This window comes from Corythoichthys intestinalis, chromosome 15 (assembly GCF_030265065.1).
Source record: "Corythoichthys intestinalis isolate RoL2023-P3 chromosome 15, ASM3026506v1, whole genome shotgun sequence".
In the NCBI taxonomy this organism is placed as follows: domain Eukaryota; kingdom Metazoa; phylum Chordata; class Actinopteri; order Syngnathiformes; family Syngnathidae; genus Corythoichthys; species Corythoichthys intestinalis.
In genome coordinates this window covers 40,434,118-40,500,655 of record NC_080409.1, presented here as the reverse complement: position 1 = coordinate 40,500,655, position 66,538 = coordinate 40,434,118, and the positions used below count along the sequence as shown (strand labels likewise).

The window sequence follows — 66,538 nt, the reverse complement described above, 5'->3', positions numbered from 1 at the left end:
CCCCTGGCTGGATGGACGTCCTCGTTGCTACCCCCGTCTCTTCTGGCTAGATGGACCTCTTCTTGTTCCTTTACTCCACTGCATCTTTACGGACTGTAACTTCGCCTGCTAATTCCCATTAGCAGTCCTGGGGCTTCCTGTCTATCCGTCCTGGGAGTGGATCTCTCCTGACTGTGGTACTACCCAAGGTTTCTCATTTTCTCCCAAAGACTCTGGAGTTTTTGGAGTTTTTCCTTGCCGACATGGAGCGTCTAAGGATGGGGGATACCCAGGACTTGAACTTTATTTATTCATCTTTGTTGCTTCATTTGCTATTTCTGATTGTGTATCATATTGCCTCTGCAAAGCCCTTAGAGACAACCTTGTTGTGATCCACGGCTATACAAATAAATAAGGCATTTGATAAGGCATTTTGCAGGCGGCGCTCATATATTAAAATCTGTCATAGAACCAACAAGTATTTGTAATTTTCTTTGTAAATCTAACCATTAAAACTTATGACCTTCAACATAAAGTGTATTTCGTTTCATTAAGATCCATCAAGTAGTTTCCGAGATATGGGTATTTAGAATGGGGTCAACCATTTTGGAGCACCCTGTATATTGGAAAACACACAGGCTTCCATTGGGTGTCCTAATTTTTTCACATGACTGTATGTGGACATAACGTTTTGGATCATATAGGCCACCCACACATGCACACAAGATGATAATTTAGTGTGTGTGTGCCCGCGTGTGTATTAAGGTTTTTTTTTTTTTTTTTTTATTAGGGAAAAAAAAAATGACCATTTGCCATAAGCGGATTTTAAGGGGGGGCCAGCCCCCCCCGGTGGCCAAAAAGTGTCATTGCATGTAATTGACTTTCCTATATATGCATTATACACATATACATATATATATATATACATATATATATATACACACTCACCAGCCACTTTATTAGGTACACAATGCTAGTAACGGGTTGAACCCCCTTTTGCCTTCAGAACTGCCTCAATTCTTTGTGGCATAGGTTCAACAAGGTGCTGGAAGCATTCCTCAGAAAGTTTGGTCCATATTGACATGATGGCATCACACGGTTCAGATTTGTCGGCTGCACATCCATGATGCGAATCTCCCGTTCCACCACATCCCAAAGATGCTCTATTGGATTGAGATCTGGTGACTGTGGAGGCCATTTGAGTACAGTGAACTCATTGTCATGTTCAAGAAACCAGTCTGAGATGATTCCAGCTTTATGACATTGCGCATTATCCTGCTGAAAGTAGCCATCAGAAGTTGGGTACATTGTGGTCATAAAGGGATGGACATGGTCAGCAACAATACTCAGGTAGGCTGTGGCGTTCCAACGATGCTCAATTGGTACCAAGGGGCCCAAAGAGTGCCAAGAAAATATTCCCCACACCATTACACCACCACCAGCCTGAACCGTTGATACAAGGCAGGATGGATCCATGCTTTCATGTTGTTCATGCCAAATTCTGACCCTACCATCCGAATGTCGCAGCAGAAATCGAGATTCATCAGACCAAGCAAAGTTTTTCCAATCTTCTATTATCCAATTTCGATGAGCTTGTGCAAATAGTAGCCTCAGTTTCCTGTTCTTAGCTGAAAGGAGTGGCACCCGGCGTGGTCTTCTGCTGCTGTAGCCCATCTGCCTCAACGTTCGACGTACTGTGCGTTCAGAGATGCTCTTCTGCCTACCTTGGTTGTAACGGGTGGTTATTTGAGTCACTGTTGCCTTTCTATCAGCTCGAACCAGTCTGGCCATTCTCCTCTGACCTCTGGCATCAACAAGAGCCCACAGAACTGCCGCTCACTAGATATTTTGTCTTTTTCGGACCATTCTCTGTAAACCCTAGAGATGGTTGTGTGTGAAAATCCCAGTAGATCAGCAGTTTCTGAAATAGTCAGACCAGCCCTTCTGGCACCAACGACCATGCCACGTTCAAAGTCACTCAAATCACCCTTCTTCCCCATACTCATGCTCGGTTTGAACTGCAGGAGATTGTCTTAAACCATGTCTACATGCTTAAATGCACTGAGTTGCCGCTATGTGATTGGCTGATTAGAAATTAGGTGTTAACGAGCAGTTGGACAGGTGTACCTAATAAAGTGGCCGGTGAGTGTATATATATATATATATATATATATATATATATATATATTAAGCCTGAACGATATATCGTTTAGACATCGCCATCGCGATGTGCGAGATAGTCCCATCGCAAGCACGTGCGATAGTTTTTCTTTTTTTTTGATCCACATACGCCTCACTTTCTGGTCTGCGCACAGCCTCCTACCCTCCTTCTCCCAGCCTTTTGATCCCCTCAGTCACTGCGCACAACGATGGCTTTGATCTGGCCAAAGAAGCAGACTTCACACAGGGCATCTGTCAATCATCGTTTAACTTCTTAAACAGTTGCAAGGAAGGCGCGCTGGAATGAATGTGTGTACTGTGGGGACGTTGGAGACATTTAAATGCCAGAAGTGATCATGAGGAGTTTGAAATTTCTACATGTCACTTCAACGGTCACAGCTAAAGTAGATAAACAGAAGCATTTAATAAAGCCAAGCATTTATCTGCTACAGTACTTTATTCTTGTTCAAAAATGATTTGGTTGGACAGTTATGTTTAAAACTTATCATAATTATGATATTTGAAGTGCTTAAAAACCATTTATATATATACATTAAATCACTTTGGGGGGGGGGAGTGAGAAAAAAACATGTCTTTTATGTATCTCTTTCCAATGCTAAATCTGAATAAATACATTGGGCACAAAAAACACACACAAAAAAAAAAAAAAAAATGGGGGGGTGCGCTACTTCGCAGTTTTTCACTTATCGCGGCAGGTTCTGGTCCCCATTAACCGCGAAAAACAAGGGATGACTGTACACTGTGGTGATGGTGAGTCATCTAAAGTCTTTCCAAACAGCTATTTAAGCCATCTTCTGAAAATTTAAGGGTTAGGGTTATTATTTTAATATCGCAATATAATATCGCAATATATCGCAAATCCAAAAAAAATCGCAGCAATAGTTTTTTCCAATATCGTTCAGGCCTAATTATATATATATATATATATATATATATATATATATATATATATATATATTATATATATATATATATATATATATACAGTATATAAGTTGTAAAGCAATAAAACTGCAACAAAAATGAATGAAATGAACAAAAGAAAAAAATTTATTTTTATAATTGGTCAAAAATCTTTTTCGAACGGATCATGTGACTAGCCACTTAGACGGTCATTTGCTTTGCATGTAATTTTAAAAAATAATAAATCAAAATTAGAGCAGGGCAATTTTATTTTTCAAATGATTTTTTTTTTCTTTGATTGAAAATGTTATTGGGGATTAAATGATTTAGACACAAATGTCCTAGCCATAATATGGCCCAAACACAAAAAGGATGGCTTCAATCAAAGAAAACTTTTTTGATGAAAAATTAAGTGTTCGAATGCAAATATTTCAATCTCATATATTTTTTCGCATTCAAAAACTTTTTCCATGATTGAAAATTTTCTTTTTTTGATCGATTTTTCTTTTTGAAAATATATACAATATAAAAATACAGTGGGTCAAATAAGTATTTAGTCAACCACCAATTGTGCAAGTTCTCCTACTTGAAAAGATTGGAGAGGGCTGTAATTTTCAACATGGGTGAACCTCAACCATGACAGACAGAATGTGGGGGGAAAAAAACCCAGAAAATCACATTGTCTGATTTTTAAAGAATTTATTTCCAAATGAGAGTGGAAAATAAGTATTTGGTCACTTACAAACAAGTGAGATTTCTGGCTGTCAAAGAGGTCTAACTTCTTCTAACGAGGTCTAACGAGGCTCCACTCGTTACCTGTATTTATGGCACCTGTTTTTACTCATTATCGGTATAAAAGACACCTGTACACAATCTCAGTCAGTCACACTCCAAACTCCACTATGGCTAAGACCAAAGAGCTGTTGAAGGACACCAGAGAGAAAATTGTAGACCTGCACCAGACTGAATCTGCACAAGGTAAAACACTTGGTGTAAAGAAATCAACTGTGGGAGCAATTATTAGAAAATGGAAGACATACAAGACCACTGATAATCTCCCTCGATCTCGGGCTTAATGCAAGATATCACCCCGTGGCGTCAAAATGATAACAAGAACTGTGAGCAAAAATCCCAGAACCACACTGGGAGACCTAGTGAATGACCTACAGAGAACCAAAGTAACAAAGGCTAGTATCAGTAACACAATGCGCCGCCAGGACTCAAATCCTGCACTGCCAGACGTGTCCCCCTGCTGAAGAAAGTACACGTCCAGGCCCATCTGCGGTTCGCTAGAGATCATCTGGATGATCCAGAAGAGGACTGGGAGAATGTGTTATGGTCAGATGAAACCAAAATCGAACTTTTTGGTAGAAACACAGGTTCTCGTGTTTGGAGTAGAAAGAATACTGAATCGCATTGGAAGAACACCATACCCACTGTGAAGCATGGGGGTGGAAACATCATGCTTTGGGGCTGTTTTTCTGCAAAGGGACCAGGACGACTGATCTGTGTAAAGGAATGAATGAATGGGACCACGTATCCAGAGATTTTGAGTGAAAATCTCCTTCCATCACCAAAGGCATTGAAGATGAGACATGGCTGGGTCTTTCAGCATGACAATGATCCCAAACACACAGGCAGGACACCAAAGGAGTGGCTTCGTAAGAAGCATTTCAAGGTCCTGGAGTGGCCTAGCCAGTCTCCAGATCTCAACCCCATAGAAAATCTGTGGAGGCAGTTGTAAGTCCGTGTTGCCCAACGACAGCCCCAAAACATCACTGCTCTAGAGGAGATCTGCATGGAGGAATGGGCCAAAATACCAGCAACAGTCTGTGAAAAGCTTGTGAAGAGTTACAGATAATGTTTGGCCTCCGTTATTGCCAACAAAGGGTACATAACAAAGTATTGAGATGAACTTTTGGTATTGACCAAATACTTATGTTCCACCATGATTTGCAAATAAATTATATATAATATATGTATTATATATAATATATGTATTATATATAATATATTTATATATAATATATTTTTTTGCCGATTCCGATACTTTGAAAATGACATGATCGGACCCGATCGGCCGATCGATCGGGACATCTCTAGTAAACACTGCTGCTTTTGTGCACAAACACAACCAAACTCAACAAAAAATTAAAGCTCGTTTGGGCTGCTTTAAGACCACATAAAAAAAAAATAAAAAATAAAAAATTGGGGAGAAGGGGGTAAACCTCGGTTCACTACATTAGACACAGTAGAAACATACTGAAGGACACTTCTCTCTAAGCAGCTTCCTACTTGAGTTTTGCAGGTTAGGAAATTCATACAGTTTAATGGTATGCTAACTCTGATGACGGTCGGACTTTAAGTAGCTAAATTAGTGGTGTGTTCCCCACATACACAACGTTGATGTCTTTTTACATTACTTACAGTGGTTGCTGCTGCTGCTGCTGCTGGCCAGAAAAAAATTCTAATATCCCTCGTCTTCGAAGGGGGCAGCGGTGGCGGCATGTTGCCGACATGTTGTATTTCTGTCTGGGCTGTGAGTGCATGTGTGTGTGTGTGTGGGAGGGGGGTCCTGTCATCAGCCAATAAAACGTGTGTTTGAAGAGAAAATGGACTGGCACATTCAGCAAGTGAAAAGGGGTAATATCAGCCTGAACATAACGGAAATGATTCACTTAATAATGGTAGAGTCAATTCTATCCGTACAACATACGGAAAGACATCTGAATTACCGATATAACTGAAGTCATTATATAATACAAATAAGGTTTGCTTAAAAGTTGGTGGGGACAATTTGAGCATCCTGAAAAGTTGCTAGTGTCATGTCCCTACCGTCCCTATGCAAATCTACGCCCTTGTGTTATACATTTATTTCCTGTCCTCAAAATGAATGCAAACATACACACAGTCGAGCCACGCAGTGATGATAAACAGAAAAAGATTGCGAGCCTTTGCACAGTAGAGCCCCGCAGTGGTGATAAATGGAACAACTTAGCGAGCCTGCACATCCCAGCTCAGCAGCAAACAATCGGTGTACTCGCATCCAGAGAATTTAATCATTTACAACAAATTTGTGAGGAAAACATGTAAATTCTCATCTTCTGCTGCAGTATCAAGGTGCATCGCGCACACACACGCGCGCGCGCGTTCACACTGAAGAAGAAGGATGGATGCGGGATGGTCCGGTTCGTGTGACGCTCACACGACGGTGGCTGATTCCACACACGTCGTCGCCATGCGCATGGAATGACTGCAAGGTCTCGAGATGGTGAGTCCGATTTCTGTTTTTTGCCCTCCTCCCTTCCAATCTGCTTAAAACACGCCTGTTTTGCGGTCCTAAAAGACCGTGTTGTTGCGACCGTTTTGTGGCTCTCGCGCACGTCCAGCGGTTGGCCGAGACGGCCGAATCCCGCCGCTGGTGTTAAGGCGGCATCGCGTCGTCCGCGAATGACCTTCACCTCCTTGCATGAGGTGCGAGCCGGTGTGATCGTGACGGGTTTCGTGTAATTTTGCTGCGGTGCAGCTCGCCTCTCGACGCGACTGCGCTTGGCCCAAATAACATCCAAGGGAATGACGACTGGCGCAACATCACTCCACATTGCGAGACAAAATGACTGCATGAGTCACACCGGCCTCATATTAATTACTAGGACTTGAGCATGGTCACCAAGGCGACGATTCAACTTGATGAATTGCCTCTTTTTGTGTGTGCATGTTTTGGGTACCATTGGTTGCCATTGACGGTGACAGACGTCCAATCTATTTTGAGCTGGCATAGGCGGAGTTTGACTTTTGTAGCAAGGGGGGTAAAAATGTTGATGACCCCGAAAAGCAGTGTCAGTAATAAAATTAACTTAGAAGATATATGCTCAGCTAGTAGCTTAGCCCATGCTTGTACATACAGGCATCCCAGCTGTGTGGGTGTGCGTGCATGTGTGAGCGCGCTTATTTTTCTGTCTTACCTAGTGGAAAAGTAGACGTCACATCCTTTTTGACTGAATATTCCAGCCAGAACATTTATAATAAATCAGTGAAAAGGAGCGTTTCTTTTTCTTTTTTTAAAATTTCCCATCATTTATTAGTGTTAAAGCAAGGGCGTAGGTTTGGTGGTCTCAACATTGGTAGGGACGATATAACAGCATAATCTGCATGTATACTTTTTGCTGGGGACAGGACGATAATAAGACCAAAATGATTGGGTGAATGGGGGTCAGGGCTAAATTTCTCACGAAAATCAACTTAATTACCGTATTGGCCCGAATATAAAACGACCCTGATTATAAAACGACCCCCTCTTTTTCAAGACTCAAGTTTGAAAAAAGACTTTTTGAACACCAAATTAATTTTTATACCGAAAATAATTACATCTGAAACAAATGATTATAACAATATATTTGAGAAAAAAAGCATGTTATTTTGCCTTATTCAAATCTTAATATCTGAACATTTAAATATGTAAACTAAAGTGCAATCACATTCGTAAATGAATGGCTTCTGGTTTTTGAAATATCAATAAACCTAAATCTATTGTGATAAAACAACAAAATTGCAATAACTGCATTAACCTTCAAAGTAAAGTCTAACTCTAACTGTAATCTTGAAACAAATCTGAATAAGGAAAAACATAGCAATAGAATAATGCAAACTGGTTAAACTTGAGAGTAGCTGAGATCTGTCATGACAGAACATCGCCTCAATGATATCTGGCACCATCTAGCGTCGTGAATGGGTATAATGTCGAGATCGCGAATATAAGACGACCCCCTCTTTTTCAGTCTTATTTCAATGCAAAAAACACCGTCTTATATTCGGGCCAATACGGTAATTGATAGGCTAAATGATCAATGCAAAATAAGTCTGTATTGACTTACGCTTTCAAATTTATTGGTTCAGGTGATAAACCGTTCAATTGGAACCTTTGTTTTCAAAAATTAATAAAGAAACATTTTGAAAACATAAATGTCTGGATTTTATTAGTAAATTTAAATTGCGATATTTGAACATAACTTAAATTACATTAACATACACAATAAATTAAGGGTGTAACGGTGCATGTATTCGTATTGAAGCATTTCGGTACTTGGTGCTCGGTTCGGAACGGAGTCATACCGAACGAGTTTCTGACGTAATGTAACCCTTATTTTTCGAGGCTGTGAGTCGATCGGGTTACAGTTTCTTTGTGTTGATTATATCTGCTCCGTCTTCTCTTCTACGATGAGGACCAACACGGTAGGACAGTAAGAAACGTCAACGGCGCGACAACGTGGCCGCGAGAATGCGGTGAAAAGCGGCCGTTAAAGTCAATCAGCCAATGCATACCAGTTGCAGTGCGGCCGCGTGTTAGACGCGTCCCAGAAGCGGCTCAGCGCGATGCACACGAAAAGAACGGCAGAGTTTATTATTTGACGCGAGACGCGGCCTTCCTGCGTCAATACTACTAGCTAGCAGACCGGAAGTCACTCGTGTAAAAATACGGTGGAGCCGGTCGATTTTCAAACTAATATGCAAACATAACCCACTTTTTGAGTCCATCAGATCTCTTGAGTGGTCGATCGTGGCACAGTTGACTTGTCTTTGTTGATTTACAGTTGTCTTCTCTGCTATAATAATAACCAACACGGCCCCGTGTTCAATACAAAACCCTCCGACCACAACAAAACAAGTAGGAACTAATATTCACATAGGAACTAAAGTTATACAACATAAAATATACAATATAAATGAATACTACATCACATTTGTAAAATACAAACACATAATAAAACAAATAATAGGCCATTTAAATAAAACAAATTGAAATGAGCTAAAACACCTGTAATTAGATAATAAGAATAATACACAGATCCTGCTTACACAATTAAATTTATTAATTTCTGTGTGGCGCTTTAACTTGAGAAAATCCACCAATAAAGCTTTTGAAAACCGTTCATAAGAAAAAAAAAAAAAAGAGGCATTTCATTTGTAAAATACATGTTAAAAACTTTGCCATTGGGATTGCTTTTCTCTTTAGCACAGGACCTCTTTTTTCTTCTTTCTTTCAGAAAGAAAGCTGACCAATACGCGGGGTCTGAAAGGCAAATTGTTGTTGCATTATTATCTTTAAATAGCCGCTACTTTTTGAGCAGAATTCTAGCTTTGTATAGGCTAGTGTTCCTATTGTTGAAAGCACAAAAGTGTGTAATAAACAACTAGCACATTTATATTTTGCATTTTGCTTTCTTACTGTACCGAAAATGAACCGAACCGTGACCTCAAAACCGAGGTACGTACCGAACTGAGATTTTTGTGTACCGTTACACCCCTACAATAAATGCAAACTTGTTAAGAATCTTTTAACTATCCAGGAATGCAAAAAAAAAAAAAAAAAAACATTTGTCTTAAGGCCACTCAACATTGTCTGCCTAAATAAATTAATTAAATATAACTGAAAAAACTTCTTCGTCAGGGAATAACGAAAATAAATAAAAATGGAGCCTTCCTTCAGATAAAGCACTACTGCTGTTGTCCCCAAGCACAGCCAAACTCAACAGAAAATGAAAGCTCCTTTGGGCTGCTTTAAGGCCACATACCGTATTTTTCGGACTACAAGTCGCACCTGAGTATAATTCGCACCAGCCATAAAATGCCCAACGAAGAGAAAAAAAACATATAAGTCGCACCGGAGTATAAGTCGCATTTTTGGGGGAAATTTACTTGATAAAATCCAACACATAGAACATATATGTCATATTGAAAGGCAATTTAATATAAAAATACAATAGAAAACAACATGGTGAATAAGTGTACAGTATACAGTGCATGAACAACGAAATGCGAATATACTGTCCTCACCAGGACGCTACGGCTCGGTCCTGGCTATACAGCGAGCTAAACTCCCAAATGACGATGCTGGACGTCCGTATAATTTGCTGAATCAATTTCGTCCTCGATACCAAGCAGGTTCGCATCAACGTAAATGAATGATAATTAAGTGCTACTACAGCAATGACACTAACGGTTAGCATGTGTTCGCTAGCATTAGCACATCATTTAAACAACCACACAACTGGCTCTAAGTGTCCGATCGCGGGTGGAAAACGCACAACGACAACAGAAAAGATGATACACACAGGCGTTGCCTCTGATGAGATATTTTACAAGCATAAACAATGAACATAGGTTCGCAGCCGTGTTACTCTCTCGCTAACTCGCCCGCTCACTCAAAGCTGCGTAGCTGTCCGTCCTCTTCTGGCGTGTGAGCGCTCTTCTTCACGTAAACAAGTGCGAGTGCACCCCCACGTGGGCGTGAAAGCGCCACAAACTAAAAGCATTTATTTCAATATAAAAAAGTCAATAATACAATTGAATAAACATTGCCAAGGGCAGAACGCGAACGTGGTCATAGCTATTAAGTTATTCAGATAACTATAGCATAAAGAACATGCTAACAAGTTTACCAAACCATCAGTGTCACTCCAAAACACCAAAATAACATGTGAAATGATATCATAATGTGTTAAGAATTTCACACATAAGTCGCTCTTGAGTATAAGTCGGACCCCCAGCCAAACTATGAAAAAAAACTGCGACTTATAGTCCGAAAAATACGGTAAATATAACAAAAATGAACAATTGGGGAGAAGTAAGTAAACCTCGGTTCATTTCTCACAGTTTAAGGAGAAAACGCATACAGGAAGACACTTCTTTTTAAGCAGCTTCCTACTCGAGTTTTTCAGGTTAGCAAATTCATACAGATTAATGTTAAGCTAACTCTGACGCAGGTCAGATTTTCTGTAGCAAAATTTCTGTTGTGTTCCCCACCTCCACAACATTGATGTCTTTGTACTTTACTTACAGTGACTGCTGGTGTTGCAGGCTGAAAAAAACAACAGCCTTCTAATATCCCTCCTCTTTGAAAGGGGTGGAGGAGGCAGAATGTTGTCAACATGTTGTATAAGTAATCAACCAATCAAACATGCGTTTGAGGGGAAAAAAATAGACTGGCACATTCAGCAAGTGAAAAGGGGTAATTGTAAGTCTGAACATAATGAAAATTCACTTAATAATGGTAGGGTCAATTCTATCCTTAAGGCATATGGGTAGACAATCTCAATGACCTATATAACTGAAGTCAATATATAATGCAAATAAGGTTGCTTAAAAGTTGGTGGGGACAATCTGATCATCCTAAAAAGTTGGTAGTGTTATGTCCCTACCGTCCCTATGCAAACCTACGGCCTTGGGTTAAAGTCTTTGGTGGAGCAAACTGGAACTCTGCTCAGCATTTTGGCAGTGCTCTCCAGCATTTCATGGTCAGCATCTTCAATCCTGGGTTCTCGCTCACTAGTTGTTGCTGCTTTTGAAAGCTTAAGTTTGAACAAATTCCGGATATCCATCTTGCCTCTTCTGTTCTCAGGTTTTTTTTTTTTGGTGGGCTAAGCAAAGCAAATGACCGTCTCTAAGGTGCTAGTCACATGACCTGTTTGAAAAACTTGTAAGCTTTTAAAGACAACATTTTACCGGCAAAATCTTAATTTTAAATCCATATATTGGATAGTCAATTATATGCAATTACATTTTATGCCACTGGGGGGGCTTAATCTCCGCGTATGCTGTTAGGGTTTAGCAACAAAACACTTGCTGCTAGCCTCTCTTAGCTGAAAATGGGCTGAATGCCTATCACCGTCAGTGGCAGCCAATGAGTGAAAATATGAACATGATATAATACTGTTATAAAAAAAAAAAAACTGGAGATAAGACCGAAAATTTGGTGGCTGAAAATAGCTACATTTTTATTTTCATTTTCGGTTAAAGGGCCGAAGGTTTACAACCATATAATGTGAGGAACCGTGGTCCTCTTGTGAAGACTTGACATGTGCCGATTACCAGTTTCAAGGTATACCGTGGTATGAAAACCGTAAAATTGTCCGTCATACCAACAGTGTCTGCTTTAACTAAAACCACCCAAACATTGAGAGGTTTACATTAGGGCTGTCAAAACTATTGCGTTAACGGGCGGTAATTAATTTTTTAAATTAATCACGTTAAAATATTTGACGCAATTAACGCACATGCCCCGCTCAAACAGATTAAAATGACAGTACAGTGCAATGTCCACTTACTTGTGTTTTTTTGGAGTTTTTGTCGCCCTCTGCTGGCGCTTGGGTGCGACTGATTTTATGGGCTTCAGCACCCATGAGCACTGTGTAATTATTGACATCAACAATAGCAGGCTACTAGTTTATTTTTTGACTGAAAATTTTACAAATTCCATTAAAACGAAAACATTAAGAGGGGTTGTAATATAAAATTTCTATAACTTGTACTCACATTTATCTTTTAAGAACTACAAGTCTTTCTATCCATGGATCGCTTTAACAGAATGTTAATAATGTTAATGCCATCTTGTTGATTTATTGTTATAATAAATAAATACAGTACTTATGTACCGTATGTTGAATGTATATATCCATCTTGTGTCTTACCTTTCCATTCCAACATAATTTACAGAAAAATATAGCATATTTTATAGATAGTTTAAATTGCGATTAATTACGATTAAATCATTTTTAAGGTGTAATTAACTCGATTACAAATTTTAATCGTTTGATAGCCCTAGTTTTCATATTTTGATGAGGATAGCATGCAAACAATTACATAAGGGGGGAAAATAATTAAGTGAACCCTCTGCCTAAGGAGAATCAAAGAGCAATTGAAACCAATTTTTACCAAACATTTTAAGTCAGGTGTGTGCCCAATCACTGATGAGTGGTTTAAAGCTGCCCTGCTCACTATCGAACACACACCTGGTAAGAATTGTCTTGATGAAAAGCATTGTCTGATGTGCATTGTGGCTCCGTCAAAAGAGCTGTCTGAAGACCTATGATCAAGGATTGTTGATTTGTATAAAGCTGTTAAAGGATAGAAAACCATCTCTAAAAGTCTGGATGTTCATCAATTTACAGTCAGAGTAGTTGTCTAAACATGAAGAGTGTTTGGCACTGTTGCTTCTCCCCCAAGGAGTGGCCGTCCACCAACGATGACGTTGAGAGCGAGTTCAGCGCAGAATACTCAAAGAGGTAAAAAAGAACCCTAGCGTGTCTGCTAAAAAATCACTGGCACAGTCCAACATCTCTGTGCACACAGCAACTATATGTAAAACTAGGGCCAAGAATGGTGTTTATGGGAGGACTCCACGGAGGGAGCCACTGCTGTCTAAAAATAAAAAAAACATTGTTGCTCGTTTAATGTTCGCAAAAAGGCACTTGGACATTCCACAGAAGTTTTGGCAAAATATTTTGATGAAAACTGATGAAACCAAAGTCGAATTGTAGTAACACACATCGTCATGTGTGGAAGAAAAATGGAACAGCTCACTAACATCAACCCCTCATCCCCACCGTCAAACATGGTGGAGGGAGCATCATGATTTGGGGCTGTTTTGCTACCTCAGGGCCTGGACAACTTGCAATCATTAACTCATTCACTCCCAGCCATTTTTACCGGTGCAACCCCCTTCGCTCCCGGCCGTTTTACTGGATGTTGACTGATTTTGCAAGGCTCACAGAAAATTCTGTTCTATTGCTTTGTAAACATGGAACCCACCAAAAGAAAAATTAGACTCTCTTCTTTCAGCAGGAAAAAAAAGTTCGTACATATTTTTTTCCATTCTTTAGAAATCAGCATTAGAAAATAGCTTAGTTTGAGCAATTTTCCAATTTCTGATGACAAAACAGAGAAATTGAGCTTTTTGAAAAGCATACATTTCAAACATAACTTTAACTTTAACACGGCTATTTTTTGCTTTAGTTGCATCCCAAACATCGGAATAATGTTTTCCTTTCAAAGAAATAACATAAACAACAAGACAAATAGAGCTTTTGATAGCAAAGTAACAATTTATTTACACATAACTAAGTGAGAGATGACGCTGTTGTGGCCGCGACAGCCAGGTAAACTTGTGCCTCATCACCGCCTGTCTCATAAAGATGGATTTTTTGAGTCTCTGCGGGCTCTGATCGGTGAGCAGCATGGACTCAACGGCATCATCCGCTGCACTGGTGGTCCCGGTCGTTCTGCTCGGTCGTCCAGCGCCTGGCATCCCGGGTGTCCTCTCGGTTTTTCTGCTTGGTTGTCCGGCACCTGGCATCCTGGATGCCCATTCGGTCGTCTTCCGATGTCGCCCCAGCCGTGTGGCCCGGCCGTTCGTTGCCGTTGAATTGGGTTGCGGGTCTAACCAAATGCCAGTTTTATTGCTTTAAAATGGATTTTCAGCTTTGTGCTTTGGAGCTCAGTTGAATCATAACCCAGATATGTCTCTTGTGAAAAAAAAAGACGTATAAATGCGTCTTTGGGACACTGAAACAATTAAAAATAGAACGTATTTATACATTTTTGGGAGCAAATGAGTTAATGGAAGAATGAATCCAAAAAGTTTTTTACGATGTTTTGCAGGAAAACCTGAGGCCATTTGTCAGACAGTTGAAGCTAAAAAGAGGATGAATGCTGCAACAGGACAATGATCCAAAACACAGAAGTAAATCAACTTCAGAATGGTTTCAGAAGAACAAAATACACGTTCTGGATTGGCCCAGTCAAAGTCCAGACTTGAACCCTATTGAGATGAGGTTGCATGACGTAAAGACAGCGATTCATGCCAGGCATCCCAGGAATCTGACTGAACTACAGCAGTTTTGTTGGGAAGAATGGGCCAAGATTAGTCCTGATCGATGTGCCAGACTGATCTGCAGCTACAGGAAGTGTCTGGTTGAAGTTATAGCTGCCAAAGGGGGGGGGGGGGGGGGGGGGTGTTTCAAAATATTAAACGTGATGGTTCACTTATTTTTCCCCCTTCTGTCATTGTTTGCATACTATTCTAATTAAAATATGAAAACCTATAAATGTTTGGGTGGCTTTAGTGAAAGCAGACACTGTTTTTTCATCTGTGTGATTTTGACAAAGCTCAGATCACATTTGCTGGTGATTCATGCAGAAATGTGAGAAATTCCAAAAGGTACAGATACTTTTTCATACCACTGTGGATTAGGAAAACATGACTCCCTGAGCGTTTAAAAGAGTGTACTGGCAGCTGAAGTTTTACACTGTGCTATTGGGTATGCATAGTCGAACGCACCTGACTGTCACAATGATAGCGTGGGTTCTAACTCCTGTTGGAGAATTGAATCTTGGAAGACTGTGATACTAGCATATGGCGGAAAACACTCAGCTGACTTGAAGTTCCGCTCTGAGACCCCCAATTTGGCCAAATTTCAAAATTGTTCGATATGCAGGTGTGATACATCATTGGAAAGCTTAAAATCTCAATTTTCTGGGAGATGAAACATTTTGAACAGGAGGGCATTTTTTAAATTAAAAAAAAAAAAAAATTCAAACAGCAAAACCCTAATTGGAGGTGAGAGCAGATTTAAAGACGCCACAATTTTAACGAGATATTATTGCGTACTTCTTCTTTTCGATCAAAAAACTCCATGTAACATGTATCACTGAGTGTGAAGACACAGCTGTGAATGGCCACAGCCGGATTTTTGGGAGATTTTACGGATGAAACATGGTCATATAACAGGGGTCGCGATGCAGAAATCGCAGACATCAAGGAGTGGTCGAGATGTTCTTTTTCATATATATACCCTTTTAAACTTTTTTTCCCCCAATTTTTCTTCGTTTGAATCGATTATTTATCATCTAAAATATTGGGGGAAATGTGATGGTAACAAAAAAATACAATTAAGCGCTAGTTATGAGGTACAGTGCCTTGCAAAAGTATTCGGCCCCTTGAATCTTGCAACCTTTCGCCACATTTCAGGCTTCAAAAATAAAGATATGAAATTTAATTTTTTTGTCAAGAATCAACAACAAGTGGGACACAATCGTGAAGTGGAACAACATTTATTGGATAATTGAAACTTTTTTAACAAATAAAAAACTGAAAAGTGGAGCGTGCAATATTATTCGGCCCTTTACATTCAGTGCAGCAAACTCACTCCAGAAGTTCAGTGAGGATCTCTGAATGATCCAATGTTGTCATAAATGACCGATGATGATAAATAGAATCCAACTGTGTGTAATCAAGTCTCCGTATAAATGCACCTGCTCTGTGATAGTCTCAGGGTTCTGTTTAAAGTGCAGAGAGCATTATGAAAACCAAGGAACACACCAGGCAGGTCCGAGATACTGTTGTGGAGAAGTTTAAAGCCGGATTTGGATACAAAAAGATTTCCCAAGCTTTAAACATCTCAAGGAGCACTGTGCAAGCCATCATATTGAAATGGAAGGAGCATCAGACCACTGCAAATCTACCAAGACCCGGCCGTCCTTCCAAACTTTCTTCTCAAACAAGGAGAAAACTGATCAGAGATGCAGCCAAGAGGCCCATGATCACTCTGGATGAACTACAGAGATCTACAGCTGAGGTGGGAGAGTCTGTCCATAGGACAACAATCAGTCGTACAGTGCACAAATCTGGCCTTTATGGAAGAGTGGCAAGAAGAAAGCCATTTCTCAAAGATATCCATAAAAAGTCTCGTTTAAAGTTTGCCACAAGCCACCTGGGAGACACACCAAACATGTGGAAGAAGGTGCTCTGGTCAGATGAAACCAAAATGGAACTTTTTGGCCACAATGCAAAACGATATGTATGGCGTAAAAGCAACACAGCTCATCACCCTGAACACACCATCCCCACTGTCAAACATGGTGGTGGCAGCATCATGGTTTGGGCCTGCTTTTCTTCAGCAGAGACAGGGAAGATGGTTAAAATTGACGGGAAGATGGATGCAGCCAAATACAGGAACATTCTGGAAGAAAACCCGTTGGTATCTGCACAAGACCTGAGACTGGGACGGAGATTTATCTTCCAACAGGACAATGATCCAAAACATAAACCCAAATCTACAATGGAATGGTTCAAAAATAAATGTATCCAGGTGTTAGAATGGTCAAGTCAAAGTCCAGACCTGAATCCAATCGAGAATCTGTGGAAAGAGCTGAAGACTGCTGTTCACAAACACTCTCCATCCAACCTCACTGAGCTCGAGCTGTTTTGCAAGGAAGAATGGGCAAGAATGTCAGTCTCTCGATGTGCAAAACTGATAGAAACATACCCCAAGAGACTTGCAGCTGTAACTGGAGCAAAAGGTGGCGCTACAAAGTATTAACGCAAGGGGGCCGAATAATATTGCACGCCCCACTTTTCAGTTTTTTATTTGTTAAAAAAGTTTAAATTATCCAATAAATTTTGTTCCACTTCACGATTGTGTCCCACTTGTTGTTGATTCTTGACAAAAAATTAAATTTTTATATCTTTATGTTTGAAGCCTGAAATGTGGTGAAAGGTTGCAAGGTTCAAGGGGGCCGAATACTTTTGCAAGGCACTGTAAATATCCGTGACTTTTTTACAGACACCATTTTTTTTTCATTGGGACGTAATTTGTTTAAAAGTTTAAAATATGCGCTTGAATAATTTTTTAAAGTCGTTTTTTTCTGTCTAAACAAAATATTAGACATCAGTTAATGATGTTAAGCTAAAAATGACAGACATTCGAATACTAAATATATTTACTTACCTTCTTTTTATGGCTGGGTTGAAACAGAAGCGGTTGCGCGATGTCTGTAGACGGGTGTTTCCAGGGTAAAACAGACAAATTACAAATAGTTCGGGGGCTTAATGTGCCATGAATCTGCTATGGCAACATATAGACATATTTTTATATCAAACACAACAGTTATTTTGGCTGAAAATATAGCAGTTCATTTTAAAGAGGGGTGCAAGAGCAGAAACTGCTATTTCAGTCTTGTCCATTCATTCATCTTTCGTTCAGCTTATCCTCACAAAGGTCACGGGGGCGCCGACTAGCTGACTGTTACGGAGGCGCCGATGCCTACGGACAATTTAGAGTGTTTAATCAGCCTACAGAGCTGTAGTTATTTCCCAAAAACATCCAAATTGTGCCATTGTGAAATCAGTTATTTACACCCTTAATTTTAATGATGCATGCACCACGTGATCGTGGCTGCCGGATACTGCTGTTTATCCACCACAAAAATATTGTAATGCCAAGTGTCTTGGAACATTTTTATCTGAAAACAAACTTTTTCCTCAATGTTCCCCTGTTGATTCAAACTGAAAATATTCTTACTATTAGGAAGTTGTTTACTCGATTTACAAATGCATGAGCTAAACAGAGTCTGGCATCAAAACCTGATGAACAGGTATTTTTGTGATGTTTGAAGTAGGGGTGGGACTCCTTTAAAACAAGTAATTCAACTAACGGCTTTGTAATGAAGTAATCATTTGAATTGTATTTTAGCCAGGCTTGTCCCCCCAAAAATAAAAGCTTCACTTTTTTACTGAAGAGGATTTTGGGTTTTGGATTATGCCACTTCTCCCAGTCAAAATGGATTGGACATCTATCGCTGTCAATGGCAGTAAACGAGTTACTCAAATCATAGATGCAGCCAATGTCTAATGTTTCCAACACGCCCCCTCCAGCCTTAAGATGGCAGCATGCTCCCACAATCTCTTCTAAGATTTAAGTCCCTATAGGTATATATTTAGACTTGTGACGTTTTATTTCTTCACCTGATTTCTGAAACATATTTGAATTACTTCCATGTGATTCATTTCGAATGATTTGATTGTTTTTAATTTTTTCAAATTCAAAAATGCTTTATTTCCTTATATTCTTATGCATTTATTTTATTTTTTTGTTTAAGCAACTTAAAGGAACAATTGAATTGGTTGAACATTGGCATTTAAATCTGCCTATTTCCACCTCAAAAACATAGCCAGAATCAAGGGGCTTCTGTCTAAACAAGCCATGGAAAAACGTATGCATACATTCATTTTCAGTAGATTGGACTATTGCAATGGTATATTTACATGTCTTAATAAATAATCAGTCAGGAAGCTGCAGCTAGTATAGAATGCTGCTGCCAGAGTCAATACAAATACAGATAAACAGGACCATATTACACCGGTGATGGAATCGTTACACTGACTTCCAGTGAATCAAAGGATTGACTATAAAATACTACTGCTTGTCTACAAAAAACTTAATGGCCTCGGACCAAAATAAATGCTTGATTTGTTTGATTCCTATGAAGCATCTACAGTGGTATGAAAAAGTATCTGAACCTTTTGGAATTTCTCACATTTCTGCATAAAACCACCATCAAATGTGATCTGATCTTTGTCAAACTTTAACTAAAACCATCCAAACATTTATAGGTTTTCATATTTGAATGAGGATAGTATGCAAACAATGACAGAAGGGGGAAAATAAGTAAGTGAACCATCACATTTAATATTTTGTCTTCCCCCAGCAAATGTGATCTGAGCTTTGTCAAAACCACACAGATGAAAAAACAGTGTCTGCTTTCACTAAAACCACCCGAACATTTATAGGTTTTCATATTTTAATTAGAATAGTATGCAAACAATGACAGAAGAGGGGAAAAAATAACTGAACCATCACATTTAATATTTTGCCCCCCCACCCCCCTTTGGCAGCAATAATTTCAACCAGACACTTCCTGTAGCTGCAGATCAGTCTGGCACATCGATCAAGACTAATTTTGGCCCATTGTTCTCTACAAACTGCTGTAGTTCAGTCAGATTCCTGGGATTTCTGGCATGAATCGCTGTCTTTAGGTCATGCCACAGCATGTCAATGGCGTTCAAGTCTGGACTTTGACTTGGCCACTCCAGAACGTGTATTTTGTTCTTCTGAAACCATTCTGAAGTTGATTTACTTCTGTGTTTTGGATCATTGTCTTGTTGTTGCATCCATCCTCTTTTTAGCTTCAACTGTCTGACAGATGGCCTCAGGTTTCCCTGCAAAACATCCTGATAAACTTTTGAATTCATTCTTCCATTAATGATTACAAGTTGTCCAGGCCTTGAGGCAACAAAACAGCCCCAAATCATGATGCTCCCTCCAACATGCTTCACGGTGGGGATGAGGTGTTGATGTTGGTTCCATTTTACATTTTTCCTCCCCACCTGATGTTGTATGTTACTCCCAAACAAATCAACTTTGGTTTCATCAGTCCACAAAATATTTTGCCAAAACCTCTGTGGAGTGTCCAAGTGCCTTTTTGCGAACATTAAACAAGCAACAATGTTTTTTTAGACAGCAGTGGCTTCCTCTGTGGAGTCCTCCCATGAACACCATTCTTGGCCATAGTTTTACATATAGTTTATGTGTGCACTTAGACATTGGACTGTGCCAGTGAGTTCTGTAAGTCTTTAGCAGACACTCTAGGGTTGTTCTTTTTTACCTTTCTGAGTATTCTGCGCGGAACTCTTGGCTCCATCTTTGGTGAACGGCCACTCCTTGGGAGAGAAGCAACAGTGCCAAACTCTCTCCATTTGTAGATAACTTCTCTGACTGTAATAAGTGGGGGCTGCGCCCCACTATTTGAGAAGTACTGCCATAATCTTTCTGTCAAGAAAGCAGTGAATCATATGATGTGCTAATTTGATATAATAAGTTTTCTAAAAGAATGGTTAGACTAACTTCGTCCTTTCTTCTATGTTTCCTTCTTCTTAACTATATACTAGTATATACACTCTCCGGCCACTTTATTAGGTACACCTGTCCAACTGCTTGTTAACACTTAATTTCTAATCAGCCAATCACATGGCGGCAACTCATCCATTTAGGCATGTAGACATGGTTTAAGACAATCTCTTGCAGTTCAAACCGAGCATCAGTATGGGGAAGAAAGGTGATTTGAGTGACTTTGAACGTGGCATGGTTGTTGGTGCCAGAAGGGCTGGTCTGAGTATTTCAGAAACTGCTGATCTACTGGGATTTTCACGCATAACCATCTCTAGGGTTTACAGAAAATGGTCCGAAGAAGAAAAAATATCCAGTGCAATGCCTTGTTGATGCCAGAGGTCAGAGGAGAATGGCCAGACTGGTTCGAGCTGATAGAAAGGCAACAGTGACTCAAATAACCACCCGTTACAACCAAGGTAGGCATAAGAGAATCTCTGAACGCACAGTACGTCGAACTTTGAGGCAGATGGGCTACAGCAGCAGAAGACCACGCCGGGTGCCACTCCTTTCAGCTAAGAACAGGAAACTGAGACTACAATTTGCACAAGCTTATCGAAATTGGACGATAGAAGATTGGAAAAACGTTGCCTGGTCTGATGAGTCTTGATTTCTGCTGCGACATTCGAATGGTAGGGTCAGAATTTGACGTCAACAACATAAAAGCATGGATCCATCCTGCTTTGTATCAACGGTTCAGGCTGGTGGTGATGGTGGTGTAATGGTGTGGGGAATATTTTCTTGGCATTCTTTGGGCCCCTTGGTACCAATTGAGCATCGTTGGAACGCCACAGCCTAGCTGAGTATTGTTGCTGACCATGTCCATCCCTTTATGACCACAATGTACCCAACTTCTGATGGCTACTTTCAGCAGGATAATGCGCCATGTCATAAAGCTGGAATCATCTCAGACTGGTTTCTTGACATTGACAATGAGTTCACTGTACTCAAATGGCCTCCACAGTCAATATGGACCAAACTCTCTGAGGAATGCTTCCAGTACCTTGTTGAATCTATGCCACGAAGAATTGAGGCAGTTCTGAAGGCAAAAGGGGGTCCAACCCGTCACTAGCATGGTGTACCTGATAAAGTGTCCGGTGAGTGTATAATATAAATGAAACGTTGGCCTTGATTGAATCCTCACTCTACCTCACGCAACGCTGGCTAATAAACAGAATTAAACAGTTTTTATTAGTAGTATTTAGGGCTGTTAAACGATTAAAATTTTTAATCGAGTTAATTACAGCTTAAAAATTAATTAATCGTAATTAATCGCAATTAAACGCAATTCAAACCATCTATATAATATGCCATATTTTTCTGTAAATTATTGTTGGAATGGAAAGATAAGATGCAACATGCGGTACATAAGGACTGTATTTCTTTATTATATAAATAAATCAACAAGATGGCATTAACATTATTAACATTCTGTTAAAGTGATCCATGGATAGAAAGACTTGTAGTTCTTTATGAAAAATGTTAGTACAAGTTATAAAAATTTTGTATTAAAACCCCTCTTAATGTTTTCGTTTTAATAAAATTTGTAACATTTTCAATCAAAAAATAAACTTGTAACCCGCCATTGTTGATGACAATAATTACTTACACTATAAAATCAGTCGCACCCAAGCGCCAGCAGAGGGCAGCAAAACTCCGCAAAACACAATTAGCAAGTGGGCCTTTCACTCCTCTGTCATTTAAATCTGTCTGAGCTGGGCCAAGTGCGTTAATTGCGTCAATTTTTTTAACGGGATTAATTTAAAAAATTAATTACCGCTCGTTAACGCGATAATTTTGACAGCCCTAGTAGTATTATCATTATTATTATTAGGTTTGGTCTGCTAAACAGCTAGCTAAACAGCAAGAAAAAGCTGTCGGCTGAAAACACAAACAAGACTGAAAAAGCAGTTTCTGCTCTTGCACTCCTCTATAAAATAAACTGCTGTATTTTAAGTCAAAAGAACTGCTGTGCTTGATAGAACAATATGTCTATATGCTGCCATAGCAGATTCATGGCGCATTAAGCCCCCGAACTATTTTTAATTTGTCCGTTTTACCCTGGAGATCCTCGTTTACAGACGTCGCGCAACCGCTTTTGTTTTAACCCAGCCATAACATGAAAGTAATTAATTATATTTATTATTCAAAATGTCTGTCATTTTTAGCTTAAAATAATAAATTGATGTCTAATATTTCGTTAAAAAAAAAAACGACATTAAAAAGTATTCACTTGCATATTTTAAAACTTTTAAACAAATTACGTCATAATGAAAAAAATGGTGTCTATAAAAAAGTTACGGATATCTACTGCATAACTATCGCTAAATTTTTTTTTATTTTTTTTTTCTCCGATATGTTAGATGATAAATAACCAACCCAAACAAAGAAAAATTGAAAAAAATAAAATAAAATCTTGACCACTCCTTGATGTCTGCGATTTCTGCATCACGACCCTTGTTTTATTACCATGTTTCACCCATAAAATCCCCCCAAAAATTCAGCTGTGACCATTCACAGCTGTGTCTTGACACTAGGTGATACATGCTCCATGGAGTTTTTGATCGAAACAAGATAAGTACGCGACAATACCTTGTTAAAATCATGGCGTCTTTATTTGTGCTCTTTCGTGCTCTCACCTCAGGGTTTTGCTGTTAATTACCTGGGTCTTTCCTTTGGAAAGGCCAGGTATATGCTGTTCTGCAACTTTAGCCTATTTATTCTTCCTTATTTTTATTTTTCATCTTATTCTCCGCGTTTTTTCGTCCCGCCGCACAGCCCGAGCTGTTGCTCCGATCGGCACCGTTCAAGTATCAACACGTCCGGAATTTTCGTGTGACTGTGGCTTTTTGTCAAACGGCCCCGAAAAATTTTCCGTTCGCCCGTAAACGGCAAATTTCCGAAAAAAAAAAAGTTTCAAAATGTATCTAGTCCTACAATTTTTGACCAAATCACATAATTTGGGCATAAAAAAAAATTCCGGGACGGTGAGGGGCATAAAAGTTGTATACAGAATTTGGAAAAAATTTACGGTTCCCCAGAAATTTGCCAAAAACTAACCCATTTATTTCTAATGGGAGAATTTCCTATTCACTTCCAATGGGATTTCCAATGGAATTTACATTGCATTGATGCCATTGACGGCCATGCATGTCAAATCTGTTGATGCCAATGTACTTGGATTCAATTGACCGTACGGATGTCGATGCCATTGACGGCCATGGACGTCCAAAATGTTTCCCATTCATTTTCAATGGGGAAAAAACTAAATTTCCCCAAATCAATAGAAAATGACCAGATATCAATAGAACGTGTCCCCCAAACGTCCCCGACTCCATTGACGCTTATAGGGGGTGCTGCCATTGACGTCCATGGACGTCCAAATTTTTTCCCATTCATTTTCAATGGCAAAAAAAACAATATTCCCAAATCAACAGGAAATGACTAGATATCAATAGGACGTGTACCCCAAATGTCCCCGATTGCACTAACACTTATGGAGGTTGCTGCCATTGACGGACATGGACGTCCAATTCTCCCAATCATTTCTAAAGGCGTTTACTTTGTTTTGTGCCATTGGCTGGCATTATTGTCCATTCTATTGATAGACCTGAGTGGGGCTAAGATCTGTATCTCCACAGAGGAAAGACCCAGGTGAAATTTCTCCCGAAATTGCAGTTTCTAGTTATTATTTTTTTAATGCCCTTCTGTTCAAAATCTTCCTCCCCCAAGAAAATTGAGATTTTAAGCTTTCCAATGATGTATCAAACATGCATATAGGACAATTTTGAAATTTGGCCAAATTGGGGGTCTCAGAGCGGAACTTCAAGTCACCTGAGTGTTTTCCGCCATATATATATGTTACACCTTTTCAAATGTAAAGGTTGCCTCGAGTGGCCCTGCTGACATCAAACCACAACAGCTGTGGCAGCATGTCCATTTTGCCATTGAGAAGTGGGTGTTTTGGGAGCAAATCCTTATGTATGCATTTCTCCAAAATTGATTGATCATCAGCCTTCATTTCAACATGCATCCGAATTTGTGAAGAATCCAAATTGTTGATAAGTTTTGTGTTCCCTAATATTATTGAACCTAACTGTATTTACAGTACCCCTCCAATTTTGTCACACAAATCTGCAATTCCCTCCTAACATCCGAGAATAAGACTCTTCTCTGTTTGTGCTCGATTCGGTGGGAAAACAGGCGTTAAAAGGACCTGTTCAAGACAAGACCCAACCCGTTGCATCGTTGCTTTTGTTCAGCGCGACGGCCGAGACGCAGTCGCGAGGAGCTGAGGACTCAATGTAGGAACGTGTGCTTCGCTTGGATTTCGGCTGCAAGTTAAATCCATCAGGTTGGTATCAGGGGCATGCTGGAAAAGAAACCCAAAATATTTTCTGGCTGAGCGACTCCTTGGTAGTTTCTTTGCTTTCCCACAGGATTTTGTGTAAGACATTTTCAAATCAAATTATCATGCACTTCTATGCCTGCTCATTCAATGTTTAAATTTGTTTATCCGCTAAAATGCTATGAATGCTGCAGCAGAGTGCTGTTGTGGCCTTGCAAAGTGCGTACACTGCCAAAACACACCTCCTTAAAATGAGTTGAATTCCCTTGTTTTCCCTTGTAAATCTACTAGAAATAAGTGAAATTATCTGCCAGAACTTCAGATAAATTTTGCTCACTTTGATTTCTTGAAATAAGAAAAACACCTAGCTAAAAGATAAAAAGATCTATTTTAAACCATAAATTCGTATATTTAATCTTCGAAATAGCTTTTTTTTGGGGGGTCAGAAATTTTCTTAATTCAAGAACAGATATTGTTCAAAACAGTTCTTGAAAGCAATTTTTTCTTGATTCAGGTGAAAAATGATCAACTTTTAGATATGTGGGCTTAATAAGAACAAATAGTAATATTTCCTTAAAGTAAATGGAATAATCTGACGCATTAATCTATTAACTAGTCTTTAATACTCAAAACAAGATGGAGGAAATTATTTGACTAGATGTAAAAAAAAATAAAAAATAAATAAAAAAATAACAACATGATTAAGACGTTTAAAATTTCCTTTGTACCTAATTATATGGGGCTTTGCATTGCAATGGCCCAGATAGTAAAATTCTATATATATTTTTTGAATAGCATTTCTTCGGCGCGCCGCATAGCCCTAACCATTTGACCGATCGGTGCCATTCAAATATTGAAACTACCGAAATTTTTGCACGACGCAGGGACTTTTTTGAACGACCCAAAAATTTTTCTGTTCGCACGTAAACGCTGATTTTTCAAAAACAAAACAAACAAACAAAAAAACCCACACATTTTCAAAATGTATCTAGTCCTACAATTTTTGACCAAATCTCATAATTTGGACATAAACATTTTCAGGACGGTGAGGGGCATAAAAGTTGTATACAGATTTTGGAAAAAAATGTACAGTTGCCCAGAAATTTGTCCAAAACTTTCTCATTTTTATTTTTAATGGGATGCCAATGACAGCCATGTAAGTCCAAATTTCCCATTCATTTTTTTCTAATGACACTTTCTTCAGTTCATGCCATTGACGCTTATGTATGTCGATGCTATTGATGCCAATGTACTTGGACTCCATTGATGCATATGTAAGTCAATGCCATTGACGGCCATGGACGTCCAAATTTCCCATTCATTTTTAATGGCCTTTACATTGCATTGATTCACATGTACACAGATGTCAGTGAGGGCTATGCACGTTATTACCATTGACAGCCATGTATGTTGATTCTATTGATGCCAATGTACTCGGATTCCATTGACGCATATGGAAGTCGATGCCATTGATGGCCATGGACGTCCAAGTTTCCCATTCATTTAGTTATATTTGTTTTACCATGATAACTACATGTAATGCTTAACACTAAAAGTCCCAGAGAAATCTGGTACTCCTACTAGTCCCAAGCAATGGCTGATATGGCCTCTCCCCCGGAAAACCCAGAGGTGGCCAAAATGACCCAAGTGCTTTAGAATTGGCAAGTCGTTGTCCGACAGACAACAGCCGTTCATATGGAAATGCATACATTAACTTCAGACACAATGACCACAATTAATGCTCCATGCCCCTGATTCAGTCCTTCTAAACTATAGACACAATTCCTGCTTTATGTTCAAATTACAGTTCTAAGACACTTTTTTCCCCTTCAGAACAATGTACCCATTTGGGCCATTTTTATCTGTCGTTGTGTGTGGAGTATAGGAGAAGTGAGTTAAAAAATATGTAAAAAGTGCCAAACGTCATAAATAAATGTAATTAAATAAATAAAGGCCGAGTCTGCCTCTGCTGGGTTTTCTAGTGTTAATGTATCATCTATGATACAAATGAGAGAAAATATACATAGTAACCTATTTACAAATGAATTTAAAAAATGATGTTCAATTTTTGTATTACTCTTGGGGACCCCATAAAGCTTTCAAATTGAATAAAATCTGAATTTTCTGTTCATTATTTCCAGGGTCAGGCATAATACAGGGTGTTCCAAAATGTTTAACCCCATTTCGTAGGCCAATAATTATGACAGTTTTCGTTGAAATGACCTCAAATTTTCACAGCTTGTGTAGAGACGTTTCGAGTTTTTGCATGTAACGTTTGGCATTTCTATCTTTTCAGGTCAAGAAATGCCGTTCACTTCAAAATAAAAGGCATTTTGATAAGGCATTTTGCAGGCGGCGCTCATATTGAACATTTATGAAAATCTGTCATAGAACCAACAAATATTTGTACTTTTCTTTGTAAATTAAACCAAAAAAAACTTTTGACCTTCAACATAAAGTGTATTTAATTTCATTAAGATCCATCAAGTAGTTTTCAAGATACGGGCATTTAGAATGGGGTCAACCATTTTGGAACACCGTGAAGAGTTGTTAACACTTGTTTTTAACACTTGTGTATGTAAATCTGACATTAGTAGATTGTTTTCCTCTTGGAGATGCCTGTGTGGCAGCCAGACAGGTTGTTTTTAGCATTGGTTTTCGATAATTGTCGTCATATTTTCGGGATCAAAGCACCGTTCCAGTCCACTTTCACCCCTGCTCGTAGGCTGGATCTCTATTGCCAAACAATTTTTGGATTTTGCAAGGAAGCAAATTGAGTTTTGCCTTAAACAGAATCTGCAGTACTTAAAATATGATCCAATCTTCTCATTTCTTTAGAAACAATGGGGTCTTGTGTTCCCTGGAACTCGTGTTGTCTGTAATGCGTAGAACTCTTTTCTCCAGATTAAAAAGGAACTGTAAATTGGTTTCATAAGAACTTCGACAAATTTTGACTATACTATGCTACTACCGAGGGCGTAGGTTCGGTCTCAACATTGGTAGGGACGATATGGCATAAGCTGCATTTACACTTTTTGCTGGGGACAGGACATTCATAATGATCAATGCAAAATAAATCTGTATTGACTCATATTAACTGTAATGTGTATTGGTTCAGCCTACACCGTCCAATTCAAACCTTTGTTTTCAATCATTCCATTTTGAAAACTTCCCGAAAAAATGTCCGGATTTTATGGGCAAATTTAATTTGCATGATTTGAACATAACTTAATTAAATTATAATAACATACACAATAAATAAAAGCTTGTTAATCATCTCTTAACTATCCAGGAATGCAAAAAAAAAAACATTTTTGTTAAGACCACTCAACATTGTCCAAATTAAAACATTAAATATAACTGAAAAAACTTTTTTGTTAGAGAATCACAAAAATAAATAAAAATGGAGCAGTCCTTCAGGTAAAACACTACTGCTTTTGTCCACAAGCACAGCCAAACTCAACAACAACAACACAAAAAAAAAAACAAAAATGAAAGCTTCTTTGGGCTGCTTTAAGACCACATGAATAAAATAGAAATTAAAATTAAGGAGAAGGAGGTAAACCACAATTCACTAATACGCTGCCTTTTAGCTCTATTTATTGGTAAAACGGCGCCATTATAGATTAAATGCGACAATGCATGAGTAGGTCGTGCAGCGCATGTGTTAATTGCGTTCAATATTTTAACGTGATTAATTTTTTAAAAATTATTTACCGCCGTTAACGCGATAAATTTGATTGACTTTAAGCCAAAACTAAAGACTCTGGATGAGTGTAAGACATTTTGTCTGTAACGTTAAATACAGTTATAAAACGATTTAATTTAAAAAATATATATATTTAAAAAAGGCATGTCCGATATTGTTTTGCCGATTCCGATACTTTGAAAATGACGTGATCGGACCTGATCGATCTTTAGTTTCAAACGTTATCTAATGTGTTGTGTGCTCTCCTTTCAGGACAGAGTAATGTCATCGGCACCTGTACACAGGATCCTGCGACCACTTTTCCTGGGCACCTTCATCTTAGGGTGCTTCGTGACTCTCTTTTTGATGTATTTTAAGCCGTCCACCGGCTGGCTGTCGGGTCCCGTGGAGTCCAACACATCCAGCGAGCGCCTCAAGGGCGTCTTTTACGCCAAGAGCGACCGGAACGTGACCACGGTGCTCATTTGGCTTTGGCCTTTTGGACAGACGTACGACTTAAACGTGTGCGCCTCTCTGTTCAACATCGACTGCTTCGTCACGGCCGACCGAAACCTCTATAACAAGTCGGATGGCGTCCTCATCCACCACCGTGACATCTTCTCCGACTTGTCCAACCTGCCGCCGCTTCAGCGTCCGTCCTTTCAGAAGTGGATCTGGATGAACTTGGAGTCACCGTCACACTCGTCCCAGCTGGCCGGCATCGAGAACCTCTTCAACCTGACGCTCAACTACCGCCGCGACGCCGACATCGAAGTGCCTTACGGCTCTGTGGTGGCCGCAGAGAGCGAGGATGACTTCGTCCCGCCCAGCAAGAACAAGCTGATCTGCTGGATCGTAAGCAACTGGAACCAGGAGCACGTGCGCGTCAAATACTACAATGAGCTCTATAAGCACATTGAGGTGCACGCGTACGGTCAGGCCTTCGGCGAGTACATCGCAGATCAGGACTACTTCCCCACCATCGCCAGCTGCAAGTTCTACCTGGCGTTCGAGAACTCCATTCACAAAGACTACATCACTGAGAAATTCTATAACCCGTTGGGTGTTGGCACCGTACCCGTGGTGCTAGGCCCTTCACGGCAGAACTACGAGAACTTTGTCCAGGGGGACGCATTCATACACGTGGATGACTTTGCGTCGCCCAAGGAGCTTGCCGACTACTTGCTGCTCCTGGACAAGAACGAAGAGATGTACCTCAGATACTTTGAGTGGAGGCGGCACTTTAAGGTGAAAAAGGCACAGTTCTGGGCTGAGCACACTTGCCTGGCCTGTGACTACATACACAGGCACAGGGAATACAAAACGGTCAAGAACTTGGACAAGTGGTTTTGGGGCTGAGTTGTGTCACCGATCAAGGTTTTGTGACATTTAATCATTGGCCTGCACATTTTGTTTTTGTATTGATTCAGTGACCTATTTTATTTAATGTGAACCAATTTTTGATAAGACTATTTGCGTTTCCCTTGTCCCCGCAAAGTGACGCTTACGACTGCATTTGGAAATGGTTCTTGTGTGCAAGCCTCACAATTTTTGGACCCGATGCAACTCTCCTTCCTGTGAAATGATACCTATTAACGTATTGGCAGCCATTGACACCAAAAGACCTTCAATCCATTTCAGCCAGGGGAGAGCTGGTAGTAAACGCACACTGCCAACCTTCCGAGCCAATGGCAGTAAATTAGTTAATACGTTCACAGGTGTTTCTTATCAATCTTCGCACCCTATGAACCTGATCTTGAATGAGACTTTTCAGGCTGTACTAGAGTGAGTTGTGGGTGGACATCTCAAACAGGTATACAGTGGTCCCTCGCCATAAAACTGTCCACTTTTCGCGGTCTCACTGTACAGTGTATCACAAAAGTGAGTACACCCTCCGCATATCTGCAGATTTAAGTATATCTTTTCATGGGGCAACACTGACAAAATGACACTTTGACACAATGAAAAGTAGAGGCGTGAGAAATTTCCGATTCTGAGATTATTCGAGATTCGGCCGTGGAAGATTCGAGAACAATTCACAAAAACCCAAATTCCAGGTAAACCAGACCTAAAACACAGCGCAGTCTTTGCAGACCAGGCTGCAGAAAGAAATTACAGGGGGGCATTACATTTTTTTGGGGGGGGGGGGCAAACTTCTTCAACATAAATTTAGCCTGAACAGTGGTGTTTTTACCTGTTACATTTTCTGATGATGGTGTCAGTCAGTGAAACTGCAGGAGTTGGCAGCGCTATCCCTTCATGTTGGCTTTCGGCCGCGTCTTTGTCATGGCTTGAGTTCGTCTTTAGTTGCTTGAAAAAAACTCGGATGTCCATTCCAATTTGAATTAGCAACGGAGGAGCCGCTCAATCGCTATTTCTGTAACCGCAGCAATCCCTATCCAATCGCAGTACCCAACCGCTGGCTGCTCCCCCCCCCTTATCTGTGATTGGCTAGAAATTGCCTTCATTCGCTGCTCAGATTGGTTGAATTGAAGACAGCTCAAGATAGGATTAATAGAGCCTTGTTTTTCAACCTTTTCTGAGTCACGGGACGTTTTGACATTGGAAAAAATCTCACGGCACACCACACCAACAGGTTCCAAAATTACTTTCTGTACAGTATATTTAATTATAAAAATAATTTCTCAGTATTTATACTTACTCAGTGTGAAACATGAGCCTGTTAAGATGAACACAAAGCCAACAAACTGGTGGAATCTTCAACAGTTCTCGGTCCCTCTCTGTTTTTATTTTTAATTTTTTTTAGCAGTTAGGCTTGAAAAACTCAGAATTATCAGACGGGGACTTGAGCAATGTCTTTAAGCACATCAGGGCTGGTCATCTCGCTGACAATGGCTTTGCAGGCAGGTAGTATTAACGTCTCTGCCACAGTTTGGGACTTTTTGGATTTAGCAACAAAGTAACTGGCTTTCAGGGCTTTCTTATTTACCTTTATAGTTTTTCTCAAAAAAGTTGCCCATTTCTCTGTTTTCACGAAGGTGAACAAAATAGTCTATCCACTTGTTCTGAAGCGACGGGCGTTCATTCGGATGAGTCGTTGATGGCTTTCTCCACTTTATTGTGGCAACAATAAGAAAACCAAATAATAGCGGACTGTCGCCACATTCGACCGCAAAGTTTTGCTTCTCGCTGATCTCCTCCTCGCCTCCTACTACAGCGTCTCTTAAACGGATCGTGCATAGTGTCTTGTTATGAGCTTTTTGTTTACAAATGTATCGAACACACGACGTGCTGACAACTTTGTTTCTTTATCAACACATGGAGCTAACAGTACGAACACAGCTTGGGGCTCTCGGCAGGAAGTGGCGTCTAATGGCGTGAGGAAATGTTTTTTTTTTCACACAAGCAAACAGATTACAAAGCACCACTTCAATGTTGTCCCGAGACTACATTTCCCATGATTCACTGCGTGACCTGCGTGCTCGCTGATTCGCTGCCAGACATCAAAACCAACACGCTTGTTGTTACCTGTCAGCGGCTCTCGTACGTAAAACACAAACTAGAAGGCTATCAAGCGATCACTGTGAAAGAAACGCCGAACCGTACAAATGCAATGCAATGCTCGAAGCATGAAGGTGGAAATACATAATACAAATACAAATAAATGTGCACAAACTCACCGGCGGTGTGTGTCTCTTACGGCAAAGTGACTGTGAATTACCGTGACGCCGACCCGCTTATATGCACATCCACACCCCTTTCCCGATTGACAGTGGATTAACCCTTTCGGACAAGATCGTAGATGACGCACAATTTAAACACGCTTAACCTAGCGAACGCAACAACAACGATGATCGGGGATTGCCTTGAGTTAACTTTCGGCTAACGTCGCTAGCTTATACTGTTCATTCCACAACAGTCGGCAGCTCTGCTTTGACAAAGTCATCAGTCATCTATCCAAAAATCACACTTACTTTTTGGCAAATCCTTGATCATAAGCAGACCTGTTAAGGAAGCAGGCATCTTCGAAGTGTTTGCAGCAGAGAACACTACTCGATGATGGCGTGAAATTCATTCGCTTCGTGCGAACAAAAGATGTCCATTTACGTGCCCTGCTATCCTTTGGCCACTCATACAACTTTTCGTTTGAGTGACAACAAAACATCGCCACACACCGCCGTGGCATCTTACCGAGAAGCAATGCAACAAACAATACTGTTCTATGGCGGACTTCCCTCGCACTTCCCGGTGTGACGTAATTTCCGATGATATCCGAAGATTGCCGAAGAAAAGCATTTTCGTTGTCAAGGGCGTTGCTATGGGTTAAACAAAGAATCTGGAAGAGATGCGTTAAAAAAAATAATGAAAATATGCTTATACTTGTTTAGCCATTGATATTATTCAAAAACATGGTTGGCCAACCTTAGTTCATATTTCCGCTTTCAAGCTACCACAAGAAAACACAATGCTTAAAAGTATGAGAGGGAAACACATGCAAAAAGTATTTTGAGGAAATGAAAAAGTAATAAAAGACAATAAAAACACAAATAGTAAGTACTCGTGCGCATGTGTTGGCCGTCTCGCCATGTAGAAGGAATTGCAGAACACCGGTAGTGTTCGTCTAGTGACAGTGACAAACTATGTCATCACCCCGAGCGTCCATTGCGCGCATAAAACATGGCGCCTTCCGAAGGTCAAACCGTGTACTAAATATTATAGATTTTTGAATCAATGGCAATATTTTATGTGTTTCTAATAACATATTTTATTAAAAGAGAACAAATGGGGCTTGTTAGAGCCTACAAATCTTTAAGTCCGAGGTTCCCTTTAATAAATAATAACAAGAAAAACATATTGGGATATGTTGAACTACTACATTCCTAAATGTCCTTCATTCCTTTTTATTCTTGTTTCATGTGTTGTGCAAATGAAATCTCGCGGGTTATTCTTGCAACGTTATCCTCGCAATACATGAGGGATCACTGTATTTTGAACAGTATTAATAAGCTTACCAAAAATGATGAGTTTTTGGCTGTGTCAAGGTCCCCCAAAATGCCATTTGCTTGCTACGTGGAAAAAGAACGATATCTGTAAGTTTGAAAAAAATGCTGTTTTTTTAGCTAATTCTTTGTGGAGCCCCTTTCGTTGAGGCCCCTTGGAGTGTGTCGCCCACAGGAAAAGCCAAAGAAAACTGCCCACTCTTCTCGTTCGCCTTTCCCAGGTCACATTGTCGGATTGCGTTTTTGATGCGACTAGGGGATCCCTTGGCGGGGACTTGGTCTGTGAGAGTTTTGAATTCCAGTAATCTCCTTCCATCGCGGGGTTTATGTTTTAGATGTTTCTTATTCCTATCCTCCTTTTGTTATTCTTTCGTTTTCCGTGTCGCTTATCCTCACAAGGGTTGCGTCCATAAGCGGATTTTAAGGGGGCCCCCTGGTGGCCGAAAAGTGTCATTGCATGTAATTGACTTTCCGATATACTAGTATATATAAAAGTTGTAAAGCAATAAAACTGCAACGAAAATTAATGAAATGAACAACAACAACAAAAAAATTATAATTGGTCTAAATTATTTTTCGAACAGATCATGTGACTAGCAACTTAGACGGTCATTTGCTTTGCATGTAATTTTCAATAATAAAAAATTAGGGGAGGGCAATTTTATTTTTCGGATGATTTTTTTCTTTCATTGAAAAAAAAAAATATATATATATATATATATATTTGATTGAAGCAACTATTTTTGGGATTAAATGATTTAGACCTAAATGTCCTACCCATAATATGGCCCAAACACAAAAAGGATGGCTTCAATCAAAGAAAACTTTTTCGATGAAAAATGAAGTGCTCGAATGCAAATTTTTCAATCGCAAATATTTTTCCTCATTCAGAAACTTTTTCCATGATTGAAATTTTTCTTTTTTTTTTTTTGATTGAAGTGAATTTTCTTTTGGAAAATTTATAAAATATAAAAATATATATTTTTGAAGCAACTTATTTAAGACAAAAATGTCCTAGCCAAAATGTGGCCCGAACACAAATCAGCATTACTTCAATCAAAAAAGTTGCTTTTGACTTCAATCAAAAAAAAAAAAAAAAAAAATCAAAAGAAAAATAGCTTTCACATGTATTTTTTTGAGTTTCAAATTTATTTTTGCATTCAAACACTTTTTTTTTTTTTTTTGATTGAAGCAGCCTTTTTTTGGTTGAAAATATATATTTTGATTGAAGCAACTTTTTTTGATTGAAAAATAGACACAAATCTACCTCCATATGTTTCCGCCCAGAGGATACAATTTTTGACTGGGGTAACTACATTGGCACGACACCGGCGGGCGTACCATATTCAATGGATGATGATATTGGCGAAAAGTATTGCCCAAGCAGCCTGATTTAGAATTCCCCTCTAGATTGAAGGGAACCAAAAAAACGCTAATTGTCAACTTATTATTATAAATATTCTTGTAAGTTAATTTTATTGCTGACACTGCGTTTTGGGGTCATCAACATGTTGTGCCCCCCCGCCCCAAAAGTCAAACTCCGCCTATGGTTGCGTCACGTTTTTTTTTTTTTTTTTTTTAGTTCAATTTAAACAATATCAAAGTAGTCCCACTGTTGCCTTCTAGCGCTCAACAGTGGAATTACATCCAACATAAATGGGGGAAAAAAAATAGTAAACAAAAAAATAATAATAAATAAATAATAATAAAAAAGAAGAAGTAAAACATAGTGAGACCGCGAACCTGTGATGGATGGGGAATTACTGTATATAAATATGTATATTCCTTCCCCAAATTACTAATGCACGTTTATTTGTGTATATTTATGTGATTTTGTTAATTTGAACGTTTTGCTGCTGTGTGCTTTATAGTACGACCGTACGACAGGTTTTATTGTCACTTTAAAGTCCGCATTGCCCTGTATTTTAGCGCAGAGCCTGTTCAGACGTACGTGGTGGAAGTTTGTTATGCGAATCATTTTTCCCAGACATGCTCAATGTTATACTGCATATTCTGACACACTTGCCACACCATCAAATCAAATTTGGAATATTTTTTGTTTGTTTGCAAGGGCAGACGTTCCTAAATTTCATGCGCTTAACTCTTTCAGTGCCATTGATGATGATCGACGTCCAATCATGTGGCTCTGTTCATCATTCTGCTGTATATTTAAATGAGTTTGTCACTAGAAGACGTCCAAACCATTTAAACAGCAGAGTTGGCATCGAATGGACAAAAGTTCATTGACTGCCATCCCTCCCGTTTCAAATGGATTGGACGTCAATGGCAGCCATTGAGTTCATGTTGTTACTGCTGAGAATGTGCTGTACTTTCACCAAAACAAGAAATGTGAATAACTTTCCGCACATTTTTCATTTTGTTTGACCTCAATGATTGAATTAGGCCCAAATGTCAGTATGTCTTCTCTGCCAGCACTCCCAGTACAAACGGATTGGGTAGTAACGCGTTACATGAACTCCGTTACATTTACATGAGTAACTTTTTGACAGAAATGTACTTCTAAGAGTAGTTTACGAAGCCATACTTTTTACTTTTACTTGAGTAGATTTGTGAAATAAAAACGCTTCTCTTATTCCGCTACTTTGGGCTACACAACAGTCGTTACTAGGGTTGTTCCGATCATGTTTTTTTGCCCCCGATCCGATCCCGATCGTTATAGTTTGAGTATCTGCCGATCCCGATATTTCCCAATCCGATTGCTTTTTTTTTTTGCTCCCGATTCAATTCCAATCATTCCCGATAATTTTTCCTGATCATATACATTTTGGCAATGCATTAAGAAAGAAATGAATAAAACTCGGACGAATATATACATTCAACATACAGTACGTAAGTACTGTATTTGTTTATTATGACAATAAATCCTCAAGATGGCAATTACATTATTAACATTCTTTCTGTGAGAGGGATCCACGGATAGAAAGACTTGTAATTCTTAAAGGATAAATGTGACTTTGTGTATTGTGACTAAATATTGCCATCTAGTGTATTTGTTTCAGTAAATGATACTGTAGCCATTTAACTGTTCTGCCCAAATGCATAATGGGAAGTGCAACCATGACTGTGCGTAGTGGCACCAATTGATATATCTTCTCTGCGTTAGGAACAACATAGGATGTTAAGAGAAAGATCAACTACTACCATCCCTCCTTGCATTGCTTCCCACGATATTTCTAATTGTTGAGAGAGGGATTGTAAGGCTTTAGCCAATTACAAAAGGCTCCAAAGGCTGCCAAAATTAAAAAATCTACTTATGTTATGCTGCCTTTTAGCTCCACATATAGGTAAAACGGCGCCATTATAGATTGAACGCGACAATGCGTGAGTGGGTCGTGCAGCGCATGCGTTAATTGCGTTAAATATTTTAACGTGATTAATTAAAAAAAAATTAATTACCGCCGTTAACGCGATAAATTTGATAGCCCTACTTTAAGATAAAACTAAAGACTCTGGATGAGTGTAAGATATTTTGTCAGTAACGTTAAATACAATTAAAAAACGATTTAATTAAAAGGTATATGTATATATATATATACACACACATATATATATTAAAAAAAAAGGCATGTCCGATATTTTTTTGCTGATTCCGATACTTTGAAAATGACGTGATCGGACCCGATCAATCAGCATCCCGATCGATCGGGACATCTTTAGTCGTTACATTTTTCCTTTTTATTATTCATATTCGATTTATATATTTATTTTACCAGCGATGCCAAGAATAGCTCAACCAATTTCACCAATGAGACGTCGCAACAATAATCACATGACTCCATTATACCAATCAGATGCAAGCTTGCTATTCTACGATCACGCCAGCCTGTTTAATCACGTGGCGTCTTAAAGCACCGTAAAAATGTAGTATTTGACAAAGAGCGCTGGCCTCATCATGACTCGAAAGCGCCGATTTTAATCTCCCTCCCAGTTTTTATTTGGCACTGATTGACGACAGAAAACCAGAGATATGATCCTTTTGATTTCATAATAGTAACTATAAAGGAACTATTCACTATTCAAACTAGGAACTATTTTCTCCATTAGAGGGCACTCATGGTCTTCGGTCTTTTTGTTTTTTTTCTCGCTGGAATTCAAGAACTTTTTTTTTTGTATTTCTTTGGCTTAATTTGGTTATGCTATTGGTTATTGTACAGTATCATTACAACAACAATTCATATACAGTGGGGCAAATAAGTATTTAGTCAACCACTAATTGTGCAAGTTCTCCCACTTGAAAATATTAGAGAGGCCTGTAATTGTCAACATGGGTAAACCTCAACCATGAGGGACAGAATGTGGAAAAAAAAAAAAACAGAAAATCACATTGTTTGATTTTTAAAGAATTTATTTGCAAATCATGGTGGAAAATAAGTATTTGGTCATTACCAAAAGTTCATCTCAATACTTTGTTATGTACCCTTTGTTGGCAATAACGGAGCCCAAACATTTTCTGTAACTCTTCACAAGCTTTTCACACACTGTTGCTGGTATTTTGACCCATTCCTCCATGCAGATCTCCTCTAGAGCAGTGATGTTTTGGGGCTGTCGTTGGGCAACACAGACTTTCAACTTCCTCCACAGATTTTCTATGGGGTTGAGATCTGGAGACTGGCTAGGCTACTCCAGGACCTTGAAATGCTTCTTACGAAGCCACTCCTTTGTTGCCCTGGCAGTGTGTTTGGGATCATTGTCATGCTGAAAGACCCAGCCACGTCTAATCTTCAACGCTGATGGAAGGAGATTTTCACTCAAAAGCTCTCGATACATGGCCCCATTCATTCTTTCCTTTACACAGATCAGTCGTCCTTGTCCCTATGCAGAAAAACAGCCCCAAAGTATGATGTTTCCACCCCCATGCTTCACAGTGGGTATGGTGCAATTCAGTATTCTTTTTCCTCCAAACACAAGAACCTGTGTTTCTACCAAAAAGTTCTATTTTGGTTTCATCTGACCATAACGCACTCTCCCAGTCCTCTTCTGGATCATCCTAATGCTCTCTAGCGAACTGCAGACGGGCCTGGACGTGTACTTTCTTCAGCAGGGGGACACGTCTGGCAATGCAGGATTTGATTCCTTGTCAGCGCATTGTGTTACTGACATTAGTCTTTGTTATTGTGGTCCCAGCTCTCTGTAGGTCATTCACTAGGTCCCCCCGTGTGGTTCTGGGATTTTTGCTCACCGTTCTTGTTATCATTTTGACGCCACGGGGTGAGGAGGGAGTTGAAAGTCCGTGTTGCCCAACGACAGCCCCAAAACATCACTGCTCTAGAGGAGATCTGCATGGAGGAATGGGCCAAAATACCAGCAACAGTGTGTGAAAAGCTTGTGAAGAGTTACAGAAAATGTTTGGGCTCTGTTATTGCCAACAAAGGGTACACAACAAAGTATTGAGATTAACTTTTGGTATTGACCAAATACTTATTTTCCACCATGATTTGCAAATAAATTCTTTAAAAATCAAACAATGTGATTTTCTGTTTTTTTTTTCCACGGTCTGTCTCTCATGGTTGAGGTTTAACCATGTTGACAATTACAGGCCTCTGTAATATTTTAAAGTGGGAGAACTTGAACAATTAGTGGTTGACTAAATACTTATTTACCCCACTGTATATAACTATGTGCTGAGAAAAAAAATTGTCAGCAGTTACTTACAATGTTACTCATTACTTGAGTATTCTTTTTACCAAATACATTTTTACTTGTACTTGAGTAGATTTTTCGGATGACTACTTTTACTTTTACTTGAGTAATATTATTTTGAAGTAACACTACTCTTACATGAGTACAAATTTTGGTTACTCTACCCACCTGTGGTTCAGGGTGGGGCAGAGCAACTTGCTTATTTAAATTTGGCATCCTGTAGCGATGGTTGCTCTGAGGATGGTAGGGATGGACTTATTTGAGAGGGTGGGGCTTAAAGTTTGGTTCTTACACACAAAATCAATAACGCACTTATTTTTCAGGAACCTCAGTGAGCATCATTGAGTGGATGAAGTTAGAACACGTTTTCGCTGTTGAGGCATTTTTTTCAAGCGGTCGCTCAATCGTCGCAAGGCAACGTGCATTTCTGGCCGGCAGTCGATTGTTTCATGGGTAAACATCTTCAGAGAAACGGGTGATATAAAGAAAAAGAAACCTGGTCTCCCACAAACAGGAAGGACACGCCAAAACATTGACGCGGTGAGACAATCTGTTTTGAGATCTCCCCGACGGTCTGCCCACGAACACGCATCTGCTCTAGGGTTGTCTGCTCGTTCTGTGAGACGAATCCTCCGTGAAGAATTGAAATTTCATCCCTACAAATTATTTATGGTTCAGGAACTTAATCCATGCGATTTTATTGCTCGTGAAAATGCATGTGAGGCGCTTTTGGGCTTGCCTGACGGCACACTTATTTTCTTCAGTGATGAGGCTCACTTCCATCTTTGGGGATCTGTAAATAAGCAAAGCATGCGCTATTGGAGAACTTCATCAACGTCCTGTAGACGTACTACATGTAACTGTTTGGTGTGTACTATCACGAGTTGGCATAAATGGCCCTGGGTTTTTGGAAGAAAACGAACAGGCAGCATCAGTGACATCTGACCGTTATGTCAACATCATCAATTGGTGTTTCCTGCCAACACTGAACCAGATCAACTGCCGGCCAGGAACACGACCACGGGGGTCAGTGTTGAAATGTCTACGGAATGCACGTTGCATTGCGACGATTGAGCGACCGCTTGAAAAAAAAAAACGCTTCAACAGCGAAAGCGCGTTCCAACTTCGTCCACTCCATGATGCTCACTGGGGTTCCTGAAAAATAAACACAAAATAAATATGCACGTTAAGAACCAAACTTTAAGCCCCACCCTCTCAAATAAGTCCATCCCTACCTTCCTCAGAGCAACCATCGCTGCAGGTCGCCAAATTTAAATAAGCAAGTTGCTCTGCCCCACCCTGTATTACTTGACTTCTCCAGTACATTATTTTTGTTTTTATGTGATTTTCTGGTTATAGCTTACAAAGTGTTTTCTTTTAAAAGGAATGTTGACCAATTCTGACTTGACTATCGAGTGATAAACTTTGGCGTGATCTGGACTTTGTTGTAAACTGAGCGCCGCCATATGTACTGTGTAAAGTCAGCCTTTTCATGCAAGAGGATGTGCACTGGAACGGGTTGATGCGCTACTACGAAGTTTGGTATCAAGCCGATACCAAAGAAATGCAGGGCCAGTATCACCAGTACTGATACAAATGATACCTTTACCAATTCGGATATTTTCCGATAATCAAGGTGGATAGGCCACCAGATAGCTGAATTACTATGTTTTTATTATCATATCTATAGGTTTCCCCTTTGGATTACTTTTTAGTTAAGAGACCAGATTCTGTCCTAATTTATCGCTGAATGAAAAAGCTTCTCATTACAGACTTAGGTTTTGGTTAGAAAATAATTCCTTTAATTGTCATGTGTGGTTTGTTATATCATATTAGATCAATAATTTAAAAGAAAAATATTTCATATTTAAATTAGGCCTGTCAAAATTATCGCGTTAAAGGGCGGTAATTAATTTTTTAAATTAATCACGTTAAAATATTTGACGCAATTAACGCACATGGCCCGCTCAGACACATTTAAATGACAGTAAAGTGAAATGCCCACATGTTAATTGTGTTTTATGGAGTTTTGCCGCCCTCTGCTGGCGCTTGGGTGCGACTGATTTTATAGGTTTCAGCACCCATGAGCATTGTGTAAGTAATTATTGATATCAACAATGGCGGGCTACTAGTTTATTTTTTGATTGAAATTTTTACAAATTTTATTAAAACGAAAACATTAAGAGGGGTTTTAATATAAAATTCTATAACTTGTACTAACATTTTTCTTTAAAGAACTACAAGTCTTTCTATCCATGGATCGCTTTAACAGAATGTTGATAATGTTAATGCCATCTTGTTGATTTATTGTTATGATAAACAAATACAGTCCCTATGTACCGTATGTTGAATGTATATATCCATCTTGTGTCTTATCTTTCCATTCCAACAATAATTTACAGAAAAATATGGCATATTTTATAGATGGTTTGAATTGCGATTAATTGCGATTTATTACGATTAATTACTTTTTAAGCTGTAATTAACTCGATTAAAAATTTTATTCGTTTGACAGCCCTAATTTAAATACAATCTTCCTACAGTGCAGAAAAATGAATATATTTAGGGAACGCCCCAAAAATTAATTTAGTACACTTTTTTTTTTTTGATTGAAAAAAATACAATGCAAAATGAACAATTTGTAGCAAAAACGACAAAAAAAGACAAATTACTGTTGTTTATTTTTTTAATAGAAATTTGAAATAAAATATATACGTTGGCAAATGAAATACAAAATTTCAAAATAAAATAACTTCATTGCAGTTCATTTTCAGCAATCAAACAATTACAAACAACAACAAAAATACATTGTAAATTCAAGTGTAAATGACCAAAATACAAAAAACAAAACACAATAAAAAAATCATTCTTTAATTGGCCTTGGAGAAAAACTACATTCTTGGACAAAGGTTTTGAGATGCGTTTTCATTCAAGGAATGTTGAAATGTCTAAAAACTAGGGCTGTCAAACGATTAAAATTTTTTAATCGAGTTAATCACAGCTTAAAAATTAATTAATCGCAATTAATCGCAATTCAAACCATCTATAAAATATACCATATTTTTCTGTAAATTATTGTTGGAACGGAAAGATAAGGCACAAGATGGATATATACATTCAACATACGGTACATAAGGACTGTATTTGTTTATTATAACAATAAATCAACAAGATGGCATTAACATTATTAACATTCTCTTAAAGCGATCCATGGATAGAAAGACTTGTAGTTCTTAAAAGAAAAATGTTAGTACAAGTTATAGAAATTTTATATTAAAACCCCTCTTAATGTTTTTGTTTTAATAAAATTTGTAAAATTTTCAATCAAAAAATAAACTAGTAGCCCGCCATTGTTGATGTCAATAATTACTTACACAATGCTCATGGGTGCTGAAGCCTATAAAATCAGTCTCACCCAAGCGCCAGCAGAGGGCAGCAAAACTCCATAAAACACAATTAACAAGTGAGCGTTTCACTGTACCGTCATTTAAATGTGTCTGAGCGGGGCATCTGCGTTAATTGCGTCAAATATTTTAACGTGATTAAATTAAAAAATTAATTAACGCCCGTTAACGCGATAATTTTGACAGCCCTACTAAAAACATATGACCGCTGGTGTAGCATCCTTCTTAATGCACCATTATCAATCAATATCAATACTAACATCAGTATCGATATTTTGTTTTGATCAATCCGCCAACCACTGGAAAGAAAAAGTCATTCTTACCGAGTGCCATAGTGAAATCTGTATTTATGTAAAAAAGGGAGGAAAAAACAATGTCACATGACACTAGAGTAATGACAAGTTGTGCATATTTTGAAGTGTCACGTCACACCTTGACATGGATGGAAGTGTCGTGGTACCTTTTACCGAGCTTTTATGACTTAACGCTTGTGTGCTTGCGTGTGTATGTTTGTCGCGTCCACTCGCTTGACTCTCTTTTAGTTTGCCAAATGTGCGCTGCGTTAGTGTGTGCGAATGTAATGTGTCGGTAATGTCCTTCACAGAATACACACACGTCGTACATGAGATCGACGCGTGTATCATATGTTGCCATTTCACCTATTTGAAATGGATCAATCGAGAGTTGTTTTTTTTTTCTTTTTAAATTTTGCCAAAACACTGTATTTTGCCAAATGTTGTACTTGAACTCTAGGTGTGAACTAGTGTCAAAGAAAAAATAAAGACCAGTGAAGCATTTGTGTCAAAAGAAAGAATTATTATTGTTGGTCACTGTGACATGTACATTGTGAAAACATACACCACAATTGAAGTCAGGGACCAAAAAAATATAGATGTTTGGTTGAAAAGAGGCAAAAACTGGGACATGGGAGGAGTTTGGCGAGGCCATGGAAAATGACTTTCGGACGGCTTTGAGGAAATTCTGGTCCACCATCTGGCGTCTGAGGGGAGGAAAGCAGTGCACCATTAAAGTGCGTACGACTAGTGTTGGGCACGCTACTTTTAAAAAGTAATTAGTTATAGTTACTCACTACTTCTTCCAAAAAGTAACTGAGATAGTAACTGAATTACTCTATAGTGAAAGTAACTAGTTACCAGTAGGGTTGTTCCGATCATGTTTTTTGCTCCCGATCCGATCCCGATCGTTTTAGTTTGAGTATCTGCCGATCCCGATATTTCCCGATCCCATTTCCTTATTTTTTTTGCTCCCGATTCAATTCACATCATTCCTGATAATTTTTCCCAATCATATACATTTTGGCAATGCGTTAAGAAAAAAATGAATAAAACTCGGACGAATATATACATTCATCATACAGTACATAGAGTGAATTTTTTTGGCAATGTACTGTATTTGTTTATTATGACAATAAATCCCAAGATGGCATTTACATTATTAACATTCTTTCTGTGAGAGGGATCCACGTATAGAAAGACTTGTAATTCTTAAAGGATAAATGTGACTTTGTATATTGTGACTAAATATTGCCATCTAGTGTATTTGTTGAGCTTTCAGTAAATGATACTGCAGCCATTTAACTTCTGCCCAAATGCATGATGGGAAGTGCAACCATGACTGTGCGTAGGGGCACCAATTGATATATCTTCTCTGCGTTGGGAAAAAACATAGGGTGTTAAGAAAATGATCTTCTACTACCTTTCTTCCCCGCATTGCCTCCCACGTTATTTTTAATTGCTGAGAGAGGTATTGTAAGGCTTTAGCCACATAAAAATGGCTCCAAAGGCTGTCAAAATTCTCTCTTGTTTGTTTATTATAACAATAAATCAACAAGATGGCATTAACATTAACATTCTGTTAAAGCAATCCATGAATAGAAACTTTTAGTTCTTAAAAGATAAATGTTAGCACAGGTTATAGAAATTTTATATTAAAACCCCTCTTAATGTTTTCATTTTACTAAAATTTGTAAAATTTTCAATCAAAAAATAAACTAGTAGATCGCCATTGTTGATGACAATAATTACACAATGCTCATGGTGCTTAAACCCATAAAATCAGTCGCACCAAAGCGCCAGCAGAGGGAGACAAAAAACACAAGTAATAAGTGGACATGACACTGTGCTGTCATTTTATTCTATTTGAGCGGAGCATGTGCATTAATTGCGTCAAATATTTTAACGTGATTAATTTTAAAAAATTAATAATAATTTTGACAGCCCTAATGTTTTTTTATGTTGTGGGTGCACTTATGAATGATTGTTTGCAAAATTTCGACTTGTATTTGTGAATCAGTGGCCGCGTGCATTTATTTTTGAGACAAAACTCACAAGAAATGGTCAAATATTAACACATAAGCACATTAACGATTCACACGTTTTATTAGATTCACAAATACATCCGCAATTCTTACAAATACAACAGTGATTTTTAAATGCGTTTTTCAGATCCACAAATACCTCCGCGTTTTTCACTTTTTTTTTTTTTTTTGTGACGTGCGTGCATTCATCATGACTCGACATTTTTTCTTTTCGATTTTCCTTGCGAATTGTTGGAGCTGTGTTTGTGAACAGCGAGCACGCGCGTTTATTTTTGACAAACGTCACTCAGTGTTTGACCAAGATTTTCTCACACACAACAAGCTGAGAATTTTCACATATGTGGCAAAAAACCTCCACCTCCACCCGATAAGTAGCAGTATTGAGCGCATATACTATATTTAGAAATTTCAAATCAAAATATCTTACAATATCCTAAAATGACCCACATTTCTTTGCAACAACTCTGCCGAAGCTGATATAGCGCAGATCAAGTGTAGTTTACAAACACACACACACGTACCTACCACGCACACACACAGAGTGCAATATAATGCGTGCGGGCCGGTATAAATAGCTTTGGAAAAGCCAAGATAAGTGATTGATGATGGCGAGGAGAGGGTGTTGTGTTGGTAACGCCTCCATCCTCTGCCTGTTGTTAGTTACGCGTTGACTATAACAAACACGCTGCTATTTGTATTTGTACCCCTATCCGCTACGCAGTGGTGAGAAGTAACCGAGTAAAAATACTTTCTTACTGTACATCAAGTAATTTCATGATGACACTCAAATCACAACTCATCTTTCTCCATGTCAATTCATCCATTCCAGACCACCAAAAAACAGAAATTTGGTTTGGGTACAGTGTTGTTTTTAGCAGCTCTTTTAATTTTCATCTTAGTCTTAGTCAGGGGTTAATTTGTGCCAGATCCTGCTGGAACAAGATCTAGCACTTCTTGATTTTGGCCTTCCTGTGTTCCGGGAATTATTTGGGCAGATCCGGCACCTCTTGTGTATAGAAAATATTAATAATATAAAAATGTTTTTAAAAGTGTGTAAAATAAAATAATATTATTAGGGCTGTCAAGCAATTAAAATTTTTAATCGAATCATTGTTGAGGGGAATTGTAAATCGTTTGTGATTTGTGTCTTTATTATTCAATCCAAAAAAAAGTTTAAAAAAAAAAAAAAAAAAGTTGCTTCAATCAAAATATATATTTTCAACCCCAAAAAATGTCGCTTCAATCAGAAAAAAAAAAATTGTGTTTGAATGCAAAAATAAATTTGAAACTCAAAAAAACTAAAAAAAAAAATAATTAAAAAAAATTAAAAAATAAAATAAAAGGCTATTTTTCATAGATTTTTTTTTTTTTGCCACATTTCGGCTAGGACATGTTTGTCTTTGTTATTCAATCAAACAATAAAGTTGCTTCAAAAAAAATATAGATTTTCAAAAAGAAAATGAATCAATAAAAGAAACATTTCAAACATAGAAAAAGTTTTTGAATGCGAAAAAATATTTGAGATTGAAAAATTTGCATTTGAACACTTAATTTTTCATTGAAAAAGTTTTGTGTTTGGGCCATATTATGATTAGGAAATTTGCGTCTAAATCATTCAACCCAAAAAAACAATTTTGATCAAAGAAAAAAATCATTAAAAATGTTTTTTTTCTAATATTTTGGGGGGGGTAACTTATATGCAAAGCAAATGACCATCTAAGGTGCTCGAAAAATAATTTTGACCCATTATAAAATTTTTTGTATTTGTTCATTTCATTATTTAGTTGTTGCTTTACAACTTTTATATATATAGGAAAGTCAATTACATGCAATAACACTTTTAGGCCACCGGGGGGGGCCTGGCCTCCCCTGGCCCCTCCTTAAAATCCGTTTAAGTTTGTACTTTGCTTTTCTGGACTTATGTTTATCATTAAAACTATTTTTGAGTTCGCCTCCCCCTTGCCTCACCTCCCCGTTTTCCTGCATTTGTGTCCACCATGCCCATGCGTCATGACTAGGGCTGTCAAATGATTAAATTTTTTAATCGAGTTAATTACAGCTTAAAAATTAATTGTAATTAATCGCAATTCAAACCATCTATAAAATATGCCATATTTTTCTGTAAATTATTGTTGGAATGGAAAGATAAGACACAAGATGGATATATACATTATAACAAGAAATCAACAAGATGGCATTAACATTATTAACATTCTGTTAAAGTGATCCATGGATAGAAAGACTTGTAGTTCTTAAAAGATAAATGTTAGTACAAGTTATAGAAATTTTATATTAAAACCTCTCTTAATGTTTTCGTTTTAATAAAATTTGTAAAATTTTCAATCAAAAAATAAACTAGTAGCCCGCCATTGTTGATGTCAATAATTACACAATGCTCATGGGTGCTGAAGCCCATAAAATCAGTCGCACCCAAGCGCCAGCAGAGGGCGACAAAACTCCAAAAAAACCACAAGTAACAAGTGGACATTGCACTGTGCTGTCATTTTAATCTGTTTGAGCGGGGCATGTGCGTTAATTGCGTCAAATATTTTAAGGTGATTAATTAAAAAAAAAAAATACCGCCCGTTAACGCGATAATTTTGACAGCCCTAAATATTATACATAAATTCATATACAGAACAAATCCCAAGAATTGCATGTTTATAAAAATTGAACGTCATTTGCAAGAGTCAGAGATTTGTTGATGCACCGAAAAGCTGGAACAACAAATCACGCCCCTGACATAACAAAAAAAAAAAAAAAAAAAAAAACTTTGGAAATTTGCGACATCTGGTGAGCAAGCAGCCAGGAGCAAACGGTATTTCAACATGCCAAAAAGACAGTTGCATTTACTGTGTTTTTTCAAAAAGAAGGAAGATGGTTCAAAACATGTCAGAAAAGCAACAACCGGCAACGAGGGCAATAGTAGCGATCATGCTAACGGGTAGGAAAGGGTGCAGCAGGATTCTAGCGCCGCAGCAGCTAGCCAGGTTCACAGACAGCCAGCCAAGCCGGGTGTACTGTAAGTCCCACCTATGGTTATGTGGGCAATTGCTCGTGCTGTGCAGAGTATAGCCTAAATAATTGTAAATTGTTGTCATAACATTTATACCATGGATATTATCTGAAATTGAGGCTTATAAGTCCCACAGCATGGCAAGTGGCCATTTGCGCGTTGTTTTCAGCACCATTTTCTGCGTATGTTCCAGGACCTGTGCCCGTATCATCATCCATGTGCTGTCATATGTACTTTGTGTTCCGCACCTTATGATTTACAAATTAAGCACTGGTCTTAGTCATATTTTAGTGATTTCAAAATGTGTTCGTTTTCGTGTAGTTTTAGTCACCAAAAACTTAAATTTCATCTAGATTTAGTCGATAATTCTTAAAACGTTTTCGTCCATAAATTTCAAATGTTTTAGTTCATGAATGAATGAATAAATTAATAAAAGATTTGCAACAATTTCGAATGAACTTTGGCAGACGAGCACATAATTGTGGAGTCTACAAGGACGTCAACATCTTCATCATGATAATACACACTCAGCAGGAAAACAGCACATTATTTGCAATTAATTAAACTCAACTGGACGTCACGAACTATATGTAAAAAGTTTCCCAAGAGTTTAAGAAGGCAATCACCAAGTCACTGGGCTAAATGCTAATGCTAACACGAACGTTATGCTCAAGCTACAATTTAGTTTAGTGTATGATGTGGCTCCTGGAGCGTGGCCTCCCCTCTGCCTGGGCTGCCGGCCGCGGGAGTGGGGGGAGGTCGGGGCTCCGATCTCGCGTCGCCCCGCGGCGGCTCCTAAGCGTTCTCCTGCTTCCGCCTTCCCCTCTCTTCTCATCCTGGGTATCCGCCCTGCGCTCCGTGGCGGGTCGCTGGCTGGACGCCGGTGTGTCAGCTGGGTGTTGCCTGCTCTGGTGGGGGACGCTGCCTTGCCCTGGGCTTGGTGGGCCGTTGGGGGTCCCGTGGTGTGGCGTGCTGGTTGAGGGGCTGCGGCTGTGGCTCGTGTGCCGAATGGGGGTGGGGATGGGCGTGGGGTTGGTGTTGCGTCCCTTCTTCCCATCCCTGAAGGCAAGTTGAGGGGGGCTGGGGTGGCACAGGGGACCACACTGGATCCCTGGGGGGTGACGATGGCCCCTTTGCTGGGCTGTGGGAGGAGGGATGGGCTGCGCTGACCCCATCCCCCGCCCTCCCTCCAAAGGTTGGCTGGGCGGGGCCGTGGCCCTGGGGTGGCGCCCGCGTGGCGTCACCGCTCGTCTGCGTGGCTGTCGAATGTTTGATGGGGCTGGATGTGATTGGGCGCGCTCGGGTGGGGGGCTTCGGTGCCGGGATTGGTGATGGGGCAGCGTAGGGTCGGTTGCCAACGGGCTTACACTCACAAGGGATTCACACGATTACTGGTTTCTAGAGCACAGAGCTGATTTGTGTACACTCCACCACTCCCAATCACTAATCTTATATACTACGCACCCCCTTCTTTCCCTGATCAACAGGCCCCCCACCTGGTGTCAACCGGAAATACATCTAGCTGACGATAGCGCCAACATATTCATAGTTGTTCAATGTATTTCATGTTGTTGTTTGTCTTTCTTTTCTTGTGTTTCTTTCCTTTTATTCTGTTCCCCCATAACCCCTTCCTGTTCGCTGCTTTGTCTTAATAAACAAGGTATGTTGAATGATCACAATGGGACTATGCCATACTCTCAATGTGAAAAATTAAAACTGTTCAGACCAACCGGACACTTTGACTTCCATTCTCCCTGTCAAACAGCTGAACAGGACAGGTTAAAAAAAAAAAAAAAAAAGTTTACTGTGTGATGATCACCCAGCACAGACTTTTAAAAGGTAAAGCAACACAGCATAGCCAAGATAAGAAAACAAAACATACGAAGCAGCACCTGACACGTTTCACAAAAGAAGCCTGGAATGGGCACACGTTTAAGCCTATGCGTGTTTGCGGGGGGAGGCGCAGCACGTGACATGAGTGACACGACCAAACACTGCTAAAATGTGTGCTAACTACACATACGAAATGAAATTATCAAACAGTGTGAACTTAGGACGGAAACAATGGCGAATATTTGTCTCGTTTCCATCTCATCAGACGACAACTGGCTTTCATCTCGTTATGTTTTAATCTCCAAAGATACAGTACGTTTTTAGCTCGTCATCGTGACGTCATCGTCATGAAAAAATGTTCGTTGACCAAATATTTTCGTTATCGTTGATGAGAACAACCCTGTTTGGGTAGATAAACAAAGCGTGATCATCTTTATTTTATGTTTAATATGACAAAGTTCTACAGACAGCCCTTTTAATTTCCGTCTTCGTCTTTTGGGTGATAATACTTATTAGTTTTAGTCATTTTAGTCATCTCAAAATGTTTTTGTCTTCGTCCAGTTTTGGTCGACAGTTACTAAAAATGTTTCCGTCTGTAAAATTTGTAAAAATTTACTTTAAAAGATAAATAAATACATACAGGTGTCCAACTATTTCAAATGAACATTGGCAGACGAGCACATATTGTAGCGTCTACAAGGACAACACCAACTTGGTGATAATACACACTCGGCAGGAAAGTAGTACATTATTTTCAACTAATTACACCCACCTGGACGCCACCAACTGTATACAAAAAAAGTTGTCCGAGAGTTTAAGAGGACACGTGCCATTAGCATTAGCTTAATGCTAACGCGAATGCTATGCTAACGCTACGAGTTAATTTAGTGTGTGATAATTCCTCAGCACAGACCTTTAAAGGCTAAAGCAACATCGGATATTCACTCGGGCCAATACAAGAAAAAAAAATCTTACCATGTGAGCAAGCTGGAGTGACTGGAGACGACACAGGTGAGTCGGACGGACGGAGCACGTCACGAGTGACACAACCAGACACTGCTATGATGCAGGCTGACTAATAAAACGAATAAAATTTCACACATTCTGAACATGACCGAAACTATTGTACGTTTTCATCTCGTTCTCGTCTCGTCAGACAAAAACCGGTATCAGTTTTGTTACGTTTTAGTCTCCCAAAACACATTTTTAGCACGTTACCGTCTCGTCATCGTCATGAAAAAAGTGTTCATTGACGAAATATTTTTGTTATCGTCATCGTTGACGAAAACAACACTGACTAGCACTAGCAATAAACAGCTTGAGGCAAGCATGCTTGGCTTCTTTTATGAAGAACTGTTCGCCATATTTTGAAGTACAGGCTCAGGGAAGGCAAAATCGACATCAGAGTTGAGACAAAAACTCACTCCCAAATCAGATTTTTGCCCACTACACAACCAATCAGCGTACTGATAACCCTAAAATCATCATGAATCCATCATGTTTATGCAAGTCACTCTACTACTATTATTTAAGAAAAGGAGTTAAACAGTACTTCCAATGTTACCAGTCTTTTCCCACGTATCTGTACTTCTCAAGTACAAAGTAGTTTTGCCACCTCTTTCATGTGCGTGCGTTAGCGCGTGAAAGTGGTTTCAGTGATGTCATTAATCCACTGATGCTATTCGAGGATTAATGAGAAGGCTCAGTTAACTGTGTTAGAGAGTCTCACCATTCTAAAGGAGTCAAGAAATTGTCGGCGTGACTTGATGTACATGATCTGCACTGTAAACCTAACGTTCAAATCCTCTAAATGTCTGTCTCTTTCAGGCCTGATTGACTGACTGTATGTCTGGTGACCCTGACACACATACCTGTCTACCTGTCTCCTGATTTAGCTCTTGGTTGAGCTGTCCTTCTGTCGGAGCATGCGACCAGCTTACTGACTCAGAGACTTGTTCCAAACATTCATTTAAACCTTAACTGTTATATGGCCTGCTTCAGGTCATTGGCTGTGTCACGACTAGGGCTGTCAAAATTATCGTGTTAACGGGCGGTAATGAGTTTTTTTAATTAATCACGTTAAAATGTTTGACGCAATTAACGCACATGCCCCGCTCAAACAGATTAAAATGACAGCACAGTGCAATGTCCACTTGTTACTAGTGTTTTTTTGAGTTTTGTCACCCTCTGCTGGTGCTTGGGTGCGACTGATTTTATGGGTTTAAGCACCCATGCGCATTGTGTAATTATTAACATCAACAATGGCGGGCTATTACTTTATTTTTTGATTGAAAATTTTACAAATGTTATTAAAACGAAAACATTAAGAGGGGTTTTAATACAAAATTTCTATAACTTGTACTAACATTTATCTTTTAAGAACTACAAGTCTTTCTATCCATGGATCGCTTTAACAGAATGTTAATAATGTTAATGCCATCTTGTTGATTTATTGTGAAGGAGAAACGATATCGTCATCGCACACACCATATAATTGTTTGCATTAGTCTATAACACATATATAGTTTAACACATACATATGGTACAGGTTTTCGTAGGCACCGTCTAACTGTTTGCATTAGGCTAACACACGTAATATAATTAATCAGGAAATAGTATCATTTTCATGTTTACGGTAGGACTACACTACTAATATAAAATAAATAGCACACCATAGTTTAATGAGAAGAAATAGAAGAGATACACAATGCCGTCTTATCAAAAGAGTGACGCACCAACTCGGGTAATCTGCTCTCCCAGCAAACTCCAAGGACAAAGCGCTTTGCCCTAAAACAAGTACAACCAGCCCGGACAGCAAAGTTGATAGCGGGCGTCCCAATCCGCGCACGAACCTAAGCCGCCCAAAACCGGCCACAGCGGGGATGGCCCAAAAGCAACGCCCAGAAACGCCTTCGACAAGACCCGCGTCAGCAAAGACTTTAAAAAGACTGGACACTGAGATAAGACAGATTTCTTCTGCTCGGAAACATGTAGCCTTGTTTTGGATCCAGAATTGTCCCTCCGTCGTCTGTTTTTGCCTTGTTTTTTACCATTGTCGACGAATAAATTGTCAACCTGTTTTCGGTGAGTGTTCTTCAAGCTTTTGAAACATGGAGTCAGTGTGCAAAGGGTTAACACAGGAACGCGCGGAGTTTGGCTTCCTCCTGGCCTGGCTCTTCGGGGGCGTCGAGCGGCGGAGCACATTTCCGTTCTGTTGCCGGCCTCCCCGTGCGGTTTGGGCTGGGAGGACTAAATTCCTTCAATTGTTATAATAAACAAATACAGTACTTATTGTTGTTGTATGTTGTATGTTGAATGTATATATCCATCTTGTGTCTTAACTTTCCATTCCAACAATAATTTACAGAAAAATATGGCATATTTTATAGATGGTTTGAATTGCGATTAATTACGATTAATTAATTTTTACGCTGTAATTAACTCGATTAAAAATTTTAATCGTTTGACAGCCCTAGTCACGACGCATGGGCATGGTGGACCCAAATGCAGGAAAACGGGGAGGCGAGGAAAGGGGGAGGTGACTCAAAATGGTTTTAATGATAAACATATCATTTTAAGGAGGGGCCAGGGGGGCCAGGCCTCCCCTTGTGGCCGAAAAGTGTTATTGCATGTAACTGACTTTCCTATATAAAAATTGTAAAGCAACAACTAAATAATAAAATGAACAAAAAAATATATTTTTATAATGGGTCAAAATTATTTTTCGAGCACCTTAGACGGTCATTTGCTTTGCATATAATTTTCCCCCAAAATATATTAGAATTTTTTTAAATTTTTTTTTTTATGATTTTATTCTTTGATCGAAAATTTTTTTGGGGTTGAATGATTTAGACGCAAATTTCCTAAACATAATATGGCCCAAACACAAAACTTTTTCAATGAAAAATTAAGTTTTCAAATGCAAAATTTTTCAATTTCAAATATTTTTTCGCATTCAAAAACTTTTTCTATGATTGAATTTTTTCTTTTATTGATTGATTTTCTTTTATTACTTTATTTTTTTGATTGAATAATAAAGACAAAAATGTCCTAGCCAGAATGTGGCCAAAAAACAAATCAACATTACTTCAATCAAAAAAGTTTCTTTAATCAAAAAATAAAAATAAAAAATAAAGTAAAAAAAAAAAAAATCAAAGAAAAATAGCTTTCACATGTTTTTTAAATTTTTTTTATTTTTTGAATTTTTTGAGTTTCAAATTTATTTTTGCATTCAAACACAATTTTATTTTTTTGATTGAATTTTTTGGGTTGAAAACATATATATTGATTGAAGCAACTTTTTTTTTTTTTTTTTACTTTTTTTGATTGAATAATAAAGACACAAATCTACCTCCATATGGCTCCGCCCAGTGGATACAATTTTTGACTGGGGTAACGACTTTGGCACAACACCGGCAGGTGTACGATATCTAATGGATGACGATCTTATTTCTGTGTGGCACTTTAACTTGAAAAAAATCCACCAATAAAGCTTTTGAAAACCGTTCATAAGAAAAAAAAATCATTGAGGCATTTCATTAGTAAAATACATGTTAAAATCTTTGTTATTGGGATTGCTTTTCTCTTTAGCACAGGACTTCTTTTTTCTTCTTTCTTTCAGAAAGAAAGCTGACCAATACGCGGGGTCTGAAAGGCAAATTGTTGTTGGATTATTATCTTTAAATAGCCGCTACTTTTTGAGCAGAATTCTAGCTTTGTATAGGCTACTGTTCCTATTGTTGAAAGCACAAAAGTGTGTAATAAACAACTAGCACATTTATATTTTGCATTTTGCTTTCTTACTGTACCGATAATGAACCGAACCGTGACCTCAAAACCGATGTACGTACTGAACCGAGATTTTTGTGTACCGTTACACCCCTAAATAGAATAGAATATGATAGAATAGAATAGAATCTGTTAATTATTACATGGGTTTAGGCTTAGCACACACATGGCAGCCAATGAGTTAACTCTCTGTATGTCCATTTTCTGACTGGTCTACCGATCATGCAAACTCCCTCCTTCGACCTACTTTCTTACCTAATCATCTTTGTTTGGCTGTCCGTCAAATGACTTCCTACTTGCTCATTCACACTGCTCTTAGTATAGCGCAGTGTGCTGTCGACCAACCCATCGGTTGTGTATGTGCTGCAGTGGCGCAACGGCTTAGTGCCATTCCACAGAGGCCGAACATTCTCAAATTTGGGCGCAGTGTTCTGTGATGACACTCCTCCGCACCCGAAGTTTATCCTGCATCATTCGAATTTTCCTTTTTACTGCTGGTCATCAGCAAAATTAAAATATTTGCCTGTAAAATTTTTTTGGAGTACAGTGAGATTGTTGTCAATATTTGGCATGTTTTTACTATAAAAACATGATCGGCTTATGAGCGTGATTGAGGCTTAATATCCGAAAGTGACACCTTACTTTATTTAGCTTCATTCTGTCTGCTGACAACATTTTAAACATAGTAAACACCTAACTTTGCTCGTCACCCACCGTAGTCACAGTGAAGCAAAGAACTTCAATGTATTCCCTGGTCTTATCCTTTGTGAAAGTTCCCTTTGTCTTATTATCTGGGACCCAGATAGTGTTCTTGTTTTTTTTTTTTGAATGGGATGTCTTCGGCGCCCCGCACAGCCCATACCGTTTGACCGATCGGCACCGTTCAAATATCAAAATGACCGGAATTTTCACGTGACGTAGGGAATTTTTTGAACAACGCCGAAAAATTTTCCGTTCGCCCGTAAATGCCGATTTTTCAAAAAACAAACAAAAAAAACCCAAACACAAAAATTTTTCAAAATGTATCTATTCCTACAATTTTTGACCAAATCACAGAATTTGGGCATCAAAAAGGTGTGGTGAGGGGCATAAAAGTTGAATACGCAATTTGGAAAAAATTTACGGTTCCCCGGAAATTTGCCAAAGTTTGCCCATTCATTTTAAATGGGATGCAACGTTCAAATTTCCCCATTCACTTTCAATGGAATTTCCAATGAAATTTACATTGCATTGATGCCACTGACGGCCATGTATGTCGGATCTATTGATGCTTATGTACTCGGATTCCATTGACGCCTATGTAACTCGAAAAAAATCCCAAAATTTTCCCATTCATTTTCAATGGAAAAAAAACCCCCCCAAATCAACAGGAAATGACCAGATATAAATACAGCATGTCGCCCAAACTTCCCCGATTCCATTGAGGCTTATTAAGGGTGCTGCAATTGACGGCCATGGACGTCCAAATTTTCACATTCATTTCTAATGGCATTTACTTTGTGTAATGCCATTGACGGGCATGTTTGTCCATTCTATTGATGCCAATGTACTTGGATTTGATTGGCGCCTATGTAAGTTATTGTCATTGACTGCGATGGACGTCCAAATTTTTTTCCCATTCATTTTCAATGGCAAAAAAAATATAATGTCCCAAATTCGACAGGAAATGACAAGATATCAATAGGACGTATCTCCTGAACTTCCCCAATTCCATTGACACTTATGGAGGGTGCTGCCATGGACGGCCATGGACGGCCAAATTTTCCATTCATTTTTTAATGGCATTTACTTTGCTTAATGCCATTGACGGGCATGTTTGTCCATTCTATTGATAGCCCTGGGCGGGGCTAAGATCTGCATCTCAACACAGCAAAAATCCAGAGTAATTTCTCCAGAAATTGCAGTTTCTAGTTATATCTGTCGCTCCTTTGTACAGAAAGTAAATGTAAATTTGTAATTACTTTATGATGTGATCCTGAGGTAATTGGTCTTGATAGTGACATCATTGCGTATTCTCTTTTTAGTATTTATTGTTACTCTTTACTGTCGCTCAAATACAACAGTTAACATTTTTAACAGTACAGGTAGTCCCCGGGTTATGAACGAGTTCCGTTCCTACGCTGGCGACGTAACCCGAATTTCCACGTAACTCAGAATTAACCCTTTAAGTACGCTTAAATATCAAAATAACTATCCAAAAAGCCCAAAAGTATGGTACAGTGGTACCTTTACATACGAAGTTAATTCGTTCCAGGACCTTGTTTGTAAGTCAAAACGGTCGTATGTCAAGCAGGATTTTCCTATAAGAATACATTGTAATTCCATCAATTCGTTCCACAGCCTGAAAACCTACACTAAATCCTTAAATACTCTGGTACTATTACAAATAGCAATCCCACAGAGAAAACCAAATAAATTATAAATAATAAACATATTAACAATAACAAGAATTCCTGTGATAATGTAACGAATCGGTTCTAATGTGGCGGATGTGTTTTGCGTGACGTACCTGAACGCACCGCGTGGCTGGCATCACAGAGAGATATAGGTGCGGCAGAGATTTTACCTTCTCTTTCAATGTTCTGTTGTCAGGGTCAGCTGCGGAGGACAGTAGGTGTTCGGCCGTTTACGCTTTTTTGTGGCGTTTTCCCCGCCGAAAGGGATCCGAAAGAGAACACACTGGATAACTCGGCTTGTGCTCACAGTATATTGTTGGTTTTTTATTGTTGATTTTTTGGAGTAGTAAATAGCAAACACCAAGCAGGTTATAAACCTATAAATGCAAACAAAATGTATATATGTGTATAAATATTCAAATAAGGATAATGCTAAATACAAATATATACAAAGCTTCTTACATATAAATGAATAAATAATACTGTGCATAATATATATAATTCATTCACAATTAAGTTGCTCAGATTGCAATAACCAAATATTATGCATTATTTTAAAATCACATTTTCCCATCATTTCATTAAGGTAGTAGTAGAATCATTAAACACTTCACGTTACGAACGCTGACCAATGGGAAGAAGTGGCGTCTAACAATATGAGGAAATGTAGTTTTTTCACACAAGTGAACAGATTACGAAGCACCAATACAGTGCTGTCCCGGCACTACATCTCCCATGACTCATCGCGCGACCCACGCCGCTCGCTGATTCGCTGTGAGATTGACTCAGTGGCTACGCTAACCCAACGCTAGTCATCAACTGTCAAAACTCAGCGGACACAAAACTTGAAGGCCATCGAGCGATCACCGTGAAAAAAAACGCCAAGCCATCTAAAAGCAATGCAGTAGGTGCAAATACAGTGCCTTGCAAAAGTTTTCGGCCCCCTTGAACCATGCAACCTTTCGCCACATTTCAGGCTTCAAACATAAAGATATCAAATTTTAATTTTTTGACAAGAATCAACAACAAGTGGGACACAATCGTGAAGTGGAACAAAATTTATTGGATAATTTAAACTTTTTTAACAAATAAAAAACTGAAAAGTGGGGCGTGCAATATTATTCGGCCCCCTTGCGTTAATACTTTGTAGCACCACCTTTTGCTCCAATTACAGCTGCAAGTCGCTTGGGGTATGTTATTATCAGTTTTGCACATCGAGAGACTGACATTCTTGCCGATTCTTCCTTGCAAAACAGCTCGAGCTCAGTGAGGTTGGATGGAGAGTGTTTGTGAACAGCAGTCTTCAGCTCTTTCCACAGATTCTCCATTGGATTCAGGTCTGGACTTTGACTTGGCCATTCTAACACCTGGATACGTTTATTTTTTAAGCATTCCATTGTAGATTTGGCTTTATGTTTTGGATCATTGTCCTGTTGGAAGATAAATCTTCGTCCCAGTCTCAGGTCTTGTGCAGATACCAACAGGTTTTCTTCCAGAATGTTCCTGTATTTGGCTTCATCCATCTTCCCATCAATTTTAACCATCTTCCCTGTCCCTGCTGAAAAAAAGCAGGCCCAAACCATGATGCTGCCACCACCATGTTTGACAGTGAGGATGGTGTGTTCAGGGTGATGAGCTGTGTTGCTTTTACGCCAAACATATCGTTTTGCATTGTGGCCAAAAAGTTCAATTTTGGTTTCATCTGACCAGAGCACCTTCTTCCACATGTTTGGTGTGTCTCCCAGGTGGCTTGTGGCAAACTTTAAACGAGACTTTTTATGGATATCTTTGAGAAATGGCTTTCTTCTTGCCACTCTTCCATAAAGGCCAGATTTGTGCAGTGTATGACTGATTGTTGTCCTATGGACAGACTCTCCCACCTCAGCTGTAGATCTCTGCAGTTCATCCAGAGTGATCATGGGCCTCTTGGCTACATCTCTGATCAGTTTTCTCCCTGTTTGAGAAGAAAGTTTGGAAGGACGCCCGGGTCTTGGTAGATTTGCAGTGGTCTGATGCTCCTTCCATTTCAATATGATGACTTGCACAGTGCTCCTTGAGATGTTTAAAGCTTGGGAAATCTTTTTGTATCCAAATCCGGCTTTAAACTTCTCCACAACAGTATCTCGGACCTGCCTGGTGTGTTCCTTGGTTTTCATAATGCTCTCTGCACTTTAAACAGAACCCTGAGACTATTACAGAGCAGGTGCATTTATACGGAGACTTGATTACATATAGGTGGATTCTATTTATCATCATCGGTCATTTAGGACAACATTGGATCATTTAGAGATCCTCACTGAACTTCTGGAGTGAGTTTGCTGCACTGAAAGTAAAGGGGCCGAATAATATTGCACGCCCCACTTTTCAGTTTTTTATTTGTTAAAAAAGTTTAAATTATCCAATAAATGTTGTCCCACTTCACGATTGTGTCCCACTTGTTGTTGATTCTTGACAAAAAAATTAAATGTTATATCTTTATGTTTGAAGCCTGAAATGTGGCAAAAGGTTGCAAGATTCCTGGGGGCCGAATACTTTTGCAAGGCACTGTACATAATACAAACACAAGCAAATGAGCACAAACTCACCGGCGGTGCGTGTCTCTGTCGGCAACGTGAACGTGAATGACAGCCACGCCGACCCAGCTTCCGCTTAAATGCGAATCCACACCCCTTTCCGATTGACAGTGAATTAACCCTTTCCCGGACAAGATAGCAGGTGAGGCACAATTTAAACACGTTTAACCCAGCGGACGCAACAGTAGGCGTGTTGGATTGCACAAGTTTTGAAATAAATGATTGATTCATTAATACAGGTAACAAGTGGAGCCTTGTTAGACTTCGTTAGAAGTTAGACATCTTTGACAGCCAGAAAACTTGCTTGTTTGTAGGTGACCAAATACCTATTTTCCACTCTAATTTAGAAATATGTTCTTTAGAAATTAAACAATGTGATTTTCTTGGTTTTTTTTTCACATTGTCTCTCATGGTTGAGGTTTACCCATTTTGACGATTACAGGCCTCTCTAATCTTTTCAAGTAGGAGAACTTGCACAATTGGTGGTTGACTAAATATTTATTTGCATTTGTAATTACGTTTACAGCTACAGTTTGTGGAGCTACTTGTGAGCAATTTGCTATGAGAATTGTTAATACGTTAGGATTCGTGGCATATAAACTAGTGGACTTTTGTTAGGCAAATTAGTTTAATTTTATCTACTAAATTTACATATTGATCAGACTAGGACAAGATCAGACTACGTTTGAACACCAATTGTTTTATGTCAAATGTTTTATTGTTAAAATACGTGTTATTCTGAACATAAGTGTACATATGTGTTACAGCTTAACAAATTGTCAAAAGTGAAGGAAGTGAAAAGCTTCAAAAAGCACAGTTGCATTGTTTGCTGTCTGTAAAACTGAATAACTCACAGTTAGTGAGGACAGAACACACCTTATTAATAAAGTAAAGTAAAAAAGAGAAGATACTGTGAGGTACAATAGGGTAAAAAAAAAAAAAAAACGACTGGCGACAAAATGGCAGATGAGACTGCAGCATCGTAAAGTTGAAATTGCGTAAATTGAGTATGTCGTAACCCGGAAAAAAACTGTACTCTTTGCAGACCCGGCGGCATGGGTGAGCATTAGGGGCCAGGGCCCGCCCCGAGAGACTGCTGTGCCCGACCTAGCTCGATTAGACTGTACTGTGTAATTTTTTGAATCTTCCACAAAACACACTGTCATTAGACACACACACACACGGAGAGAACGAACCCTCTATTCATCCTGTCATGATCCGTCGTCATTCAATTCAACCAATCTGAGCTGCGAACAAAGGCAATTTCTAGCCAATCACAGATAAGGGGGGCGGGCCGAGTCGTCGGTCATTGGGTGCTCATGTTTATCAATGCATATGTTATGTTTACGCTGAAGCACTTTAGTTGAATAAATGCATACAGAACTGCACCATTGCTTTTCGCGTACCTGAGAAGTTGTACAGTTTCGGCGTAATTTGTACAAGTGAACACCGATTTTTAAATGTGTACGCCGTATGTTCAAAATCTGTACGTTTATCGTACATTACGTTTTTTTTTCCTCCATTCGGACTTTGTCACTGTTTCGGCACCGAGACATTGTGCGTCCCCGTTACTGCGTTTGGATGAATGTCGCGAGAAAATTTAGAGAGATTGAGAGAGAAGAGTGTTTTGACGCTGTAGCAAACGCGATGCTAGGCTAGGTGGCTCCAATATTTCCTGACTGTAGCCGACAGCCTACAATCTACGCCTAGGAATCAAATGCTTATAGAACTACATGCGAAATGACAGACGGCATTTTGAAGCAGTAGACTCCTCAGAAAGGCTCTGTTGTAGTGAACCTTCCTAGCGAACTTAAGTAACTTTTTATCTAAAATACTCCTAAATCGGCAACACCTTGACTTGAATCTATCTTTAAATGATGAAAAAGTTTTAAAACTTTAACATGCTGAAAGTAGACAGAGGGAAACTAATGCAAAAACGGTAGCAATTTTAACAACTTTAACAGTTGATTCACAACATTAAATGATTTCCAAAAATAGCAAAGGTTACTATGCTTTATTTATTTATTTATTTTTAAAATGGAAAAAAAAAAAAACATGAAAGGTAACGCCAGTTACCAGTAACTAATTACCAGTGTTGTTAATAACGGCGTTACAATATAACGGCGTTACTAACGGCGTTATTTTTTTCAGCAATGAGTAATCTAATTAATTACTTTTCTCATCTTGGCAACGCCGTTACCGTTACTGAGGCGGGAAAGGCGTGCGTTACTATGCGTTACTAAGTTGGTTGAATAAAAAAAGTCTGAGAGAAACGGACTCACGGGGACGAGAGCAGAGCAGCAGTGGGGAAGACGCTGTTGCAACCGCGATGCTAGGTGGCTCCGTAGCCATAGCCGACAAACTACGCCCACATGACACGGTAGATATCATATTATATAACTAGATGCAAAAACTGACACAGCTGCATTGCCAACATGTTTTAAGGACTACATGCGTTAGTAAACAGCCGCCATCTTAAAGCAGTAGACCTCTCAGGAAGGCCCTGATGTAGAGATCCTTCCTAGCGAACCTAAGTAACTTTTTTTTTTTTTTTTTTTTTTTTTTTAATCTAAAATGCTTCTAAATCGGCAAAATCTTAACTTAAATCTATCTTTAAATGATGAAACAGTTTTAAAACTTACACATGTTTAAAGTAGACAGAAGGGAACTAATGCATTAACAGGAGCAATTTTAACAACTTTAACGGTTGATTCACAACTTTAAATGACTTCCACACATAGCAAAGGTTACTAGCTAGTTATCGCAAAACCCTTGTGTCTAGTTAAGTGGAGGGTAAAGGGGCTAGGGCCAATTGTCCCCCAAATCCTTTAAACTTCACATTGTGTGACCTGTTTTTTGTTGTTGTTGTTTTTTGTTTTTTTTGTTTCTTGTTTTTTTTTTTTTTTTTTTGAGAAAAAAAAAAAAAATCACTAGTTACTTTGCCAAGTAACCAATTACTCTTACATTCAGGTAACTGAGTTACTAACGCAATTACTTTTTGGGAGAAGTAATTTGTAACTGTAATTAATTACTATTTTAAAGTAAAATTAACAACACTGCATATACTGTATATAGATATAACTAGATGCAAAATGACAGACACGGCACTAGATGCATTAGTAAACAGCCGCCATCTTAAAGCAGTAGACCTTTTATTACGGCTCTTTTGTAGAGAACCTTCCTAACGAACCTAAGTAACTTTTTATCTAAAATACTTCTAAATCGGCAAAATCTTGACTTGAAGTCAAAATCAACAAAAAAAATCAACAAAAAGTCAAAATGAAAGTTTTAAAACTTTCATTTGTCGAAAGTAGAGAGAAGGGAACTAATGCAATAATGGGAGCAATTTTAACAACTTTTAACAGTTGATTCAGGGTGAAGGGTAAATTAGGGTAAAGAATTGGGCTCGGGCCAATTGTACCAAAAACCTTCACAAAAAAACTTCACATAGTGTGGCCAATGTTTTTTTTTTTTTTTTGAGGAAAAAAAAAAGTAATTATCACCAATTACTTTGCCAAGTAACTAATTACTCTTACATTCAGGTAATTGAGTTACTAACGCAATTACTTTTTGGGAGAAGTAATTTGTAACTATAATTAATTACTTTTTTTCAGTAAGATTAACAACACTGCTAATTACTCTTACCTTCAGGTAACTGAGTTACAAACTCAATTACTTTTTGGGAGAAGTAATTTGTAACTAATTAATTAATTTTTAAAAGTAAGATTACCAACACTGGTCATAAAGATGAAGTCTGCAGAATGAAAAGTGATGAAAGCCAAGATTTCATTCTGCCAATTTGTTGCCAAACACAATTTGACCGTAACTATTGCTGATCACTTCTCAGAATTAGCAAAAGAAATGTTCCCGACTCAAAGATTGCATCGGTAATTAATTTTATCAATTGACCTTTTTAATTTATAATTGGACACACTAACGAACTACCTTCAAGTCAAACTGAATTGCGAGCTGACGTGCAGCCATCAAAAGACATGATAGAAATCTCCAAATGTGCTACATACAATTATAACAAAAGTCAATGTTAAATTTTAGTAATCATGTTGTAGCTGAAGATATTGATTGTTCTTTGATTGCACCAGGTTATATGTTACAATATTATAAATAAATTCATATTATTTTAAAAATTTAGTTTTATTTTTGTTTCATATTGCACGCTATAGAGAACGTTGTAAGATTAGTCACCAATTTGTAAGGGCATACGTCACTATTTATAAGATTGCGAACGGCCTCGGGTTGACAGGTATGTTTTCGTTTGTCTTATAGATTTTACGATGAACTACCACTTATGAATTCAGTGACAGAAAATATTTTAGTGCACTGATGTAGTAATGTACGGGTAATAATGCCACTGTTCAGGCTAAATTTACATTGAAGAAGTGTGCCTCCCCCCCAAAAAATGTAATTTCTTTCTGCAGCCGGGTCTGGCTCTTTGCAGGATTAATTTGACAGTACCGTATTTTTCGGACTATAAGTCGCAGTTTTTTTCATAGTTTGGCTGGGGGTGCGACTTATATTCAGGAGCGACTTATGTGTGAAATTATGAACACATTATATTATTTCACATGTTATTTTGGTGTTTTGGAGTGACACTGATGGTTTGGTAAACTTGTTAGCATGTTCTCTATGCTATAGTTATCTGAATAACTCCTAATAGCTATGGCCATGTTCGCGTTCTGCCTTTGGCAATGTGTGTTCAATTATATTATTGACTTTTTTATATTGAAATGCATGCTTTTAGTTTGTGGCGCTTTCACGCCCAAGTGGGGGCGCACTCACACTTGTTTACGCGAAGAAGAGCGCTCACACGCCAGAAGAAGACGCAGCTTTGAGTGGGCGAGTTAGCGAGAGAGAAACACAGTTGCGAACCTACGTTCAATGTTTATGATTGTAAAATATCTCTACAGAGGCAATACCTGTGTGTATCATCTTTTCTGTTGTTGTTGTGTGTTTTCCACCCGCGATCGGACACTTACAGCCATTTGTGTGGTTGTTTGAACGATGTGCTAATGCTAGCGAACGCATGCTAACCGTGTGTGTCATTGCTGTAAAAGCACATAATTATCATTCATTTTCTTTGATGCGATCTGTTTGGTATCGAGGACGAAATTGATTCAGCAAATTAATACGGACGTCCAGCATCGTCATTTTGGAGTTTAGCTCGCTGTATAGCCAGGACCGAGCCGTAGCGTCCTGGTGAGGACAGTATATTCGCATTTCGTTGTTCATTCACTGTACACTGTACACTTATTCAGCATGTTGTTCTGTATTGTATTTTTATATTAAATAAATTGCCTTTCAAGATGACATATCTGTCTATGTGTTGGATTTGATCAAGTAAATTTCCCCCCAAAATACAACTTATACTCCGGTGCGACTTGTACATGTTTTTTTTCTCTTCATTGGCCTTTTTATGGCTGGTGCGACTTATACTCAGGTGCGACTTGTAGTCCGAAAAATACGGTAATCATTTTTTTTTTCACGGTCTGCCATCCTAACGTCAGGTTTCCTCCCCCACTAATGCCATTACACATTTTGGTGAAAATTGGGAGAAAATGGGTAAAATCTGATGGGAGGTCAGATTCTCTAATTGGTCCTGAAAAGGTACAAATTTCCTGTCCTATTTGCTGGCGCTCGGTTTGTACCCTCAGGGAAGGTGGGGGGAAGGTGGCGCGTTTATGTCATTAACCTCCACAGCGGGCCTTCGTCTAATGGATGCCACTTAGGATGTCATCGCCATGCCAACCAGCTGTCGGTGAAGCCTTTGTGCCGCGTTGACGTGTCCGACGGTCGCTCTTTCCCGCAAGTCGTCGCCTTTAAAGGGGCCGTCGGTGTAAATACTTCAAACAACCTCTTATGGATTTTGCAGAGCCTGAGTACATTCAGATAAGAGCGTCACCAACGTCCAGGTCGAAAGAAGATCTGTTTGTCCAGACAATCAGATGGCAGCGGCCCACCCTCGTCAATCCAAATGAGAGGATTACCGATGTTAAAGCTCAGCAGATTTTTTTGATTTTCTTTTTAGAGTCGTGCATAATCTAAAGGCACCTGTTGTCTGTCAGTAAAGCTAAAAAAAAAATCAAAGCTTCATGACAAGGATTAAAAAAATGGCATGCGATTTACTTGACTTTTAAGACAGTGCTGACATTTTAAGGTCTTTACATTTTTTTTTTATTGTCATCTGCTGGACTGTCGCACTTTAATCCGACTGTTTGTGTAATCTTCTTAGAAAATGGAAAATAGTGTCAAATCACGGTCATCGTAAGTTATTCCTTTGAGATGTCTTGTTTAATGCATATAAGGGAATGTTAAGTGTCGACAGGAGATAGTTCATCTTGGCTGGGTGGCGTCCCTATCACTGACCTCTCCATTTGGGTGTTTATATGTGTGTGTACGTGTCGGGGGATTACACCGCGAGCCAGGCCGGTGGTCTTCCCGTGGCTATTTTTGTGAAGATGCCTGCCTTCCTTAATCCGTTAGGAAAAACGATAGGAGCACGTTAGTCCAAGGCTGAAAATTAAATTGGCGACTCAAACGCTGGTTGACGCCCCACAACAACAAACAGAGGATTTGTGTTGTTTTGGAAAAGTTTTTTTTGGATGAATCAAGCACACACAAATTTCATATATTGTAGTTGTACAGTACAGTGGTATGAAAAAGTATCTGAACCTTTTGGAGTTTCTCACATTTCTGCCTAAAATCACCATCAAATGTGATCTATGTCAAAATCACACAGATGAAAAAACAGTGTCTGTTTAAACTGAAACCACCCAAACATTTGTAGGTTTTCATATTTTAATGAGGATACGATGCAAACAATGACAGAAGGGGGGAAAATAAGCAACTGAACCATCACATTTAATATTTTGTGCACCCCCCCCCAACTCTTC

At 38.8% G+C, this 66,538-nt stretch overlaps 1 protein-coding gene across 2 annotated transcripts; it reads left to right on the top strand.

Moving 5' to 3' along the window:
* Positions 1–6,062: 6,062 nt before the first annotated feature.
* On the top strand, positions 6,063–33,720 carry fut9a (fucosyltransferase 9a). Of its 2 annotated transcripts, none has more exons than XM_057860385.1 (3): positions 6,063–6,334; positions 24,887–24,978; positions 28,934–33,720. In XM_057860385.1, exon 3 carries the CDS (start codon positions 28,943–28,945, stop codon positions 30,017–30,019), a length of 1,077 nt encoding a protein of 358 aa, XP_057716368.1. In that variant the 5' UTR covers positions 6,063–6,334; positions 24,887–24,978; positions 28,934–28,942; the 3' UTR covers positions 30,020–33,720. The 2 variants fall into 2 exon arrangements, with proteins under 2 accessions (XP_057716368.1, XP_057716367.1); XM_057860384.1 differs by having other exon boundaries at positions 24,828–24,978.
* The last annotated feature ends 32,818 nt before the right edge of the window (positions 33,721–66,538 follow it).

Bases quoted from the DNA above. Each gene is read 5' to 3' on its own strand.
- fut9a (XM_057860385.1), top strand. From the start codon at position 28,943: ATGTCATCGGCACCTGTACACAGGATCCTGCGACCACTTTTCCTGGGC.